Source organism: Syngnathus floridae, chromosome 18, assembly GCF_059516105.1.
Source record: "Syngnathus floridae isolate MCC-2025c chromosome 18, RoL_Sflo_1.0, whole genome shotgun sequence".
In the NCBI taxonomy this organism is placed as follows: domain Eukaryota; kingdom Metazoa; phylum Chordata; class Actinopteri; order Syngnathiformes; family Syngnathidae; genus Syngnathus; species Syngnathus floridae.
Window position 1 is genome coordinate 3,033,968 of NC_142430.1, and position 72,089 is coordinate 3,106,056.

A 72,089-nucleotide genomic window follows, 5' to 3' on the forward strand; every position below is an offset into this window, starting at 1 on the left:
GTGGGGGGGACGGGTCCTGACTGTTGTTTGTGTCTATAAACCAAACGGCAGCTCAGAGTACCGACCCTTCTTGGGGTCCCTGGAGGAAGTGCTGGAGGGCACTCCTTCTGGGGACTCCATCGTTCTACTGGGTGACTTCAATGCTCACGTGGACAATGACAGTGAGACCTGGAAGGGCGTGATTGGGAAGAACGGCCCCTCCGATCTGAACCCGAGTGGTGTTCTATTATTGGACTTCTGTGCTCGACACGAAATTTCTATAATGAACACCATGTTCAAACATAACACCAGGACACCCTAGGCCGCAGTTCGATGATCGACTTTGCAGTCGTGTCATTGATTTGCGGCCGCATGTTTTGGCCACTCGGGCGAAGAGAGGGGCGGAGCTGTCAACTGATCACCACCTGGTAGTGGGTTGGCTCCGATGGTGGGGAAAGATGCCGATCCGACCGGCAGACCCAAACGCTCTGTGATGGTCTGCTGGGAACGTCTGGCAGAATCCCCTGTCAGGAAGAGCTTCAACTCCCACCTCCGGCAGAGCTTTTCCCACGTCCCGAGGGAGGCGGGGGACATTGAGCCCGAGTGGACCATGTTCCACGCCTCCATTGTTGAGGCGGCCAACCGGAGCTGTGCAATCCCCGCTGGTGCACACCGGCGGTAAGGGATGCCGTCAAGCTGAAGAAGGAGTCCTATCCGGCCGTTTTGGCCTGCGGGACTCCGGAGGTAGCTGACAGGTACCGGATGGCCAAGCGGAACGAGGCTTCGGCGGTTGCTGAGGCAAAAACCCGGGCGTGGGAGTTTGGCGAGCCCATGGAGAATGACTTCCGGACGTCTTCAAGGAAATTCTGGTCCACCATCATGCGTCTCAGGAGGGCGAAGCAGTGCAGATTCGGGACGTCGTGAGTCGGTGGGGAGAATACTTCGAAGACCTCCTCAATTCCACCTACATGCCTTCCATTGAGGAAGCAAGGCCTGGAGACTCTGAGGCGGACTCTCCAATCTTTGGGGTCGAAGTCACTGAGGTAGTTAAAAAACTCCTCGGTGGCAAGGCCCTGGGGGTGGATGAGATCCGCCCGGAGTTCTTAAAAACTCTAAATGTTGTGGGGCTGTCACGGCTGACATGCCTCTACAACATTGCGTGGACATCGGGGACGGTGCCTCTGGATTGGCAGACTGGGGTGGTGGTTCCCCTCTTTAAGAAGGGGGACCAGAGGGTGTGTTCCAATTACAGGGAAATCACACTCCTCAGCCTCCCTGGTAAGGTCTGTTCAGGGGTGCTGGAGAGGAGGGTCCGTCGGGAGGTCGAACCTCAGATTCAGGAGGAGCAGTGTGGCTTTTGTCCCGGCCGTGGAACAGTGGACCAGCTCTACACCCTCGGCAGGATCCTCGAGGGTGAATGGGTGTTATATATATACGAGCTATGGGTTGTGACCAAAAGAACAAGATCTCGGATACAAGCGGCCGAAATGAGTTTTCTCCGCAGGATGTCTGGGCTCTCCCTTAGAGATAGGGTGAGAAGCTCGGTCATCCGGGAGCGACTCGGAGTAGAGTTGCTACTCCTCCACGTTGATGAGGTGGCTCGGGCAGCTCATCAGGATGCCTCCTGGACACCTCCCTGGGGAGGTGTTCCGGGCATGTCCCACCGGTAGGAGACCCCGGGGACGACCCAGGACGCGCTGGAGAGACTATGTCTCTCAGCTGGCCTGGGAACGCCTTGGGATCCTCCGGGATGAGCTGGATGAAGTGGCTGGGGAGAAGGAAGTCTGGGAGTCCTTCCTAAAGCTGCTGCCCCCGCAACTCGACCCCGGATAAGTGGAAGAAGATGGATGGATGGATGGATGGATGGATGGATGGATGGATGGATGGATGGATGGATGGATGGATGGATGGATGGATGGATGGATGGATGGATGGATGGATGGATGGATGGATGGTTTGGGAGTTGAGTTTGAGTCTATCTTCAATCAGAAAAGGTCCAACAAGGTCATCCTTAATAATACCAGCTCATACCAGTACCCCACCTCCACCTTGCTGGAGTCTCAGTTGAAGTGGAGCTCTGGGCCTGACACTGATCCAGCCACGGGCCCATCCATCTGGTCCGTCAAGAGTCACTCTTATCTCATCAGTCCATAAAACCTTTGAAAGGTCTGTCTTGAGATATTTCTTGGCCCAGTCTTAGCGTTTCAACTTGTGTCTCTTGTTTGGTGGTGGTTGGGTTTCAGCTTTTCTTACCTTGGCCATGTCTCTGATCATAGATCACCTTGTATTTCTGGACACTCCAGGTAGGTTGCAGTTCTGGAATACGACAGCACTGGAGGATAACGGGTCCCTGGTGGCTTCACGTTTGATTCTTCTCAAATCTTTGGCAGTTAATTTACGTATTTTCTTCTCAACACGTTTCTTGCGGCTTCGTTGACTTTATGCACCAAAACATTTGATGGTTCGGTGATCGCACCGCAACATCTTGGCCATTTCAAGAGTGCTGCATTCCTTTGAAAGACTTCACAATTTTTGACTTTTCAGAATTAGTTAAATATCTTTTTGGTTGCCTAAGGAAAAGACGCTGCCTGATAATTATGCACACATTGATATAGGGTGTTGACCTCCTTAGGCCGCACCCGTCGTCATTACACAAATAAACTTCACTTGATATGCTTAAAACCAATAAGCCTTCAGGTTTAAACAACCTGAAGTTGGGAAACACGCATGAAAATGATAATATGGTCTAAATGCTCACTTGCCCAATAAATGTGCACACGGTGTATGTATCCTTTTGTTGATTTATTTAATTTGCATTGGTCACTTGCGGCGCTTTCCAGTCCCGACAACAATCCACAGAGAGTCCGGCGGTCTTGCTAGTTCGTCTGGGATGTTTTGGCTGTATTGGAATTCCCTCGAGACTGCGGTCTTATGTCGATAGCCGATGTCTATGAGGTCCTGTCGGCTGTAGTGGCGTGCCACCGAAGCAAAATTACAAAAAGTCCAGAAATAAACACATAGAAAACGCAAAAACAAACACTGAAGGGGAGAGCCGTGAGCCGCAGCATCTGAGCGCGCCACCATCTTGGTTTACATCTTGGAGATATGGTTTACAGCTTAAGAAAACTCAAAAATCCTATCTCAAAAAATTTGAAAAACTCCTCAGACCAAGTAAAAAAAAAAAGATTTATCACAGCAAAACAAAATCAAACATTTGAAAATGTCCATTAATGCACTCAGTACTTGGTTAGGAATCCTTTTACACGGATTACTGCATCAATGCGACGTGGCATGGAGGCAGTCAGCCTGTGGCATTGCTGAGGTGTTATGGATGCCCAGGATGCTTCAATCGTGGCCTTTAGCTCATTTGCATTGTTGGGTCTGGTGTCTTTCAGCTTCTTCTTCACAATACCCCACAAATTCTCTATGGGGTTTGGGTCAGGGGAATTGGCAGGCCAATCGAGGACAGCAATGCCATGGTCAGTACACCATTTTCTGGTGGTTTTGGCACTGTGGGCAGGTGCCAGATCATGCTGGAAAATGAAATCATCATCTCCATAGAACTTTTCAGCAGACGGAAGCATGTAGTGCTCTAAAATCTCTTGGTACACAGCTGCGTTTACTCTGGACTTGATGAAACACAGTGGACCAACACCAGCAGCTGACATGGCTCCCCAAACCATCGCTGACTGTGGGAACGTCACACTGGATTTCAAGCAACTTGGATTTTGCTCCTCTCCAGCCTTTCTCCAGACTCTGGTGCCTTGACTTCCAAATGAAATACAAAACTTGCTTTCGTCTCAAAAGACGACTGCAACTGTCAAGTGTTTCTTTTCCATAGCCCAAGTCAGACGCTTCAGAACTGGCTTGACCTTGGGAATACGGCTATTGTAGCCCATTTCCCGGACACGTCTGTAAACAGTGGCCTTTGATACCTAGATTCCAGCTTCAGTCCACTGTCTTTGAAGCTCCCCCAAATTCTGGAAGCGACTCTTTTTCACAATCTCTCTTGGTTGCGCAGCGTTCCCTGCCACATTTCCGCCTTCCAACAGACTTTTTGGGGATGTGCTTTGAAACTGCACTCTGTGAACAGCTTGCTCTTTGAGAAATTTCATTTTGTGTCTCCTGATGGAGGGTGTCAATGATGGTCCTCTGGACAGCAGTCAGATCAGCAGTCTTCCCCATACTTGTGATCTAGTTTACTGAACCAAGCTGAAGAAGGCTCAAGAAACCCTTGCAGGTGTTTCGAGTTAATTAGACCATTCAAGTGATTAGTTGAATACCCTACTAGTATATTTTTTCATGATATTTTAATATTTTGAGATAGGAGTGTTTTTCAAGGCTCAGGAAACCCTTGCAAGTGTTTCAAGTTAATTAGATGATTCAAGTGATTAGTTGAATACCCTACCAGTATACTTTTTCATGATATTCTACTATTTTGGGATAAGATATTTGACTTTTCTTACGCTGTATGCCATAATCAGAAATATTACAATAATAAAAGGCTTGCAATATTTCAGTTGATTTGTAATGAATCCAGAATGTATGACATTTTTGTTTTTTTAATTGTATTCCAGAAAATTAAGAACTTTATCACAATATTCTAATTTTCTGAGACAGTACTGTACACAGTATTGGCCGGAATATAAGACGGTGTTCTTTGCATTAAAATAAGACATAAGTGGGGGTTGTCTTACATTCGGGGTCTAGACATTATACCCATTCACTACGCTAGATGGCGCCAGATATCTTTAAAGCAAATGCTTAACTCCCCAGGCCAAAGCGAACCCCTGTCACGAAGAATGAAAATAAAAATAGCGGTAGGACAAAGAAGAAAAATAAAACATATATACACATTGAAAAACATATACACACACACATATCCATATACAGTGGAGCCTCGGTTTTCGACCACAATCCGTTCCAGAAGGCTGTTCGAGAAGTGAATCGTTCGAATTCCGTAATCATGTTCTCCATTACAAATAATGGAAAAAAGATTAATCCGTTCCAAGCAAAAAAAAAAAACCCGCCTGTTTTAAGCATTTTTTCATTTGCGCATTGTTGTCAGATCCCGCATTGCAGCGCACCGCCGAACGCCCAACCGTAGCGCGTCGCCCACCGCACAACTGCACCGCGCTGGTCGCATTATTGTGACAGAGCCGTCGCTGAAATTTAGAAAATATTTTTAAAGTCCTGATGTACTTGACAAAATTTAAGTGGACCTCAGTGCGCAGGGATTTTAATTTTGTCCGATCGCGCAACTGCAGCTCACTGCCAAACGCGCAACCGTCGCGTGCTGCCGACCTCGCAACTGCACCACGCTGGTCGCATTATTGTCACAGAGCAGTCGCTAAGATTTAGAAAATAATTTTGTCCTACAGGACTTTCCAAAATTTAAGTGGACCTCAGTGCGCAGGGAGCTTAATTTGGTTCGATCGCGCAACCGCAGCGCGCCGGGCACTCACTGTCGCATTGCTTTAGGAGCGTCTTTGTGTTTTAGGATGGCTTTAGTGCTCCCACTTGCTTCCTTTGGAGGCATGATTAGATTTAATGCAATCCTCAGAGTAACGAGAATGTAATAACGAACGGAGTCAGTTGGCATGCCGGTCCTCTCGGCTCATCTTGCGAGGTTCGACAACCGGATTTCATCCGACATCCGAAGCAAAAAATCTTGAATTTTTTGTTCGAATACCGGATTTTTTCGAGAACCGGGACGTTCGAAAACCAATGCTTCACTGTGCCTATATATATATATATATATATATATCCGTATATATATATCCGTATATATATATATACACGTATATATATATACACGTATATATATATATATATATATATATACGGGGCTGACTAGCTCAATCAGTAAGTCACATGACTTACAAACGGGAGACCCAGGTTCGATTCCCGGCAGGGGCACAATATGAGCAATGAGCGATTACCTTACCAACAGTCAGTGTGCGTCCTTAGGCAAGACCCTTAACGATACCGCCTACCTCAGAGATAATGAGAGTACAAGAAACAAAAGACATGCCGGCTCAGACGTCGCCCGGACAAACAAGGTCTAGGTCAGGTGCTGGGGAACCAGAGCACCCTGATGAAAAATGGGCTACTGGAACAAGACACAAATGGGCGAGATGCCAGAATAAGGATCTGTTGGAATGCTACTCCTCCAGCAACCCGAGCGAGAGGTGTTACATGCGGAGAATGCGGGAACAATGGCAACTTCGATACCCACAGTCAACACTATCGGCCAAGCAACTAGTAGCTCAATGTTCCAATATCCATAAACGGCACCTCCTATCACAGCTCGAGATTGATGCCATACAATACAAATGCCATACATAGCATGTACAAGTCCAGAGGTTGGGTACGAAACCCCAATAAGCACAATCAAGCTGAACGAGGCAGCAACTGACCTGAAGAACAAGATCATGGCGAGAATGAATGCTCGGGAACCTAGATACACACTGCAGAGGCTAAGTGAAGTACCCTCAGAAAGTCTCCTAGAAGATGTGAATGCAGCACCAACAACAATTCCTACGGCTACCATCACTGAAACCAATGAGCTGATATACACCTCAGCAGCAGTGATCCTAAAAATGCTTGGCTACAAGAAGAATGACCATATGCGACCACAACAGTGCCCACCATGGAAGAGAAGGCTGGAGGCCAAAATCAAGATGGCACGGAGAGAAGTGAGCCAAATGACAGAGGCCCAGAAAGGTGCAATGAAAAAGCAAGTTCCCAAGAAATACAGCCAGATGCCCATACCTGAAGCACTCGAAACTGCCAAACAAAGACTCCAAGCCTTGGCCAGCCGCCTAAAGAGGTACACAAGAGAGAATGAAGCCAGACGAATAAACAGGTTGTTCCCAACACAACCAGCGAAAGTGTACGCTCAGTAGCAGGGGAATAATAGCAGAGCAGACCCACCAAGGCTGGAAACTGAACAGTACTGGAAGGATATATGGGAGCGGGAGGCATCACATAAGAAGGATGCACAGTGGCTGGTGTCTCTGAGAAAAGACCACAGCACGCTCCCTGAACAGAACCCAGTAACCATCACAGTGGCAGACATCCAGAGAAGAGTCTCAGGAATGAAAAACTGGACAGCACCAGGCCCTGACATGATCCACAGCTACTGGCTCAAGAAACTTACAACTCTCCATGAGCGCCTGGCAGCACAAATGAACCAGCTGCTAAGGGATGGGACTCACCCTGAATGGCTAACCCAAGGGCGTACGATCCTGATCCAGAAGGATCCTTCAAAGGGTACAGTCCCATCCAACTACCGGCCAATCACCTGCCTCTCCACAACATGGAAGCTGATGTCGGGCATAATATCAGATAAGATCAGCGGACACATGGATCAATACATGAGCACTGCTCAGAAAGGGAAACATCAACTCCTGGTGGATAGAACAGTCACCCAAGACTGCAGAACCAGACGTACCAACTGCCTGGATTGATTACAAGAAAGCATATGACTCAATGCCACATACTTGGATCACTGAATGCTTGAGGCTGTACAATATCAATGGGACTCTGAGAACCTTCATCGCCAACTCGATGAAACAGTGGAAAACCACACTTGAAGCCAATGGCAAGCCACTTGCACACGTGGCCATCAAATGTGGTATATACCAAGGAGACGCTCTGTCCCCAATGCTGTTCTGTATAGGACTGAACCGCCTAAGCCAAATAATCAACAAGACGGGCTATGGATACCAACTCAGGAATGGGGCCACCATCAGCCACCTCCTCTACATGGATGACATAAAGCTGTACGCTAAGAACGAGCGGGACATTGACTCCCTGATCCACACTACCAGGATCTACAGCTCTGACATCGGAATGTCATTCGGACTTGAGAAATGTGGCCGCATGGTGACTAAAAGAGGAAAGGTAATCCACACAGAGGGGATCTCACTCCCAGAAGGAACAATAGCAGACATTGAGGACAGCTACAAATATCTTGGAATTCCACAGGCAAATGGCAACCTTGACGAGGAAACAAGGAAAGCAGCCACAGCAAAATACCTCCATCGAGTAAGGCAAGTCCTAAGAAGTCAGCTCAACGGCAAGAACAAGTCCCTAGCCATTAACAGCTACGCCCTACCAGTAATCAGATACCCTGCAGGAATCATACGGTGGCCAAAGGAGGATATACAGACCACAGATATCAAGACACGGAAGCTCCTAACCATGCACGGAGGGTTCCATCCCAAGTCCAGCACCCTGAGACTGTACACTAGCCGTAAAGAAGGAGGCCGAGGACTAGCGAGCGTGAGAGCCACTATCCAAGATGAAACATCCAAGATCCACAAGTACATCAGGGATAAGGCCCCAACGGATCACGTACTCAGTGAATGTCTCAGACAATGGGCATCAAAGGAAGATGAGGTGCTGGAGAGACCATCATGGGAGGACAAGCCCCTACATGGGATGTACCACCGAAACATAGCTGAAGTGGCTGATATCCACAAATCCTACCAATGGCTAGAAAGAGCTGGTCTGAAGGACAGCACAGAGGCACTGATCCTGGCTGCACAAGAACAGGCCTTGAGCACCAGAGCAATAGAGGCCCAAATCTACCACACCAGACAAGACCCCAGGTGCAGATTGTGCAAATACGGTCCTGAGACAATCCAACACATAACTGCAGGGTGTAAGATGCTGGCAGGTAAAGCATACATGGAGCGCCATAACCAAGTAGCTGGAATAGTGTACAGGAACATCTGTGCAGTGTATGGACTGGAAGTCCCAAGATCCAAGTGGGAAACACCTCCAAAGTTGGTAGAGAATGACCAAGCCAAGATCCTCTGGGACTTCCAGATCCAGACAGACAGAATGGTAATGGCGAACCAACCGGACATTGTGGTGGTGGACAAAGAGCAGAGGAAAGCCGTTGTGGTTGACATACCCATCCCAAATGATGGTAACATTAGGAAAAAGGAACATGAGAAACTTGAGAAATATCAAGGGCTCAGAGAAGAGCTGGAGAAGGCCTGGAGAGTGAAGACTTCAGTGGTACCTGTGGTCATTGGAGCACTAGGGGCAGTAACCCCCAAACTGGAGGAGTGGCTGAAACAGATCCCAGGAAAAACATCTGACATCTCAGTCCAGAAAAGTGCAGTACTAGGAACAGCAAAGATACTGCGTAGAACCCTCAAGCTCTGGTAGAGGACCCGAGCTTGAAGGGAAAAAGAGACCACCCACGGGGGGTGAGGAGTAGTTTATATATATATATATATATATATATATATATATATATATATATATATATATATATATATGCTGCACAAGACACAAATGGGCGAGATGCGAGAATAAGGATCTGGTGGAATGCTACTACTCCAGCAACCCGAGCGAGAGGGGTTACATGCGGAGAATGCGGGAACAATGGCAACTTCAATACCCACAGTCAACACTATCGGCCAAGCAACTAGTAGCTCAATGTTCCAATATCCATAAACGGCACCTGCTATCACACCTCGAGATTGATGAGATACAACACAAATGCCATAGCGAAGGCCAACCAGAGCACCAGGTCAGAGACGAGTTAAATCCATGTAAAAGTCCAGAGGTTGGGTACAAAACCCCAATAAGCACAATCAAGCTGAACGAGGCAGCAACTGACCTGAAGAACGAGATCACGGTGAGAATGAATGCTCGGGAACCTAGATACACACTGCAGAGGCTAAGTGAAGTACCCTCAGAAAGTCTCCTAGAAGATGTGAATGCAGCATTGACAACAATTCCTACGGCTACCATCACTGAAACCAATGAGCTGATATACACCTCAGCAGCAGTGATCCTAGAAATGCTTGGCTACAAGAAGAATGACCATATGCGACCACAACAGTGCCCACCATGGAAGAGAAGGCTGGAGGCCAAAATCAAGATAGCACGGAGAGAAGTGAGCCAAATGACAGAGGCCCAGAAAGGTGCAATGAAAAAGCAAGTTCCCAAGAAATACAGCCAGATGCCCATACCTGAAGCACTCGAAACTGCCAAACAAAGACTCCAAGCCTTGGCCAGCCGCCTAAAGAGGTACACAAGAGAGAATGAAGCCAGACGAATAAACAGGTTGTTCAAAACACAACCAGCGAAAGTGTACGCTCAGTGGCAGGGGAATAATAGCAGAGCAGACCCACCAAGGCTGGAAACTGAACAGTACTGGAAGGATATATGGGAGCGGGAGGCATCACATAAGAAGGATGCACAGTGGCTGGTGGCTCTGAGAAAGGACCACAGCAAGCTCCCTGAACAGAACCCAGTAACCATCACAGTGGCAGACATCCAGAGAAGAGTCTCAGGAATGAAAAACTGGACAGCACCAGGCCCTGACATGATCCACAGCTACTGGCTCAAGAAACTTACAACTCTCCATGAGCGCCTGGCAGCACAAATGAACCAGCTGCTAAGGGATGGGACTCACCCTGAATGGCTAACCCAAGGGCGTACGATCCTGATCCAGAAGGATCCATCAAAGGGTACAGTCCCATCCAACTACCGGCCAATCACCTGCCTCTCCACAACATGGAAGCTGATGTCGGGCATAATATCAGATAAGATCAGCGGGCACATGGATCAATACATGAGCACTGCTCAGAAAGGGATTGGTAAAAATACCAGAGGAGCAAAACATCAACTCCTGGTGGATAGAACAGTCACCCAAGACTGCAGAACTAGACGTACCAACCTGAGCACTGCCTGGATTGATTACAAGAAAGCATATGACTCAATGCCACATACTTGGATCACTGAATGCTTGAGGCTGTACAACATCAATGGGACTCTGAGAACCTTCATCGCCAACTCGATGAAACAGTGGAAAACCACACTTGAAGCCAATGGCAAGCCACTTGCACACGTGACCATCAAATGTGGTATATACCAAGGAGACGCTCTGTCCCCAATGCTGTTCTGTATAGGACTGAACCCCCTCAGCCAAATAATCAACAAGACGGGCTATGGATACCAACTCAGGAATGGGGCCACCATCAGCCACCTCCTCTACATGGATGACATAAAGCTGTACGCTAAGAACGAGCGGCACATTGACTCCCTGATCCACACTACCAGGATCTACAGCTCTGACATCGGAATGTCATTCGGACTTGAGAAATGTGGCCGCATGGTGACTAAAAGAGGAAAGGTAATCCACACAGAGGGGGTCTCACTCCCAGAAGGAACAATAGCAGACATTGAGGACAGCTACAAATACCTTGGAATTCCACAGGCAAATGGCAACCTTGACGAGGAAACAAGGAAAGCAGCCACAGCCAAATACCTCCATCGAGTAAGGCAAGTCCTAAGAAGTCAGCTCAATGGCAAGAACAAGTCCCTAGCCATTAACAGCTACGCCCTACCAGTAATCAGATACCCTGCAGGAATCATACGGTGGCCAAAGGAAGATATACAGACCACAGATATCAAGACACGGAAGCTCCTAACCATGCATGGAGGGTTCCATCCCAAGTCCAGCACCCTGAGACTGTACACTAGCCGTAAAGAAGGAGGCCGAGGACTAGCGAGCGTGAGAGCCACTATCCAAGATGAAACATCCAAGATCCATAAGTACATCAGGGATAAGGCCTCAACGGATCACGTGCTCAGTGAATGTCTCAGACAATGGGCATCAAAGGAAGATGAGGTGCTGGAGGGATCATCATGGGAGGACAAGCCCCTACATGGGATGTACCACCGAAACATAGCTGAAGTAGCTGATATCCAGAAATCCTACCAATGGCTAGAAAGAGCTGGTCTGAAGGACAGCACAGAGGCACTGATCCTGGCTGCACAAGAACAGGCCTTGAGCACCAGAGCAATAGAGGCCCAAATCTACCACACCAGACAAGACCCCAGGTGTAGATTGTGCAAAGAAGGTCCTGAGACAATCCAGCACATAACTGCAGGGTGTAAGATGCTGGCAGGTAAAGCATACATGGAGCGCCATAACCAAGTAGCTGGAATCATGTACAGGAACATCTGTGCAGAGTATGGACTGGAAGTCCCAAGATCCAAGTGGGAAACACCTCCAAAGGTGGTAGAGAATGACCAAGCCAAGATCCTCTGGGACTTCCAGATCCAGACAGACAGAATGGTAATGGCGAACCAACCGGACATTGTGGTGGTGGACAAAGAGCAGAGGAAAGCCGTTGTGGTTGACATAGCCATCCCAAATGATGGTAACATTAGGAAAAAGGAACATGAGAAACTTGAGAAATATCAAGGGCTCAGAGAAGAGCTGGAGAAGACCTGGAGAGTTAAGACTTCAGTGGTACCTGTGGTCATTGGAGCACTAGGGGCAGTAACCCCCAAACTGGAGGAGTGGCTGAAACAGATCCCAGGAAAAACATCTGACATCTCAGTCCAGAAAAGTGCAGTACTAGGAACAGCAAAGATACTGCGTAGAACCCTCAAGCTCCCAGGCCTCTGGTAGAGGACCCGAGCTTGAAGGGAAAAAGAGACCACCCACGGGGGGTGAGGAAAAGTTTATATATATATCAAAGTCAAAGTCTGCTTTATTGGCAACGGTGACAAGACATATTACACAACAGTTCAGTTGTACTGCATAGCCATATATATATATATATATATATATATATATCAGGGCTGTGGACTCGGACTCGGGGACTCGGACTCGGTCGGACTCGGACTCGGGGACTCGGTCGGACTCGGTCATTTTTGCCGGACTCCGACTCGGTGCTGATTTTGACAGAGTCCACCGAGTCCGACAATAAAAAAAATACGTTCAATTTTATTTTCATCATGCTGCTGAGAATGCGCGTAGGAATACTGTCCACAGCCCTGCTTACGATCAATGCGGCCACGTTGAGTTGCACTTAGGCTAATGTTTACATTATGTACCAATGTCAAGGATGATTATCACCCAGCTTATATCATTATTTTGATTTTGATCTAAATTAGCCTTGAATAAAGACTAAGCAGTCACATGAATTAACAGAAAAAAATGGACAGCCGGACTCGGACACGGACTCGGTGGTCAAGAGGCCTGACTTGGACTCGGTGCAAAAATCCGACCGAGTCCACAGCCCGGATATATATATATATATATATATATATATATATATATATACACACACACACACACACACACACACCATATTTTTCGGACTAAAAGTCGCTCCGGAGTATAGGTCGCATTAACCATAAAATGCACAACAACGTGAAAAAAAAACATATACAAGTCGCTCAGAGTATAAGTCGCATTTTGGGGGAAATTTATTTGACAAAATCCAACACCAAGAACAGACATGAACGAGCAACAACAGGCTAAACGATAGGTTTGCTAACGTGACATAAACAGAAACGAAGAGCTGAGAACGGGCCTGACGTAACATAGAGTTATTCAAATAACTATTACATAAATAACACGTTTATAAAACCATCTGTGTCACTACAATTCATGAAATCCATCGATCATGTCAACAATGGATGCGCGCCGCTGACGGCGCTTGCACTTCAAAATATTCCACAGCCCCATATAACGATATATAAATGATATATCAAATAACTATTATATAAGCAATAATATTATCAAACCATCTGTGTCACTCCAAATCATTAAATCCTTCGATCAAATTCCTCGTCCTTTGTCAACAACGCCGCACGTGCGCCCTGACGTCAGCCTCGTCGTTATTCCATCTAGTGTATAACTATATTGTAGCGTTCACAAAGTACAAGGACAAAAGCACCGGCGTGGACTTCCAGGCATGTGGTGGCGTGGACTTCCATCCCCGGAGGTGGCACTTCCAGCCACGGAGGTGGAAGAGAGCTCCATAGGATAGGACCGGGCGTGCGTAAAAGCCATGTCCGAGCCACATCCACCGTCCCCGGTCAGCCACCTGGCCGAGCACCGGCCCCCGACTTCCATCCACAGAGGTGAAAGAGAGCTCCGTAGAGTAGGAATGGGCGTGCGTAAAAGCCACGTCCGAGCCCCATCCACCGTCCCCGGGCAGCCAACCGGCCGAGCTCCGGCCCCCGACTACCATCGACGGAGGTGAAAGAGAGCTCCGTAGAGTAGGACCAGACGTGCGTAAAAGCCATAATAGTTTTTCAAACCTTCTGTGTCACTCCAAATCCTTAAATTCTTCAAACTTTTCGTCCTCCATGTCACTTACAAACAAAGCCGCTAATGATGCCGGTCGTACGTGGGGCCCTTCGTCATCTTCGTCATCCCGTGATCGAATCTTTGTCCTTTATGTAAACAACCGCTGCGCCGCGCCGCTGACATCACTTGAAATTCAAATTACAGTAATCCCTTGCTACATCGCGGTTCGTTTATCGCGATTTCACTTTTTTTTTATTTTTTGAAAATTTATGAAAAAATTCATATATATGGCGCTCCTCAGTATAAGTCGCCCCCAAACTATAAAAAAACGGTGTATATATACCGTATTGGCCCGAATGTAAGACTACCCCCTCTTTTTCGAGACTCAAGTTTGAAAAAAGACTTTTTGAACACCAAATTTCATTTTTATACAAAAAATAATTACATCAGAAAGGAATGATTATCATAATATATTCGAAAGAAAAAGCATGTTATTTTGCCTCATTCAAATCATGCAAAAACTGTATCACATCTTAATATTTGAACATTTAAATATGTAAACTAAAGTGAAATCACATTTGTAAATGATGGTTTTTGAAATGTGAATAAACCAATCTATTGTGATAAAACGACAAAATTGCAATAACTGCATTAACCATCAAAGTGAAGTCTCACTGTAACTGTAGTCTTGAAACAAATCTGAATAAGGAAAAACATTGCAATAAAATAATACAAACTGCTACCGCTATTGTTGGGGATCCTGAGGACTGTATAGGGTGTTGGCTCGGATGGTTATGCTCTTTTCGCTCCCGGGTGTTGGTCAGAACACAGGAGGGAAGACGTGGTTTAGTTTTGATTGCTTTACTAAATTATTGGCAAAAAAAATAATGAAGAACCATAAATGAATACTCTCGGCAACACACCAAACATAAGTCATCAATCGAGACAACAAAATACATTTGCTGGCGACCGTTAGTCGCCGTGCCGCTGCGTAACGTCTACTCGTACGATGCGAGGCAAACTTAAAGGAGCGTGCCGAAGCTGTCAATCAAACGGCGCGCACACGAAGCAAACCGCGATCGGACATACGACACAACAGTGGACAGTAGTAACAATGCAATGTATATACTCGCTTTGTGTCACAGACACACACGATCACAGCAACATAGTCGATATCAGCAACCTTTAACCTACCGCTGCGCACAAGTGAAAATGGGTATAATGTCTAGTCCCCGAATATAAGACGACCCCCACTTTTTCAGTCTTATTTCAATACAAAAAACATCGTCTTATATTCGGGCCAAAACGGGACATCCGGCAAAAATATCTGACACATTTGTAGGTTTAATAAAATGAAAATAAAGGAAAAGTTTTTTTTTTATTTTAAAAAAGTACATATAATGCCATTTTGTTTTGTTTTGTTTCATTTCATTTTCATTTAGTTTTCGAAAAATGTTGTTTTGTTTCGTTTCAGTTGCTAACATGAATTGGACCAGTGTGCATCTCGCTTTCATTGTGGAAACGTTAATCAAGAACGAATCTGTAACTGCAACACGAGTGTTCCGTTTGCGTTTCAGACTTGGTAGTCATGATCCCGTACTTGCTTGAAACACGATCTTGTTATGGGTTACTAACTTCAGAGCCAGTGGGTCAGCATTGAAACGAAAATCAACTGACCAACCTCGCAATGCCAGAACTCCAGAAAATGTGGCAGCGGTAATAACAAATAACATTATTCGAAAACGAAACAAAAATAAAATTAAACAAAACAAAATGGGATTATATGTACTTTTCAAAGATAAAAAGAATTGAGTCTTTAATTTATTTGCATTTTATTAAACCTACAAATGTGTCGGTTTGCCAGACCCTGTATATACATTCATCCATCCATGCATCCATCCATTTTCTGTACCGCTTTGTCCCCACGGGGGTCGCGGGCGTGCTGGAGCCTATCCTAGCTGTCATCGGGCAGTAGGCGGGGGACACAGAGACGAACAACCATCCGCAGTCGCACTCACAGCTAGGGACAATTTGGAGTGCTCAATCGGCCTTCCCAGCATGTTTTTGGGGATGTGGAAGGAAACCGGAGTGCCCGGAGAAAACCCAAACGGACACGGGGAGAACATGCAAACTCCACACAGGGAGGGCTGGAGGTGGACTCGAACCCGCACCCTCCTCCGGACGTGCTAGCCAGTGCGCCAACGAGCCGCTCCTGTAGATACAGTGGGGCAAAAAGATCAGAGTTCACAGTCACTGTGACGTCTTCTTCGAAGAAGTACGGACCCCATAATACCGAATTCTGATACCGCACACCATACAGTCACCCGAGGACAATGTATTGACGTGAAACGAAACAAAACAAAACTAAACTAAATGGCATTGTGTACTTTTCGAAGATAAAAAAAAATGTTTCTGTTGGAATAATTTTAAGTGAAGCTTTGGCCTGCCAGACCTGGAGGCCTCGCCTTTACGAGTTTATCTTTCCTTTTATCTAGGTTCTTCCTTTTTAGTGATAGGGATGTCTTTTGATCCCTGTCAGCCATTTGTATCCTTCCTGTCCTTATGTTGTCTGTGTGTTTTGGTTCCCGTAAGAGGCCTTCACTAACAATGAGCAGGGCTTATTTGCATAGGTGACATGTTCTTTGTTTGATTCACAGGAACTTCATTCCTTTTAATTTAGATGTAGGTTTGGTTCATAGATTGTAGTTTATCAGACCTATTCTTCTTTGTTAAGGGTTACATATAGTTAGAAGTAGTTGCATAAAAGTTATCCCATATTTACTCAATGTTTGTTTAAGGAACTGCATACCGGTTACCTCACATTTGTTTAATGTGTGTTGAAATGTTTAGGACAAGTTACTTATTATTATTATGTGTTAATTACCAAGTAGATAAAGTTAGCAAAGGTCTAGTTGCATTTGTTCCACAGCAAAGCGGCAATCAACGTGCTTCAGGGTATTTGACCCCGGTCGAGGAAGAGTCAGCCAACTGAGGGAGGACAGCTGGGGACGGCCTCTGCGGGGGGTCACGAGCCAACAACGAAGTGCTAATTCACACCACACTACATTCTTTAACTTATCAGCGTTGCTACAGACACAATCCCCCCTCCCTTTAGTGTAGCAACGCCTCTGTAAACAGGGCAACCATAACATTAAAAAGAGGGGCACGTGGAGTAAGGACTCAGAACTGATGGAGGTTGTAACTGAGATTGCTTTCTCTATCGTTCTCCTCGCGAGTAAACCTGTTCTGGTTGTCTTCTCCTCTTCATTCCAGCAAGTGATTTAATGTCTAATCGTATTTAGACCCAACAGTTTCTTTAATTTATTTGCATTTTATTAAACCTACAAATGTTGCCGAAACCTGCATATACACTGGGGCAAAAAAATATTTCGTCAGCCACCAACTGTGCAAGTTTCATCATAGGTACACTTCAACTATGAGAGACAAAAGGAAAACAAAATCTTGGAAAATCACATTGTCTGATTTTTAAAGAATTTATTTGCAAATATTGGTGGAAAATAAGTATTTGGTCAATAACAAAAGTTTATATTAATACTTTGTTATATACTCTTTGTTGGCAATGACGGAGGTCAAACATTTTCTGTAAGTCTTCACAAGAATTTCACACACCGTTGCTGGTATTTTGGCCCGTTCTCCATGCAGATCTCCTCGAGAGCAGTGAGGTTTTGGGGCCCTCGTGCTGGGCTGGGGGCGCATCAGCCAGTCAGCACGGCAAGAGCAGAGCATTGCCATTGCACGTTTACACTTGACGAACCGGTCAGTGAGCTCACGTGGTATGGCCAGTGATACTAGCTGATAGCACAGGGCAAGCGCAGGGTGCGCGGCAACCCCACACGTAGGAAAAAAGCACTGCCATCCAGGATTTGGGACAGCTGCCCTAATAACGCGTGCCTCTGAGAAATATGCGGGATGCTGTTGGGAAATATCTCAAATATTACCATTAGATTCTATGTAATTATAGAAGATCTTTGCTGTATGGGATAGTTTGACCTTGTGCTCATGACTCGGGAGCGTGACTGGCTCAGAAGCATATGACTGGAGTCATAAGTCGCTTTAAAGCACAGGTGTCAAACTCAAGGCCCGGGGGCCAGATACGGCCCGCCACATCCTGTTATATGGCCCGCGAAGACAAATTGTGCATCAAATTTGTGTGTCATTACTAGAATTTACAAATTGTCTTCACTTTTAATATCTTTTTTTGACCAGTTTTTACTCGTCTATTTTGGAAATGTGTTGTCAGTTTGTTATATATATATATATATATATATATATATATATATATATATATATATATATATATATATATATATATATATAATATGAGGTGCTCATAAATTTATTTAGGTTGACAGTCATAATGGCCCTCCGAAAGAAGGTATGACTACAATGCGGCCCGCGAAAAAAAATTGTTTGACACCCCTGCTTTAAACAATAACCTTGTTTAACTAGTCATGAGTGTGTCCTGAGAAGTGGGTACTGCATGTGAACCAAACAACGTCTTTGTTTAACTAAAGTCATGAGATGTCTATACTGCTTGTGAACAAAAGAAGCCATACATTTGTGAAAACCCCACCCATTGCATTAACGCAATAAAAAGCGGCAGGCAGGGATAACTTGTGTGATTGAGTGTGTGACTGGTAGGATAAATTGACTAAATAGCAGTTCTAGGATTGATCCACGGCAATAAAACAGGCTAGTAATCTGTTGAAAGGTCAATTTAAACCTGCATTGAGGATCCTCAAAGAAAAAAAATTGAAAAATGCGTAGGGCTACAGAGAAAAGCATTATAATCAGAGATTGAACGGATTTGGATAAAACAAATAGGCTAAAACGGTAGGAAAAAAGAGCAAGATCTGATATTTTGGCTCATCAAACTTAAGACGTAGAGGTCGAGTTATATAAATTTTAGAACAGGACATTTGGCAGTCAGGAGGAAGCTAGGTTGCTCAATGTACCTACTCAATACAATGGTAAGGTTTTTTGTACCACAGTGGAGGTTGAATGGTCAGAAAGTTAGGTACGTTCAATTTTTGACATTCACACAATCATGCATAGGAGTCGCACAAGGCGACAGTTAACAAGACAATGACTGCAATAGGGGCCACCTACGACTGCACCGACATGAAAAAGTAGAAGCGAGAGAGCAGAGTATGGGATTATATGCTAAAACGTCTGCTATACAGTTACCAATAGGAGATTCTATCAAAAGAAGCTACATGAGAGATGGATTAGAATCCCTTTGTCTGTGTGTTCTGTGTTCGTGCGTAATCTCTATAAAGTTGTGACAGTCTGTTGTCGTTCGTCTGAACTTTGTATGCCGTTTTGTGTATGTGTGCGTGCAGATGTGTGTGTGTGTGTGTGTGTGCGCGCACCCTGTGTGGGTGCGGGCGTGTGAGGAGAAAGAAGGCATGCGTAAGACAATCTCTTTTAAACCAGGAGGCAATAAATGGGAAAGCCCCTGTCATAAGTAGTCTTTGGTTAGAGGGAATCATTAGGAGGTGTTCAAACTCTTCCCGCAAACACTCCTATTTGCTAGTTAGATGGGCATTACAATTGACTACAAGAGTTGCAAAGAACAGATGAAGAACAGTCCTTGGTAGATTATATGATCAGGACGCTCAAACTGTGTCAAAGACAAATTTACTGCCGCTTGATCTTTCCTCCTCACAGGTCATCAAAAGAAAGAACTGGGCCAGCCACGACGGGAAGGACCATTCCAAGTCTTGCTGACTACCGCAGTGAAGTTTGCTGAATGGCCAGCTGGATTCAACTCAGCCAGTGCAAGTTGCAGAGAGTGCTGGACCCCTAATTCGAGTGGTGGGGCGTCTCAATGATGGTGAAGCGAACAACGATCCCCACTCCGCTAGGCGAGGGGATGTCCCGGTGTCTCTGCTATCCTAGTAGCAACGGGGATCCATATGCCTGATGGATCCTCTGCTGCGTTGTGGTTGGAGCGTGCTATGGTCTAGGAACAGACCAAATGACAATGTTGACCGTGGAAAACGATGGTCACATGATGAGAACTTATAGGACTGGTCATGGGACCCCGGAAACCAACACTTGGTACCGGTATGTGAAGGTCACTGTGAGAGCTCACACACAGGAGGGGTGTTGTGTGTGTTCGAAACTCCCCTCTTCCTCCACACAAGTTCACTTGGAGGCCAGACCAATGCATGTCACTCAAGCGTAATGTATGGGATCCATGGGAGGAGTTGGATATCAACACCGAGCTGTCACAATCAGTGATGCTGACCCATCCCGCCCTGGACTTGCAGACGGTGCCTATGATGGACTCTTCTGGGCAAATCTCAATGTGACTGTTAGAGGATGAACAATACCACAAGTGGCCTACACAGAGAGACCAGCTGGAGTGATTTACACATTTTACATCCAAGGTAACACAAATGCATTAACGACAACTGCTCTCCAGGAGGAAACTGGATGGGAGCTTTGGACATCACCGCTGTGTGCCAGGATGAGAGAGCCGTTTTCAAGCTGTAAGGGCTTTACTACCAACATGGCTGCACCATCGGATGGGACCTACTTCATCCAGAAGTTCAGAAGCACTGCCTCAGCTGCATCGTATGAGTGCACGTGCCTGTTCAGAACGGATCATGGTTTTGGGGTCACAAGAGTTGTCCGATGCTGCCTGCCAACTGGACACGAGTGTGTGCGCCGGTGTGAGTGACAGACCACACCTACAGACTAGAACATCATCAGCTGACGAAAACACGAGCACATATACAACTTCTTAGACGTGACAGATGTGATAATGATAATGAGACGTGGATTGCGTAGATGCTGTTCTGTTGAGCATGTTTTACGGAAACTTGTTGATTATATATATATATATATATATATATATATATATATATATATATATATATAACCATTCATAACACTAGATGGCGCCAGATATCTTTAAAGCGAAGTTACATCACCGCGCCTTACAAGACGCGTGAATTACCTCAGTTTATTGCGACTGTTAGAGCTTGTGCGCAGCGGTAAGTTAAAGGTTGCAGGTATCGACTGAGTATGTTGCTGGGATCGTGTGCGTCTTTGACACAAAGTTAGTACCGTAATTTTCGGACTATAAGTCGCTCCGAAGTATAAGTCGCACCAGCCATAAAATGCCGCAAAAAGTGAAAAAAAAACCATATATAAGTCGCTCCGGAGTATAAGTCGCATTTTGGGGGGCAATTTATTCGACAAAATCCCACACCAAGAACAGTCATGAACGAGCAACAACAGGCTAAACGATAGCAACAACAGGCTAAACGATAGGTATACTAACGTGACAAACACAAACAAAGAGCTGAGAACGGGTCTGACGTAACATATAGAGTTATTAAAGACAACTATTACATAACATGTTTATAAAACCATCTGTGTCACTCCAATTCATTAAATCCATCGATCATTCGATACGATAGCAACAACAGGCTAAACGATAGGTATGCTAACGTGACAAACACAAACGAAGAGCTGAGAATGGGCCTGACGTAACATACAGAGTTATTAAAGAGAACTATTACATAAATAACATGTTTATAAAACCATCGGTGTCACTCCAATTCATTAAATCCATCGATCGTTCTTTGTCAACAATGAGTGCGCGCGGCTGACGGCGCTTGCAATTCAAAATATTCCACAGGCCCGTATAACGATATATAAATTATATTTCAAATAACTGCTATATAAGCAATATTATCAAACCATCTGTGCACTTTAAATCATTAAATCCATTGATCACATTCCTCGTCCTTTGTCAACAACGCCGCGCGTGCGTCCTGACGTCAGCCTCGTCATTATTACACAGATCTACGATATAACTATATTGTAGCGTTAACAAAGTACAAGGAAAGACGTGGGTTTGGTAAACGGCTCTTTATTTAACATAAACTTCCAAGCATGTGGCAGCGTGGACTTCCAGCCACCGATGTGGAAGAGAGCTCCATACAATAGGACCGGGCGTGCGTAAAAGCCATGTCCGAGCCCCAAGCACCGTCCGCGGACAGCCACCCGGCCGAGCGCCAGCCCCCAACTTCGATCCACGGAGGTGAACGAGAGCTCAGTAGAGTAGGACCGGGCGTCCGTAAAAGTCATAATAGTTTTTCAAACCTTCTATGTCACTCCAAATCCTTAATTCCTTCAATCTCTGCGTCCTCCGTGTCACTTAGAAACAAAGCCGCCAATGATGCCGGGAGTACGTACGTGGGTACGTTTGTCCTTTATGTAAACAACCGCCGCGCCGTGCCGCACCGCGCCGTGCCACTGACGTCACTTGAAATTCAAATTACAGTAATGCTTTGGTACATCACGGTTCTCCAAACTTTCTTTCTGCTGCTCGATTACTGTTTTTGGTTGCATATTTTACAACTTGAAGTTTGTTACCGGCAAAATATGAGTTTCTTTTTGGTGCCATTTTTCTTAAGCCCTTCCCATTTAGAGCACCCTCATCCAGTTTCGTCTGAAAATATATATTTTTTTCAGATGTAGTTTTCTTGTTTTGTTCATTTGGTTGTTTCACCAAAGTCAAAGTCTGCTTTATTATCGATTTCTTCATATGCCAAGACACACAATGAGATCTAAATTACGTTTCCACCATCCCATGGTGACAAGACAGTCATTATCATCGGCATCACAGTCTCGAAAGACCATAGATTTCTTGTGTCTGGAGGTTAGGTGTTCTTTGCACGGCATCTGCTGTGGCTAGTGACTCCTATCCGTGAGAGACATACATGGCCGCAGATCAAAGTCAAAGTCAAAGTCAGCTTTATTGTCAATTTCTCCACATGCCAAAGACACACAAAGAAACCGAAATTTCGTTCCCCCCTATCCCACGGTGACAAGACATGGCTCACAACAGACAAACGAGTAAACAAGTACAACAAAAGCGTGCTGAATAAATAATGAATAAATAACACAACAATAAATAAATAAATAAGAGGAGCAGAAAAAAAAGGAGCAAGTGCGCGTACAGCAGACATCCCCGAAAATAGCGCAACAGTGCCGCACGCTACGCAGAAGGGGGTAGCGAGTTCAGGGCCCTAACAGCCTGGAGAAAGAAGCTGTTGGCGAGTCTGGTGGTGCGGGAGCGCAGGCTCCTGTACCTCTTCCCAGAGGGCAGAAGGTCAAACAAAGAGTGAGCCGGGTGACTCACATCTCTGGCAATCGAGGTTGCATTGCGGGCGAGACAACCTCGATTGCCAGAGATGTGAGTCACCCGGCTCACTCTTTGTATGTTACAGGTGTGGGCCGGATCCAGTAAAGGTGGGGGCATGGTAGCTTGCTGCTTCCTCAACTTCCTTTTCGTTTCTCAATGTTGAGCCAGGGTGATTTTGTAGGTCTGCAGCCCGTTTCGGAGAGCCTGTTGCCATTTGTGGTGAACCTGGGTGACGTCTTCCCAGGTGGCTGGGTTGATGTTGAAGGATTTGAGGTCTTGTTTGCAGACATCCTTGTAGCGGAGCAATGGGCGGCCTACCCACCTTTTGCCTGATTTTAGCTCTGCATATAAGATGTCCTTTAGGCATACGACCGTCTTCCATCCGACAGACATGGCCCATCCAACGGAGACGCCGCTGCTTCAGCAGGGAGAGGATAGTGGGGAGCTGTGCACTCTCCAGGACTGCACTGTCTGTGATCCTGTCCCGCCAGGTGATGCCCAGTATGTGTCTCAGGCAACGCAGATGGAAAGAGTTTAGCCTTTTCTCTTGATGTGCATAAAGAGTCCAGGCTTCGCTGCCATACAAGAGTGTACTGACGACACAGGCCCTGTACACTTGCACCTTTGTATGGATGGTGAGCTTTCTGTTCTGCTATACTCCGGGTGTCAGTTTTCCAAAGGTAGAAGCTGCTTTCCCAAACCGGCTGCTGACCTCGGCATCGAGTGACAAATTGCAGGTGATGGTAGACCCAAGATTCAGACCATCACAGACTACAAGCCCGCGCCGAGGAGCTGTGAGGGCGACGTCCGCCTGCTGAACGATCTGAACCGCTTCTTTGCTCGCTTCGACGCCCAGAACAGCACTTGCCCGCTGAAGACCACTCCCCCCCCACACGAGCAGCCCCTGCGCCTCTCTGCCGACGGTGTGAGGAGGGCGCTTGCCGCTATTGACACCCGTAAGGCGGCGGGCCCTGACAACATCCCGGGTCGAGCGCTGAAGGACTGCGCTGGGGAGCTGTCGGGTGTCTTCACAGACATCTTTAACGTTTCCCTGCAGCAGGCCATCGTCCCCTCGTGTTTCAAGGCTGCCACCATCGTTCCTGTGCCGAAGAAACCTGCACCGTCCTGCTTCAATGACTACCGCCCTGTGGCTCTGACGCCCATCATCATGAAGTGCTTTGAGCGGCTGGTCTTGGAGCACATCAAGTCCGTTCTCCCCCCCACCATTGACCCTTTCCAGTTTGCGTACCGTGCCAAGCGGTCCTCTGAGGATGCCATCTGCTCTGCCCTCCACTCGGCCCTCACCCACCTGGAGAGAAAGGACTCATATGTGAGGTTGCTGTTTGTGGACTTCAGCTCTGCCTTCAACACCATTGTGCCGCAGCGACTCATCTCCAAACTCGACGAGCTGGGCCTCAGTACCACCCTCTGCAACTGGATACTGGACTTCCTCTGTCAGAGGCCTCAGGTGGTGCGTGTTGGCGACAAAATCTCCGCCAGCATCACGCTGAGCACGGGGGCCCCCCAGGGCTGCGTGCTCAGTCCATTGCTCTTCACCCTGCTGACGCATGACTGCACTGCGACCTACAGCGACAACCGCATAGTGAAGTTTGCTGACGACACGACTCTGGTGGGTCTCATCACGAAGGGCGACGAGACTCGGTACAGGTCGGAAGTTGACCTTCTGACCACGTGGTGCAGGGACAACAACCTCCTGCTGAACGTCAGTAAGACCAAGGAAATCATTGTGGACTTCCGGAAGGGTCACACGACACACCTGCCGCTGATCATCGACGGTGCTGTGGTGGAGAGGGTGAGCTGCACCAAGTTCCTGGGGGTGCACATCAGTGAGGACCTCTCCTGGTCCGCGAACACCTCGTCACTGGCAAAGAAAGCTCAGCGCCGCCTGTATTTCCTGCGGAAGCTCAGGCGTGCATGTGCTCCTCAGGCAGTCCTGTCTACATTCTACCGTGGCACCATTGAGAGCGTCCTCACCAGTTGCATCGCTGTCTGGGGTGGTAACTGCACTGAACAGAACTTGAAGGCCCTGCAGCGCATAGTGAATACGGCTGGTAAGATTATTGGTGCTTCGCTTCCCTCCCTGAAGGACATTTACACCTCCCACCTCGCCCGCAAGGCAACCTCGATTGCCAGAGATGTGAGTCACCCGGCTCACTCCTTGTTTGACCTTCTGCCCTCTGGGAAGAGGTACAGGAGCCTGCGCTCCCGCACCACCAGACTCGCCAACAGCTTCTTTCTCCAGGCTGTTAGGGCCCTGAACTCGCTACCCCCTTCTGCGTAGCGTGCAGCACTGTTGCGCTAATTTCGGGAATGTCTGCTGTACGCGTTTTTACGCTCCTCTTAATTAATTATTTATTTATTTATTGTTGTGTTATTTATTCATTATTTATTCAGCACGCTTTTGTTATACTTGTTTACTGTTTGTCTGTTGTGAGCCATGTCTTGTCACCGTGGGATAGGGGGGAACGAAATTTCGGTTTCTTTGTGTGTCTTTGGCATGTGGAGAAATTGACAATAAAGCTGACTTTGACTTTGACTTTGAAGATAGATAAAGCTGCTTACAGCTTCCAGTGTGTAGTTGTTGATGGTGATGGAGGGTGGGACAGTGGTCCCCTGGCCCATTGTCTTGGTTTTGTTTAGGTTGATGGTCAGGTTGAAGTCCTGACATGCTTGGCTGAACCAGTCTAGGAGAATCTGCAGGTGTTCCTTAGTGTGTGTTGCCAATGCTGCATCATCAGCAAACAAGATGTCCCTCATGGTGAGTGGTTTGATCCTGGTTTTTGCTCTCAGTCGGGATAGGATGAATAGTTTGCCGTCTGTCCTGGTGTGTAAGTAAACTCCCTCAGTTGATGTTCCAAAGGCTTGGCGCAGGAGGAGAGAAAAGAATATCCCAAACAGAGTGGGTGCCAGCACGCATCCCTGTTTGACATCACAGCGGATGTTAACGGACTCAGAAATGCACCCATCGTACTGGACAGTACTTTTCATGTCAGTGTGGAAGGACTGGAGGATGCTGAGGAGTTTTGGCGGGCAACCTATCCGTTCCACCAGTTGGAAAAGGCAGCTCTTGCTCACCAGGTCAATAGCCTCGGTAAGGTCAACGAATGCCATGTAGAGAGGTTTGTGTTGTTCTCTGCACTTCTCCTGCAGCTGTCTCGGGGGGAAGATCATATCCAGAGTTGATCTTCCTGCTCTGAACCCTGCCTGTGACGCTGGGTAGAGCGAGGACTTGGAGTCTGTTTAGTACAACTCGAGCAAAGAGCTTGCCGGTAATGCTGAGTAGGGAGATGCCACGGTAGTTGTTACAGTCACTCCTGTCTCCCTTGTTTTTGTACAAGGTGACGATTGTTAGAGATTTGCTCACTCAAACAATATTTTGCAAGAACCACACGGGAGACAAGCAAGTTCTTTTAGACACCTGCAGGTGGAGAGTTCACTCGCTCCAGAATGAAGTCTGAACCCTCGTTCCTGCGAGGGGATATTTATTAAGAGAAACAGAGTGGGGGTTTGGGTAAACTGGCTAAAGCCCTTGTCCTCTAGTCTAAACATGTCAGGGGATGTTTTACGACCTTGTGATAAGGAGGACAAGGTAAGGTATTTATTACCTGTTGCATTCCAACATAATCCTATGATAAAGATAACCTGGAAAACCCTAACAACGATGTTAGCATTTCTCATGTCCTGTGGGACAGAGCCTTCTTTCCAGCACAGGCATAAATAAGAGCTTGTGCAGTCTATGCAGAGGAGCAGGCTTCCCACACTTGAGGACTTCGGCTGTCATCCCATCGGTGCCTGGAGCTTTTCCGCTGGGCAGGCTGTTTATTGCTTTGCTTAGCTCCTCAGTTGTTGGTTCCATGTCGAGCTCTTCCATGACAGGTCCATGCACTACATGCCTGAGGGTTGCATCAGAGACGCTGTTGTCCCTGGCATAGAGCTCTGAGTAGTGTTCCACCCAGCAGTCCAGCTGCTTAGAGCGTTCAACGATGGTTTCTCCCGAAGCTGATTTTAGCGGGACGATTTTGCGGGGTGCTGGTCCAAGTGCCTTTTTGATGCCATCAAACATGAGTCTGATGTTGCCTGTGTCAGCAGCTGCTTGAATGTTGCTGCAAAGCTGTAGCCAATAGTCATTGGCACAACGTCTAGTGGCTTGTTGGAGTTTCCCCCTCGAAGATCGGAGGGTCTGCAGAGTTTTGGTGTTTGGAGTGCGCTTGTAATTTGTGAGTGAGATGCGTTTTTCTTCAAGGATTGGTGCCAATGATGTTAAATTGGCATTGAACCAGTCGTTTAGCTTTCCCTGCTTTTTGCCAAAGACCGACAGGGCCGTGCTGTGTATGGCATCCCTCAAGCCATCCCAGTACCGCTAAGCGGAGCTGGACAGGGGTGGGCCGTGGAGGGAGGCCTCTAGGCACAGAGGAAGGCTGTAGCTTTGGTTGGGTCGGTTGTTTTGCTGCTGTCGATGCGTGGGGCTCCCTTTGATTTGGATCTGTGTAGGTTTTTTGCCTATAGATTGACTCTACAGAGCACAAGGGAGTGGTCTGTGTCGCAGACTGCACCGTGGAGACTGCGTGTTTGAAGGATGCCTCTGAGATCAGAAGTACGTGTTATGATCAGGTCTAACTGGTGCCAGTGACCTGAGCGTGGATGTCTCCAAGAGACTTTGTGAATGGGTTTGGTCTGGAAGTATGTGTTGGTGATGCAGAGGTGGTGATATGTGCAGAACTCCAGTAGTCGCTGCCCATTTTCGTTTAGCTTACCGATGCCATGGTGTCCCAAGCAGGATGGCCAGGAGTCACGATCGGCTCCGACTGTAGCATTAACGTCACCAAGTACGTAGAGCTGTTCACGGCTGGGAATGTTTTTAAGAGTCACTTCGAGTTCATCATAAAACCTGTCTTTTATTTCCTGGGGAGAGCTAAGAGTTGGAGCGTACACACTCACTAGGTGGACAGGTCCCATGGATGTATTGAGGCAGAGAGCCAGGATTCTCTCAGAGCCGCCTCTGGGTGGTACCATTGCTCCCAGGAGTGTGTTCCTGACAGCGAACCCTACTTCGTATTCCCTGGTTTCCTCAGGGGGCTTCCCCGCCAAAAGAAGGTATAGTCCTTTTCCTTGAGTGAGCCAGATCCATGGAGTCGTGTTGCCTGGAGGGTCGACATGTCAATTCTGAGCTTCAGGAGTTCGTTGTTTATAACTGCAGTTTTACGGACATCACTAATTTCTTGTAGGTTGTCACTGAGCCTGGGTGTCATAGTCCTGACATTCCAGCACCCCAGGCGTAGTGCTGGAATCTTCGGTAATTTCCTTGCGTTGCTTGGTGCGTAAATTTACAGCCCACTTTTTAGGATAGATCCCTGAGCTCCAAGCACCCAATGAAGCAGGCAGGCTGTGGCGGGAAAGCACCTTATTGGCTGGGGGCTGCCCAGCTTGAGGCGGGAGGTAGCTGTCCAATGAGACCGAACATCTCTCCCACCGTCGGAGGTAGCCCCTGGCACCCATACTCTACGCCAATAAGAAAGGGCTTATAATCGGTAACTGCTAACCTCCCGTGTTGTGTCTCCACTCGTTAGTGGAGCTGACGTTTCCTCTCCAGTGCACAAGAAGCCTGGGCAAGTTTTTTAGAAGCCTTGAGTTTCCCAGGCATCAGGGCTCCCCTCTCGGCCTTCCTGTTGTCATCCAAAGGAACGGTGAACCGATACATTTGGCATCAGGTTGGCTGCAGGAGTTGCCAGAACAATGCTTTTTTGAAGCATGAGTCTGCCTCACGGAGTCCGAGCCGGGTTTTCTGTCGGGGTTTGCCCCCTTAGCCTTTTCGTTCCAGACGATACCCACAAGGCAGCGGGGGTGCTATTTCACCCATAGCTGGGACAGTGGTTAGCGGGCGGCAGGACATCCACGGTGGGCCTGTGCATCACGCCAAGGGGCCCACTGTTGCTCCCCCGGTCGATCCCCTGCAATTTGGCCTGGAGCCATGAGGCACCCAGTTACCGTGTGTGGCCATGAGGAGGCATGCAGAAGTCTTGACGGTGGAGAGGGTATGTACCGGCTGAGGAGACTTACGCACTCGGCTCCTCTTTTCGCCCCCGGAAACAGGGGGCGAGCCGGCGGCAGTAGCTGAAAGCAGAAGGTAGCAAGCAGGAAGAAGCATGCAACATGCACTAACTACGAGCACTGTTACTCCAACACCACTGCACTTCGCATCACAGCGCCCTGTGTGCAAGCACATACACACACGACAAGACATAGTACACAATATGTATACTAGTAAACAACACAAAAAAAAAACCAAGAAGGCACAAACAATGAATGAATAAGAGTGATGAATAATAAATAAACAAATAACATAATAAATATAAGGAGCAAAAATGGAGCAAATGTGCATACAGCAGACAGTGGACTTGGATATGGCGCTTTAAAGTGTGAATTGCTTTATTTGATTTTTTCTCTATTTTTTATGTTTTGAATATGTTCAAGATAAAGATATAAAAATATGTGAAGTGATCAACTATACTAAAAATAACATGTGAAGTGGTCAACTATACTTGCAAGTAAGTGATGTGTTAATGATCAAGTAAAAATTTGTGAAAAAAACAAAAACATAAGTCGCTCCCCAACCAAACTATGGAAAAAAAAAGCGACTTATAGTCCGAAAATTACGGTATATACATTTCATTGTTATTACTGTCCACTGTTGTGCCGTTTGTCCGATCGCGGTTTGCTTCGTGTGCGCACCGTTTAATTGACAGCTCCGGCGCGCTCCTTTAAGTTTGCCTCGCATCGTACGAGTAGCCGTTACACAGCGGCACGGCGACTAACGGTCGCCAGCAAATGATTTATGTTTGGTGTGTTGCAGAGTATTTCATTTATGGTTATTTAGTATAGCGGAACCGTTCCGCGCAGTTAGTTATGTAATCTGTGCTGTCTACGAGTGTTGTGTGACGTCAGAAGTTGAGCGTTGACGTGCTGTATTTCTGTCTATTGCAGAACCACACACACCCCACAAAACACACACACCATTGACACGCTTCACACAATACCATTTTGAGCCAGAGTGTCTGTTACGTTTTTGCCAATAATTCCGTAAAGCAATCAAAACTGAACCACGTCTTCCTTCCTGTGTTCTGACCGACACCCTGGGGCGAAAAGAGCATAACCATCCGAGCCAACCCCCTATACCAGGGGTGGGCAATTAATTTTTACAAGGGGCCACATGAAAAACCTGAGTTGTATCAGAGTGCCACACCTACGATAACTTAAACCTGCTCAATTTTCTTCCATTGTAAAATGCACTAGATTATTTGTTTTAAATAGCTTGTACTGGTAATTAGAAGAATACAATTATTCTGTTTATATTTATATTAAGCTATGTGAAATTGTGGTGTATAGGTCAATTAAAAAAACAATCATTAATCAGTACAATTTATTCTTAACTTTTTTAACTTTTCCTCAAATGACAAAGCCGCTGCATCTCTGGGTGTGAAGTTTGATAAAAAGTCCTTGTTGGGCTTGCAGTTTTGCTAGGAATGCATCAGCCTCTGAAGCGCTGTTTATCAGACAGATGTATTTTTTCTCATGCTTGGTCGTGTAGTGGCGACTCAAATTATATTCTTTAAACACAGCGACCTGTGTACCACAAATCAGGCACATGGCTTTACCTTTCATTTCTGTAAAGAAATACTTGGCAGTCCATGTCTTGTTGAAAACACGGCGCTCCTTGTCAACTTTTCTTTTCTGAGGGTCAGCACACATTTCTCGGGCAGCATTACTTCGCACTGTTCACCTTCACACACAGCTCACATACACGTACACTACACGGAAGTGCGGCGCCACCTTTCAAAATAAAAGCAAAACAGTTGTATTGCACCCCCCACACTGATTTTTTTTTTTTTAATTAAATTGTAATCAAATATAATTTACGATTGGCCTCATGCGGGCCGGACAGGGACGCAAAAAGGGCCAGATGTGGCCCGAGGGCTGTATTTTGCCCAGGTCTGCCCTATACAGTCCTCAGGCCCCCCAACAATAGCGGTAGCAGTTTGCATTATTTCATTGCAATGTTTTTCCTTATTCAAATTTGTTTCAAGACTACAGTTAAGTAGTCTAACAAAGTTCACTTTGATGGTTAATGCAGTTATTGTAATTTTGTTGTTTTATCACAGTAGATTGGTTTATTTACATTTCAAATAACAGAAGCCATTCATTTACAAATGTTATTGCACTTTAGTTTTACATGTTTAAATGTTCAGATATTAAGATGTGAGACAGTTTTTGCATGATTTGAATGAGGAAAAATAACATGCTTTTTCTCTCAAATATATTGTTATAATTTGTTTCAGATGTACTGTAATTATTTTCCGTATAAAAATTAAATTTGGTGTTCAAAAAGTATATTTTCAAACTTGAGTCAAAGTCTTTTTTCATACTCGAGTCTTGAAAAAGAAGGGGTCGTCTTATAATCAGGGTCGTCTTATATTCGGGCCAATACAGCATTTCCTGTAATGATGGTACAATTCTGGAAAATGTTGTCAGTTTTAAATATCTAGGACAGCGGTCGGCAACCCAAAATGTTCAAAGAGCCATATTGGCCCCCCAAAAAAAACCAAAACCATACCTGTTTGGAGCCGCAAAAATCTAAAAGTCTTTTATAAGGCACAGCCTCGCAGATGACCTCCCCCTGTATTTGGCCTTTTAGTGGTATCAATTCGATAATTTTTTCTTGCGGCCCATTAGAGTTCACGTACCCGCATAGCAGAGCTGTCTGTTCGATATTGGTCACGTTGGTCACGTGACATGACTCATCACAGGCAATTGAGAAAGCTGGAGCTGAATTGATGTTCTTGATTTGCTGATCAGTGATATTGTTTGCCATTTTAATTACCCTTTCCTTCATCATGTGCAAAGAGAGGCATGTCTTTAATTTTCTGAATGATCTCGGTTTTGTTTTTGAAGTCCTAAAACAGGCACTCTGATATTTTAATGAATAAATCCTTCATGTACTCGCCATTGGTGATTAGTTTTCCGTGTTTTATTATCTCCCGGCCTGCAACAAAACTTGCAGCAGTAGAATAGTTTGGAGATGCAATCCACATCTTGAAACTGTTTTTTCGGTCCTCAAATTCCTCCACCAGCCCCTTTCCTCTCAGTTCCAACTGGGTGATCGGCAGCAAATTTAACATGCTTTAGCTAAAACTGTCACTCCAAATTGCTCTTCTTTTTATTTGACAACTTCTCATTGCAAATCAAACATGCAGGCAATCCTTCAGCATTGGCCATGAAAGCAAATACAGTAATCCCTCATTTATCGCGGATAATTGGTTCCAAGACTACCCACGATATGCGAAAATCCACAAAGTAGTGTCACCCTCTCATTTTTAACATACATAATATTTTTGTATATCAATAAGTGTATATTAAACCATATATGTGCATATGTTATCATTAGAACATTAAATACATGTAAATACTATATTTATACGTAGTATAAATCAGTGGTCCCCAACCTTTTTTGCGCCACAGACCGGTTACGTGTCAGAAATATTTTCGCGGACCGGCCTAATAAATAATACATTAATGTAAATAAATAATACATTTATAATAAATATATAAATACGATGAACTAAAATGATATGACTTGCATAAAAACAAGTATAAACAACATAAAAATAAAACTCACTATTACGTTGAATTTGTGGGAGCACTGAGCCTTATCATCTAGGCGTAATCGGAGAAAATGACACCCGAAGTGGTTAAGGTTTGTCTTTTAATGCAGGATGCTTGGTCTCCATGTGCCGAAGCAGTTTTGAAGGCTTCATTGCCTCTTTAGCTAGCCTGTCGCCACATATTATGCAGAGTGGGCTTGGTCACGTGTGGCGATAAATCCATATTTTAAGTAGGAGTCCAGAAATTTTCTTTTAAATGCAGCTTTCCGATTCTTAGAACCTCTTCTTCTTCCGTCGCCTCATTGTTTTCTTTCCCTTTCCAAAGAAGCTTTCCAAACAGCTGTTTCTTGCTCATATTTGCTTGCTTCGCCGGCTGGACTGAGGTGACATGTCACATGTAATTGGGAAACAATCGCCAATTTTTTTATATTTTTCAAAATAAAGTTTTACTCATTTTTGCTAGCTTTGCGGGCTCGACTGGGGAAACATGTCACGTGACCGAGGCGAGCGTCTTGACCTGTATTAATTGATCGTCGATAAAAAATATACATTTTTTTTTTCTTTGCGGCTTGGCGGCCTGGTACCAAGTGACCCACGGCCCGGTACCGGTCCGCGGGTTGTGGACCCCTGGTATAGATGACAGAAAATAACACATAAATAATTTAAATATAAATATGATGCGTGTGTGTGTGTGTGTGTGTGTGTGTGTGCGTGCGTCCGTGCGTGCGTATGTAGCTGAAATATATACATGCTGTAAATATGAATTTAGAACTCTTATTATTATAACTTTTTTATAACAAGGTACAAGTGTACATACTGTAAATTTGTTTTTAGAATTCTTATTATAGGGGATATGCACGTGACGTCACAGACTGGCTAACGGTTTGTTTGGGTGGCAAAAAGCGGCGGATGCTAATGGGGCCAAGGCTGAATTGAGCTTTAGAGATACGTGTACTGGGGCAATTTTTTTAGCATTTTATCGGTGGCAGATCGTGGCAGAGTTGTTACGGTGCAACTTCGACCATGGTGAAGAGTTGTTGTGTCATAGGACGTGCCTATTGCTTCCAAAAAGGCGATACCAAGAAGCTGTATCGGTTCCCTGCGAACCAGACCAGAAAGGATAGCTCGGTGGCGACGTTTCATAGGGCGGAACATGGCCGAAACAGCTCCAAGCTTTAGAAGCCAACTATCCATTCTTACATCTGCTCAGATCACTTTGTGGGAAGTACGTAATTTTGTTTTATTGACGTCAACATTCATCTGTGAGATATACTGGATGTAGTGCGAGAAAGAACACATCCACCTTCAGAGGACGCTGGCATGAGTGCCTCTCATAACATTTGAAATGTACTCTTTATTTATTTTAATATGTGATGTTTGTTTTTTACCCTGTGGGCCAAGAGCCCGTAATAAAGTTTATTATTATTGCTCGGATATTCCCTTTTTCTTGCTGCTACTCGGCCATGACCTAAGGAATGCATAATTACACAGCTTCATTACAGTATGTTTGTCCAATTGCTAGTTTCTAGTAATTAAATTGTTCACATATCTATAATTATAATATATTATTATTATATTATGTACTACCATGGCTGGCATCTTCTCCGTTTCGCTCCACTGGCTGTGACTCAACGGAATAGATATAACCAGCAATCAGGTAGCGATATCGTTGCAAACTCTTGTAGGCTCTGAGGTCTTCCTTGGTATATGGACTTGAACAATCTATCAAATAGTCTGGATATGATACTGGCGGAAAAGTTGCCTTATTAGAGGACCAAATGCTTGCTGTCCCAGCTCCTGCTACGCTTGAGCTGGTGGCATTCTTACTAGGTTTCCACAGCGGATCAACACAAATGTTATATTTTTTCAACTTTTCAATGTATCACTTTCGGCTTTCTTGGTCCAACTGGACAAAATAATAAATCACGACACCCACCGAGGCCACCATCCTCACAAGTGGCAGCGGACAAGGCTTTTTGCCACCCAGACAATAATGGCCGCCCCGATATGTGACGTCAGTGCATATCCTATTATAAAAAAAAAATTATAACAAGGTACAATACTTTAAATATGTTTTAGAACTCTTATTATAACAACTTTTTTTATAAAAAGGTACAAGTGTACGTATTGCAATTGTGTGTCCACATATACTCCCTGCCTTCCAGTGGCGTGTGGGCAACTTTCGTGCCATAATTCCTCAATTTAGAAGGTTTATTTTGAATTTGTGATTTTTTTTTTTTTTAAATTTTGAAAAATATCTGCAATGTACTAAACCAAACCTGGGCAAATTACGGCCCGCGGGCCACATCCGGCCCATTGTGCGTCCCTGTCGGGCCCGCATGAGGTCAATCGTAATTAAAAAAAATAATAAATAAAATTGTGTCGTGCGTACAATACAACTGTTTAGCTTTTATTTTGAAAGGTGTCGCACTTCCGTGTAGAGTGTGTGCATGTGAGCTGTGCGTGTAGGTGAACAGTGCGAAGTAATGCTGCCCTCAAAATGTGTGCTGACGCGAAGAAAAGAAAAGTTGACAAGGAGCGCCGTGTTTTCAACAAGACATGGACTGCCAAGTATTTCTTTACAGAAATGAAAGGTAAAGCCATGTGCCTGATTTGTGGTACACAGGTCGCTGTGTTTAAAGAATATAATTTGATTCGCCATTACACGACCAAGCATGAGAAAAAATACATCTGTCTGATAAACAGCGCGCATCAGAGGCTGATGCATTCCTAGCAAAAACTGCAAGCCCAACAAGGACTTTTTATGAAACTTCACACCCAGAGATGGAGCGGCTTTGTCATTTGAGGAAAAGTTAAAGAAGTTAAGAATAAATTGTACTGATTAATAATTGTTTTTTAATTCACCTTTACACCACAATTTCACATAGCTTAATATAAATATAAACTGAATAATTGTATTCTTCTAATTACCAGTACTAACTATTTCTAATAAATAATTTAGTGCATTTTACAATCGAAGAAAATTTAGCAGGTTTAAGTTCTCATAGGTGTGGCCCTCTGACACAACTCTGGTTTTTCATGTGGCACCTTGTAAAAATTAATTGCCTACCCCTGTACTAAACGAAACGCGATGTAGCGAGGTATTACTGTAGTTCAGTCCATTCTTTCTTAAACCCTCTGTTCTCATCAGCAATCTCTCTCTTTTTGCCTTTTGAATCCATGGCGCATCACTCACACACCTGTTTGTTTTCAACTCGCCTGTGCTTTGTCACAGGCTATGACGCAATTTTATTATTTGGCGCCATTCTGAGATTTCATATTTTTAATATATTTACAACTACCGTATTTTTCACTCCATACGGCGCAATGGATTAAAAGATAATAAAATAAAAGCTATAATGCAACAAACTAAGGTTGACTAGGGTTGCAGTATGCATCCACTAGCCAATAACCAATGAGCCCTCAATAAACAATCGCGTTTCTCAAACTATCTCCTATAAAAGTGATCGGAACCAACTTAAGTTTGATCTAACACATTGGTACTGCTTACTTATGTTTCCCTTCCATATCGATCCGTAAATTTACTCGAAACAATAATGGAGCAGCCTATTTTGAAATGAAATAGTTATAATAGAATATAGAATAGCATTGCGTATAGCAGCTATCATTATAGCATTAGCCACCCGCAAACTCCCATGACCCTCAGCTCGCAGAGACGTAGACTCCCATGAGCCTCAGCAAAGTGTCATGGCGGCTGCCTGCAAACAATCACGTTTCTCAAACTCTCTCCCATAAAAGTGATCGGAACCGACTAAAGACTGATTTAACACATTGGTGTTGCTTATTTATGATTCTATTGGATATTGATCCGTAAACGTACTCGAAAAAATTAACGGAACAGCCTATTTTGAAATTAACTAGCCTCGCGGGTACAACAGCTATTCAGTGACGCCCCCTGACCACGGTTGCCGTAATGCTGGGAAGCGATGCGACCTTGTAATTTACTTGTCGTACTAAAATGTACTGAAACATTTTGGCAGAGCGCTGTGTACAACCAGTATGGATCAACAAATTCATCAATTGATCCATATATGAGGCGCTCTGCATTATAAGGCACATTGATTTTTTGAGTAATTTTTAAGTTTTTAAGTGCGACTAATAGTGCGGAAAATACGGTACATACATTTTTAAAGCATAAGAATGTTTGTGTCATGATTACCATCTAAAAACCATATTTAAAAAAAAACAACAACAAAACAACATATTTTTATATTTTCACGCATTTTTGCAAAAGCTCTAGGGAGCCGCTCGGGGAGTGCTAAAAAGCCACATGCGGCTCTGGAGCCGCGGGTTGTCGGCCCCTGATGGTTTGACCTTTCATTCAACTCGCACATTGACCATATACTTCATAAAGTAAATTTTGGTCTTAGTACTCTTTACCACTCCCAACACTGCTAAACCTTAAAAGTTAGGAAAAAACTTGCTACCCAACTGCTATTTTTCTTACTTGACTATTGTGACGTTGTCTATCATAATGCTCCAAAATCTGTTCTAGCCCCATTAAACACTGCTTACACTAGAATTTGTAGATTTGCTCTCACCTGTGATTTACATACACACCACTGTGTATCAAAGACAAAGTCAAAGTCAGCTTTATTGTCAATTTCTCCACATGCCAAAGACACACAAAGAAACCGAAATTTCGTTCCCCCCTATCCCATGGTGACAAGACATGGCCCACAATAGACAATCAAGTAAACAAGTAAACAACAGCGTGCTGAATAAATAATGAACAAATAACACAACAAATAAATAAATAAGAGGAGCAAAAAGGAGCAAGTGAGCGTACAGCAGACATTCCAGAAAATAGCGCAACAGTGCCGCACGCTACGCAGAAGGGGGTAGCGAGTTCAGGGTCCTAACAGCCTGGAGAAAGAAGCTGTTGGCGAGTCTGGTGGTGCGGGAGCGCAGGCACCTGTACATCTTCCCAGAGGGCAGAAGGTCAAACAAAGAGTGAGCCGGGTGACTCACATCACTCACAATCGAGGCTGCCTTGCGGGTGAGATGGGAGGTGTAAATGTCCTTCAGGGAGGGGAGCGAAGCACCAATAATCTTACCAGCCGTATTCACTATGCGCTGCAGGGCCTTCAAGTTCTGTTCAGTGCAGTTACCACCCCAGACAGCGATGCAACTGGTGAGGACGCTCTCAATGGTGCCACGGTAGAATGTAGACAGGACTGCCTGAGGAGCACGTGCACGCCTGAGCTTCTGCAGGAAGTACAGGCGGCGCTGAGCTTTCTTTGCCACTGACGCGGTGTTTGCGGACCAGGAGAGGTCCTCACTGATGTGCACTCCCAGGAACTTGGTGCAGCTCACCCTCTCCACCACAGCACCGTCGATGATCAGCGGCAGGTGTTTTGTGTGACCCTTCCGGAAGTCAACAACGATTTCCTTGGTCTTGTTTACGTTCAGCAGGAGGTTGTTGTCCCTGCACCACGTGGTCAGAAGGTCAACTTCCGACCTGTACCGAGTCTCGTCGCCCTTCGTGATGAGACCCACCAGAGTCGTGTCGTCAGCAAACTTCACTATGCGGTTGTCGCTGTAGGTCGCAGTGCAGTCATGCGTCAGCAGGGTGAAGAGCAATGGACTGAGCACGCAGCCCTGGGGGGCCCCCGTGCTCAGCGTGTTGTTGGCGGAGATTTTGTCACCAACACGCACCACCTGAGGCCTCCGACAGAGGAAGTCCAGTAGCCAGTTGCGGAGGGAGCTACTGAGGCCCAGCTCGTCGAGTTTGCAGATGAGTCGCTGCGGCACAATGGTGTTGAAGGCAGAGCTGAAGTCCACAAACAGCAACCTCACATATGAGTCCTTTCTCTCCAGGTGGGTGAGGGCCGAGTGGAGGGCAGAGCAGATGGCATCCTCAGAGGACCGCTTGGCACGGTACACAAACTGGAAAGGGTCAATGGTGGGGGGGAGAATGGATTTGATGTGCTCCATGACAAGCCACTCAAAGCACTTCATGATGATGGGCGTTAGTGCCACAGGGCGGTAGTCATTGAAGCAGGTCGGTGCAGGTTTCTTCGGCACAGGAACGATGGTGGCAGCCTTGAAACACGAGGGGACGATGACCTGCTGCAGAGAAACGTTAAAGATGTCCGTGAAGACACCCGACAGCTCCCCAGCGCAGTCTTTCAGCGCTCGACCCGGGATGTTGTCAGGGCCTGCCGCCTTACGGGTGTCAATAGCGGCAAGCGCCCCCCTCACTCCGTCGGCAGAGAGGCACAGGGGCTGCTCGTGTGTGGGGGGAGTGGTCTTCAGCGGGCAAGTGCTGTTCTGGGCGTCGAAGCGAGCAAAGAAGCGGTTAAGATCGTTCAGCAGACGTACGTCGCCCTCACAGCTCCTCGGCGCAGGCTTGTAGTCCGTGATGGTCTGAATGCCCTGCCAAAGGCTACGTGCGTCCTTGCTGTCCTTGAAGTGGGTGGAGACCTTGCACGAGAACGCCTTTTTTGCTTCTTTGATGCCCCGGGACAGGTTGGCCCTCGCTGTATCAAAACCTCAATTTCCCTTCCCTTGATCTGAGAAAAAGTATGCACTGGCTTGAATTCTTATATGAAACACTATCTCTTCCGTTTTACATAAACCCACCAAGTTTGACATACTTTCCCCTCCAACTTAAAGGCAAAGGCCTTTAAGTTCATAGCTCCTGCTGATTGGAATAATTACCTGCCAACATCAGATCTCTCTCTACTCTTACACTATTCAAGTGTGCACTGTCATCTCATTTTAAGATTGAATACTCGTGTATGACCTGAAACACCTGACTGTTCGAGGGTTATTGAGGCTCCACCTTATTTCACCATCTCCTCATGAGATGAATCATCTGTTGCCCATTTCTGAGTCTGTTATCTTATAATTCTGTATGTACAGTACAACTACTTTACTACTTTACCTCACAAAATTATATGCATTCAAAGGTTCACTATATCTGAAATGCTTATGCTGCAACGTTTGTAATGTTACGAATACTCCTACTATTCATTTATTTGTTATCTGTTTACCGTAATTTCCGGACTATAAGCCGCGACTTTTTTCCAAAATTTTGAACCCTGCGGCTTATAGTCAGGTGCGGCTTATATAAGATTTTTTTCGTGATTTTTGTGATGACTTGATCACTTTTATACACTCGTAAAAAGGCTGTGGACCACTGTTGTGCGGTATCTTGAAGAAAAAAACAACAACAAAAACACTATTTTGAAACACTACTATGGCTGCAGCTTATTCTTGCTGTGTTGCTTGTGACTATTATGAGCTTTAGTAGGAATGCACGCTAGGTGACCTGCGTCAAAGGGCTCTAAACCCTTTCTCTTACTCTGCCATGTGACTCAGAGATTACACAAAGCAGTGGCGCTGTTTGGACCATCTGCATTGTATTAAAACCCAATCAATCAGCATTTAAATTCAATTCTTCTGATATTTTGCTCACCAAAAACAAGTTGTAATGAATGTGAACTTTTAATGCATTTTATTCAGAAGGTTACTTTGAACCCTGAGCCTTAAATGGCGGCGCGGTGTATTTATGGATTTTTACGGCTTTCTGTGTACTGTCTTTCTTTGTAAAAAACTCATGTGCACGTGCGGCTTATAGTCCGGTGCGGCTTATGTAAGAAAAAAACTAAAATATCCCTGAATTTTAACTGGTGCGGTTTATAGTTTGGTGCGGTTCATAATCCGGAAATTACGGTACTTCTTCCACTTTTCCTGTTTTTGATTTTTAACTGGGACCCCCTCAAAGGGGTCAATTCTAATAAATAAATTGGAACACACAGACGTCGGATCAGGCAGCGCCCACAACAGAACCTGCCTTCCACAACAGTTTGTCCAGGTGGGAGGCATCCCTCTTCTTGATGCTGCCTGCCCCTCCAGCCAAATCACCAAATCATTTGTAATTGCAATCATTTTCTGGAAGATATTGAGCATTATCTGACAGAATTGCAGGTACATATGCCTTTGGCCAGCACTGTATATCCATATAAAGTCAAAGTCAAAGTCAAAGTCTCCTTTACTGTCAATTCCTCCGCATGTCAAGACACACAGAGATCGAAATTACGTTTCTCACTACCCCAGGGTGACAAGACAGAGTTCACAACGCACATACAAGTAAACAACACAGGCAAAATAAAACAAGAAGATGAACAATAAGAGTGATAGCACACTAGCCGCTCCCGATGCACAGCAGAGTCCGGAAAGATGACAGTCAACCAGGCCACTGTGAACACGAGCACACAGCAGGCACGCACTGTGGATCCTATCAGGCGAACGCAACCCATCTTGTCGTCCCGCGAACGAACGTACGCCAGGAGAATGGAAGGCACGGCTGGGCGAGCTGGGTTGGCCGCAAGCCTGGCCCGACGTCTCCGTGCTGGCCCCTCTTCCGCTGCCTCGCAGACCCGCTGCCGACGCATCCCAACAATGCTCCAGGACGGAGCAGTCCGAGCTCACGACGCAGTCCAACCGGGGGAGGAAGAGCAGGCCAGTCCGGCGTCGCTCCATGACGAAGCAGTCCGAGCGCCCTTAATCTCTCCGCATCAAAGTCCAGAACGCCATAAAACCCACTTCCGCCGATGTTGAGCAGAACATGCCGCCGCACTAGTAGCACGACGTATCACACGAGACGAACACACACGGATAAACACTCAGTAAACACTCACAAAACACCGAACGGGACAGTGTGCACGCGCCGCCATCTTGAACCATGATATACAGGGGGTCCTCGGATTACGACGGTCTCGAGTTACAGTATTTCGTGTTTAAGACATGTCTCGTATATTTAAAGACTTTTTTCGACCTAAGTGTTTGCGGCTTAAGCGTCATAAGATTCGTAACGCCCGCGGCGGAAGAATAATCCACGAGAGAGGCTGTAGACCGAGGAAGACGGCGTTACCCACTCACATGGTATACACCATTTTGGACTGTTGCGTCATCTCTCTCTTGCAATGAATGCCCCTTCTGGTGTGCAAGCCAACCACAGGAATAAAGGTAATTTATTTTGTTGCTGTACTGTTTCAATTTATTACTGTTCCGACTTACACCGAAATTCGGTTTACGTCGTCGCGTAGGAATGGATCAACGTCATAAACCTAGGACCCTGTGTGTATATAGTTATTCTCATTTGTTTCTCAGTTAGGGTGTATATATAGGGAAGGGAATCGAACAGCGGTCACTGGACGCTCAGCCAGGGCCACCCCAAGGAATAGACAGATACAGTAGATCAATAATCAATTTTGAGGTTCATCCCTGATAAGAATATGAAAATATTACCTGGCTGAGGAGCTCTCAAAACCTTTGACATTCTCGAGCAGGATAAAGCGGGGAAGCTGACTCAGCCTTGCCACGGTGACATACACATACAATAAAGACACATCGACACGAGAACGCGTGAGAAGCAGAAGTCAAGAAAACTCAGCAATATTTAAACAGAACTGAGCAGTTCAAACAGTACTTAATCCTGCCCCCACCAAAAAATATTGCAAATGTGTAATTTTAGTATGGCATATTTCTACACACTGCCGATAGTTTTCCTTTTTCATAGACTACTGCACACTACCTGTACTGACTATACATGTAAGTACAAAAAAACAGAGGAACAAATACCTTGGCAGAAGATTAAGAATGTAGAGAAAGCTCTTTGTTCTAGGGTCAGCAATACCACGTTGGCGTCCCAGCCTACAAAGATAGATACAAATTCATAAAATCTAAACATTTTATTGTGACCTGATGACCGTGATTAACACCTTCATTTAGTCATTGAAGAAATTCCTGCTCATGTCACAAATTTGTTGAAGGTAGTTAAAATTGAAAGATACACCCTTAATACACCATTAAAACTGGCCCATTGTTGCTTTGTCACATTATAGTTAGGAAAATCTAATGTGACAAATCATGCAAGTCGACCCAACTCCACAGAAATACACTTCATATGTAGTTACAGTGATCCCTCATTTTGGCGTGGGAGATGTGTTCCAGAACCAACCGCAAAAAAAAAAAAAAAATCGCAAAGTAGAAACTGTATAGCTAACGTATTATTTAGAAATTTGAACACCTTCGTATTGGAATTTCCAACACGTAGTGTTTCTTGTTGGCCGCTAGAGAACATGTGTGTATTGCATGTCAATTTGAAGTGTGGTTTACCTTGTAAGCTAAGTGTCCACCTTCAGGATTACCACACTCCACTAACCGAGGGGAGATCATGAATCGCGAAACCAAAGTGAGTCACTGTTGCGCATGAATCTCCTGTTGCACTGTGGTCCTATACACAATATTGAGGCTTTGTAAACCCTTCCCAATACCTTCACGCTATATAAACCTTTCCCATTTCCTTAACAATCATCCCCACACTGTTCTGTGCATGTATTCTACCTTGACAGTAAATAAAAGAACAAACACGTAACATTGTCACGTGTCCCAACTCCTTCTGCACCAGTTGGTGCTGTTCCCTCACGCATGGCCGGGCTCCGGTCTCATGCCCTTGTTCTCAGTCACGTCCGCAGTGACGCACATTGCTCAGAGGCACGCCCTGCACAATTGGCGCTCACTGCTGCTGTCCCGACTCCTTCTGCACCGCGCAAGTGCATTTATCCTTCGTGCGCAGCTTTGTCACGTCTCTGCTCCGCTCTTCACATGCTGGCCGGCTAACGGGCTCTTTGCGCTAGACTGCACACCGAACTGCGTGTACTAGTCAGCACTGATTGCCGCCACCTGTCCTGTGTTACTCGCTGATTAGGGCAAGTATATATAGACGCCGTACGCCAAGCAGTGCGCACTGGTTCGTCTGCCTTGACACACTTACGCCTGCCACTTGATTCCTGTTTGCCGGAGCTACAGTGTAGGCCTGGCTGGTTCATCTGCCTTGACACACACACACACGCACGCCTGCTCTTATTCATTATGTAGCACAGTACGTCTGGCCGGTTTGTCTGCTTTGACACGGGTACACCTCCCACCTGATTCCTGGCTGATTCACATGCTTTGACACATGCAGCCCTGCCACCCGTCCCTGCTCTTATCCGCTGTGCAGTACTGTACGCCTGGCCAGCTTGTCTGCTTTGACACGCGTACGCCTGCCACCTGATTCCCGTTTGCGCAGATCTGCTGTGTAGCAAGATGCCTGGTGTCTGTTTGGCCCAACCTTCTGCCTGTCTTCGACCACAAGCTTGCTTTGCCTGTCTACCACCACGATGCAAGCTCGCTGACCAGCTTGTTTGCCGCCTCGTGAACATACTTTGCTGGCATTCCAGCCTCCATTTTCCCATTCTCTAAATAAAGAGTCTGTGTTGCACATGGTTGTCCTGCCTCATTTGTGCGTGGCCGGCGGCTGCGCTTCCCGCGCTTGCCCGCTGTGATGCAAATTGAACACCCTGCGCTATCAGCGTGTATTTAAACGCCGTTCTCCTGTGAATTAAAAACCCGTGAAATATCGAATCCGCAATAGGTGAAGCGCAAAGTGGCACTGTGCAGTAATCCCTTGCTTGTCACAGATAACTGGTTCCAAGACCACCCGCGATAGGTATAAATCCACAAAGAAGGGACGATATGTTTTAATTCGAAATTTAATCACCATTGTATTAAAATTTCTATCATGTGGTGTTTCCTGTTGGCCACTAGAGGGCAGGGATACATTGCAGGTAAATTAAAAGAGTGGTCTGTCCTTCCCAAACAATGCAACACATTGAAACGTTTGTTATACAGTGGGGCAAAAAAGTATTGAGTCAGCCACCAATTGAGCAAGTTCTCCCATTTACAAGATGAGAGATGCCTGTAATTTTCATCATAGGTACACTTCAACATTGAGAGACAAAATAAAAATTCTGGAAAATCACATCGTCTGATTTTTAAGGAATTTATTTGCAAATGATGGTGGAAAATACGTATTTGGTCAATAACAAAAGTTCATATTAATACTTATATACTTATATACTCTTTGTTGGCAACGACAAGAGGTCATACGTTTTCTGTAAGTCTTCACAAGGATTTCCACACACTGTTACTGGTATTTTGGCCCATTCCTTCATGCAAATCTCTTCTAGAGCACTGATGTTTTGGGGCTTTTTTGCCCCACTGTATAAAAGTAATTCGTGCTGCACTTGGTTGCCCTGCCTGTTTGTTACACTATACTATATACTCATATGCTTCCTAGTGAGAATTGAAATGTAAAAAAGTGAAATTACGGTAAATGCAAATACTGCATACAAAAGATTTATTTTTGCTTTTGCAAGAAAACATAAATCTCACTTTATTCTTGACCTCCTAGCTTTGCTTAGGAAGGGAGAACCTGCTCTGATTTTCTACACTTGCTAAAAATATCCCCGAAAAGACAGAAAAAGTCAGGCTAACAAATTGTTGTATGCTTCACTCGTCATTACTTTCTGATGCAATTAATGTTTTCCGACTGTGTGAGAAGTCATTGAACACACCTCACACAGAACGCGAATAAGAACTTGAAAAATAAAATAAACCTACCTTCTAAAGATGGAAATTTACAAACGCAGGATTCTTTTAGGTTTGAGTAAGTGGAATTTAAAACCTTTCTAAGACCTCTTAAGACCATTATGCATATAAATTTAAGACCAACATGGTGTATTTCTTGACCAGAAGTGGCCAACCAGACAAAGAGCAAAAAGCCACATCATACACATGGGCACATATGTGGCGTTCTGGACTTTGAAGCGGCGACATTAAAGGCGCTCGGACTGCTACGTCCTGAAACGTCGCCGACCTCGCCCGCTATTCCTCCCCCGGTTGGGAGCCGTCGGAAACGGTGTGCGAGGAGGCAGAAGAGGGGCAAGCGCGGAGGCGTCCGGGCCAGGCTGGCGGCAGACCCAGCGCGCCCGGCGGTGCCCTCCATTCTTCTGGCGAATGTTCGATCGCTGGACAACAAAATGGATTACGTTCGCCTGCTGAGGTCTACGAACCGGACGGTGCGGAACTGCTGTGTGCTCGTGTTCACCGAGACCTGGTTGACTGACAACATTCCGGACTCTGCCATGCATCTGGAGTGGCTAGCGTGCTATCGGGCGGACCGTGCCATTGTACGAGGGGGAAAGTCGCGAGGAGGTGGAATATGCGTCTACATCCGAGAGGAATGGTGCCGGGGCTCTGTGGTGGTATGTAAGCACTGCTCGCCACTTGCGGAGTTCGTGATCATCAAGTGCCGTCCTTTTTACCTGCCGAGGGAATTTACCGCGATTCTGCTAGTCGCGGTATACATCCCGCCAACCAACATCGAAGGCGACAGGATCGCGGCGCTTGGTGAACTGTACCAGGCTGTCAGTGAACAGCAGACAGCGCACCCTGACGGTTTCACCATCTTCGCTGGAGACTTCAATCATGCCAACCTGAAGTCTGTTTTCCCGAGGCTTCACCAGCATGTTACTTTTCCGACATATGGAGACAGCTTCCTGGACCTGGTCTACTCTGCGCATAAAGGAGCTTTCAAAGCCACCCCCCTCCCCCATCTTGGGCTTTCTGACCATCTCACCGTTTTGCTTTTGCCTGCATACAGACAATTGGTGAAGGCATCCAGGCCGGTTCGGAGGCGGGTTCGGGTGTGGCCTGAGGGTGCCTCCGATGCACTTCGTGACTGCTTTGACACCACTGACTGGGACTTGTTTAAGCAGGCAGCCACCTACAACGATCGGACGGACATCGAGGAGTATACTGACTCTGTTACCTCTTACATCACGAAGTGCATCGATGATGTGACTTGCTCGAAATCCGTCGTCACTCGAGCGAACTGGAAGCCGTGGCTGACAGGGGCTGTCCTCAGACTGCTGAGGGCCGGGGACAAGGCTTTCAGAGGGGGAGGATGAGGCTGGCTTGAGGACAGCGAGGGCCGACCTGTCCCGAGGCATCAAAGAAGCGAAGAAGGCGTTCTCGTGCAAGGTCTCCACCTACTTCAAGGACAGCAAGGACGCACGTAGCCTTTGGCGGGGCATTCAGACCATCACGGACTACAAGCCCGCACCGAGGTGCTGTGAGGGCGACGTCCGTCTGCTGAATGATCTGAACCTTTTCTTTGCTCGCTTCGACGCCCAGAACAGCACTTGCCCGCTGAAGAACACTCCCCCCCCACACGAGCAGCCCCTGCGCCTCTCTGCCGACGGTGTGAGGAGGGCGCTTGCCGCTATTGACACCCGTAAGGCGGCGGGCCCTGACAACATCCCGGGTCGAGCGCTGAAGGACTGCGCTGGGGAGCTGTCGGGTGTCTTCACGGACATCTTTAACGTTTCCCTGCAGCAGGCCATCGTCCCCTCGTGTTTCAAGGCTGCCACCATCGTTCCTGTGCCGAAGAAACCTGCAACGTCCTGCTTCAATGACTACCGCCCCGTGGCACTGACGCCCATCATCATGAAGTGCTTTGAGCGGCTTGTCATGGAGCACATCAAATCCGTTCTCCCCCCCGCCATTGACCCTTTCCAGTTCGCGTACCGTGCCAAGCGGTCCTCTGAGGATGCCATCTGCTCTGCCCTCCACTCGGCCCTCACACACCTGGAGAGAAAGGACTCTTATGTGAGGTTGCTGTTTGTGAACTACAGCTCTGCCTTCAACACCATTGTGCCGCAGCGACTCATCTGCAAACTCGACGAGCTGGGCCTCAGTACCTCCCTCTGCAACTGGCTACTGGACTTCCTCTGTCAGAGGCCTCAGGTGGTGCGTGTTGGCGACAAAATCTCCGCCAGCATCACGCTGAGCACGGGGGCCCCCCAGGGCTGCGTGCTCAGTCCATTGCTCTTCACCCTGCTGACGCATGATTGCACTGCGACCTACAGCGACAACCGCATAGTGAAGTTTGCTGACGACACGACTCTGGTGGGTCTCATCACGAAGGGCGACGAGACTCGGTACAGGTTGGAAGTTGACCTTCTGACCACGTGGTGCAGGGACAACAACCTCCTGCTGAACGTCAACAAGACCAAGGAAATCGTTGTTGACTTCCAGAAGGGTCACACAAAACACCTGCCGCTGATCATCGATGGTGCTGTGGTGGAGAGGGTGAGCTGCACCAAGTTCCTGGGGGTGCACATCAGTGAGGACCTCTTCTGGTCCGCAAACACCTCGTCACTGGCAAAGAAAGCTCAGCGCCGCCTGTACTTCCTGCGGAAGCTCAGGCGTGCATGTGCTCCTCAGGCAGTCCTGTCTACATTCTACCGTGGCACCGTTGAGAGCGTCCTCACCAGTTGCATCGCTGTCTGGGGTGGTAACTGCACTGAACAGAACTTGAAGGCCCTGCAGCGCATAGTGAATACGGCTGGTAAGATTATTGGTGCTTCGCTCCCCTCCCTGAAGGACATTTACACTTCCCATCTCACCCGCAAGGCAACCTCGATTGCGAGAGATGTGAGTCACCCGGCTCACTCTTTGTTTGACCTTCTGCCCTCTGGGAAGAGGTACAGGAGCCTGCGCTCCCGCACCACCAGACTCGCCAACAGCTTCTTTCACCAGGCTGTTAGGACCCTGAACTCGCTACCCCCTTCTGCGTAGCGTGCGGCACTGTTGCGCTATTTTATGGAATGTCTGCTGTATGCGCACTTGCTCCTTTTTTGCTCCTCTTATTTATTTATTTATTTATTTATTTATTTATTTATTTATTTATTGTGTTATTTATTCATTATTTATTCAGCACGCTGTTGTTATACTTGTTTACTTGTTTGTCTGTTGTGGGCCATGTCTTGTCACCGTGGGATAGGGGGGAACGAAATTTCGATTTCTTTGTGTGTCTTTGGCATGTGGAGAAATTGACAATAAAGCTGACTTTGACTTTGACACATGAACATCACCCCATCCCTTCCTCACACATACACATTTTGCTCAGCCAGAATGATTCTAATTGTCATATTACAAGGATGAGAATGGCAAATGTGAAAAAACACTGAAAAGTAGCCAGCGTTGGGGGGGGGGGGTGTGATATATATCAGATGTTGATATATACAGGACTGTCTCAGAAAATTTGAATATTGTAAGTTCTTTATTTCCTGTAATACAATTTAAAAACCAAAAATGTCATACATTCTGGGTTCACTACAAATCAACTGAAATATTGCAAGGCTTTTATTATTTTAATATTGCTGATTATGGCATACAGCTTCAGTAAACTCAAATATCCTATCTCAAAATATTAAAATATCATGAAAAAGTATACTAGTAGGGTATTCAACTAATCACTTGAATGGTCTCATTAACTCGAAACACCTGCAAGGGTTTCTTGAGCCTTCTTCAGCTTGGTTCAGTAAACTAGATCACAAGTATGGGGAAGACTGCTGATCTGACTGCTGTCCAGAGGACCATCATTGACACCCTCCATCAGGAGAGTGAGACACAAAAAGAAATTTCTCAAAGAGCCAGCTGTTCACAGAGTGCAGTTTCAAAGCACACAGTCTGTTGGAAGGGGGAAATGTGGCATGAAACGCTGCACAACCAAGAGAGATGACGGCAGCCTTAACAGCATTGTGAAGAGTCGCTTCCAGAATTTGGGGGAACTTCAAAAACAGTGGACTTAAGCTGGAGTCCAGGTATCAAAAGCCACTGTTCACAGACGTGTCCGGGAAATGGCCTACAATAGCCGTATTCCCATTGTCAAGCCACTTCTGAAGCGTCTGACTTGGGCTATGGAAAAGAAACACTGGACAGTTGCAGAGTGGTCCAAAGTCCTCTTTTCAGACGAAAGCAAGTTTTGTATTTCAATTGGAAGTCAAGGCGCCAGTCTGGAGAAAGGCTCCTTTAGGTTTGCCTCGCATCGCACGAGTAGCCGTTACACAGCGGCACGGCGACCAACGGTCGCCAGTAAATGTATTTTCTTATCTTGATGACTTATGTTTGGTGTGTTGCCAAGAGTATTTCATTTATGGTTATATCGGAACCGTTACGCGCAGTTACTTATGTAATGTGTGCCGTCTTACTAGTGTTGTGTGACTTAAAAAGTTGACTTACGTGCTTAGATCCACCGTTAGCAGCAGAGATCCATCCCCAAAACATGGAAACCACGACGGTAAGCGCTAACTTGCTGTAGATAACTTGAAGCATGTTGCTCTGCTAGTTTGCCAGAGTGTCGCATTTTACTGAATGCTTCAAAATAGATTGATCAGGATTGGACAAGTTCAGTATTATGGGATCAAATGCCCTGAGAATGGATTATTTCGGCTGCTCCCGTTAGGGGTTGCCACAGCAGATCAATAGTTTCCATTTCATTTTGTCTTCTGTATCCTCCAATATCACACCAACTCAAATACCGTAACTTCCGGACTATAAGTCGCAATTTTTTTCATAGTTTGGGTGGGGGGGCGACTTATACTCAGGAGCGACTTATATATGTTTTTTTTTTCACAAATTTTTACTTGATCATTAAGACATCACTTACTTACAAGTATAGTTGACCACTTCCCATGTTATTTTTAGAATAGTTGATCACTTCACATGCTTTTATATCTTTATCTTGAACATATTCAAAACATAAAAAATAGAGAAAACATCAAATAAAGCAATTCACACTTTAAAGCACCATATCCACTGTCTGCTGTATGTACACTTGCTCCATTTTTGCTCCTCTTATATTTATTATTATTATTTATTATTATTTGTTTATTCATCATTTATTCAGCATTCTTATTTATTCATTGTTTGTGCCTTCTTGGGTTTTTTTGTGTTGCTTGTATGCATATGTGTACTATCTCACCAAGGTATAGTGGGAACGTAATTTCAAACTCTGTGTGTCTTAGTATATGAAAAAAAAATCGACGATAAAGCAGACTTTGACTTTGATAAAACAACCAAATAAACTAAACAATGAACTACATCTGCAAAAAAATTATGTTTTCAGACGAAACTGGATAAGGGCGCTTTAAATTTCACCGTTGGCCGTGACTCATCAACTGGGTGGGCTTAAGAAAAATTGCACCAAAAAGAAACTCATATTTTGCAGGTTACAAACTTCAAGTTGTAAAATATGCAACCAAAAACAGTAATCGAGCAGCAGAAAGAAAGTTTGGAGAACCGTGATGTACCAATGTATTACTATTTCAAGTGACGTCAGTGGCACGGCGCGGCGGTTGTTTACATAAAGGACAAACGTACCCACGTAAGGACTACCGGCATCATTAGCGGTGATCATTTCGAAGTGACACGGAGGACAAAGAGTTTGAAGGAATTAAGGATTTGGAGTGACATAGAAGGTTTGAAAAACTATTATGGCTTTTACGCACGCCCGGTCCTACTCTACTGAGTCGGGGGCCGGCGCTCGGCCGAGTGGCTGTCCGCGAACGGTGCATGGGTTGTCTGGAAGTCCACGCCACCACACGCTTGGAAGTTTGTTTTGTTTAATAAAGAGCCGTTTACGAAACCCACGTTTATCCTTGTACTTTGTTAACGCTACAATATAGTTATATACTAGATCTGTGGAATAAAGACAAGGCTGACGTCAGGACGCACGCGCGGCGATGTTGACAAAGGACGAGGAATTTGATCGATGGATTTAATGGATTTAAAGTGCACAGATGGTTTGATAATATTATTGGCTTATATTATAGTTATTTGAAATATAGTTTATCTATCGTTATATGAGCCTGTGGAATATTTTGAAGTCCAAGCGCCCTCAGCCTCGCGCACCCATTGTTGACAAAGAACGATCGATGGATTTAATGAATTGGAGTGACACCGATGGTTTTATAAACATGTTATTCATGTAATGGTTGTCCTTAATCACTCTATATGTTACGTCAGGCCCGTTCTCAGCTCTTTGTTTGTGTTTGTCACGTTAGCATACCTATCGTTTAGCCTGTTGTTGCGATCGTTTAGCCTGTTGTTACTTGTTCATGACTGTTTTTGGTGTGTGATTTTGTCGCATAAATTGCCCCCAAAATGCGACTTATACTCCGGAGCGACTTATATATGTTTTTTTTTTCACTTTTTGGGGCATTTTATGGCTGGTGCGACTTATACTCCGGAGCGACTTATAGTCCGGAAAATACGGTATATAGGACTGTCTTAGAAAATTTGAATATTGTGATAAAGTTCTTTATTTTCTGTAATGCAATTAAAAAACCAAAAATGTCATACATTCTGGATCCATTACAAATCAACTGATATATTGCAAGCATTTTATTATTTTAATATTGCTGATTATGGCATACAGCTTAAGAAAACTCAAATATCCCATCTCAAAATATTAGAATATCATGAAAGTAGTATACTAGTCGAGTATTCAACTAATCACTTGAATCGTTTAATGAACTCGAAACACCTGCAAGGGTTTCCTAAGCCTTGAAAAACACTCAGCTTGGTTCAGTAAACTAAACCACAAGTATGGGGAAGACTGCTGTTCTTACTGCTGTCCAGAGGACCATCATTGACACCCTCCATCAGGAGGGTAAGACACAAAAAGAAATGTCTCAAAGAGCAAGCTGTTCACAGAGTGCAGTTTCAAAGCACAGCCACAAAAAGTCTGTTGGAAGGGGGAAATGTGGCAGGAAACGCTGCGCAACGAAGAGAGATGACCGCAGCCTTAACAGCATTGTGATGAAGAGTCGCTTCCAGAATTTGGGGGGAGCTTCAAAAACAGTGAACTGAAGCTGGAATCCAGGTATAAAAAGCCACTGTTCACAAGTGTCCAAGAAATTGGCTACAATAGCCGTATTCCCATGGTCAAGCCACTCTGAACTCAAGACAACGGAAGAAGCGTCTGACTTGGGCTATGGAAAAGAAGCACTGGACAGTTGCAGAGTAGTCCAAAGTTCTCTTTTCAGACGAAAGCAAGTTTTCTATTTCATTTCGAAGTCAAGGTGCCAGAGTCTGGAGAAAGGCTGGAGAGGAGCAAAATCCAAGTTGCTTGAAATCCACTGTGAAGTTCCCACAGTCAGCGATGGTTTGGGGAGCCATGTCAGTTGCTGGTTTTGGTCCACGTGTTTCATCAAGTCCAGAGTAAATGCAGATTTTAGAGCACTACATGCTTCCGTCCGCGGAAAAACTATATGACAATACTTTCCTCGATTGGCCTGCCAATTCCCCTGACCTGAACCACATCCAGAATTTGTGGGGTATTGTGAAGAAGATGAAAGACACCAGACCCAACAATGCAAATGAGCTAAAGGCCGCTATTGAAGCATCCTGGGCATCCATAACACCTCAGCAATGTCACAGGCTGATTGTCTCCATGCCCCGCCGCATTGGTTGCAGTAATCCGTGCAAAAGGATTCCCAACCAAGTACTGAGTGCATTAATTGACATTTTCAAATGTTTGATTTTGTTTTGCTGTTATAAATCTTTTTTTTTTACTTGGTCTGAGGAAATATTCTAATATTTTGAGATAGGTTATTTGAGTTTTCTTAAGCTGTATGCCATAATCAGCAATATTAAAATAAAAGGTTTGCAATATTTCAGTTGATTTGTAATGAATCCAAAATGCATGACATGTTTGTTTTTATAACTGCACTACAGAAAATAAAGAGCTTTATCACAATATTCTAATTTTCAGAGACAGTCCTATATATACATCCTGGTTCTCGAACAAATCGGAATTCGAAGGAAATATTCGAGATTTTTTGCTTCGGTTGCCGAACAAAATTTGTAGGTCGAACCTCGCGAGATGAGCCGAAAGGACCCGAGAAAACCTGACCGCGGGGCCCGGATTGCGACTGACTCTGTTCGTTATTGTATTTTCGTTAATTTGAGGATTGTATTAACCCCTAATCATGCCTCCAAAGAAAGCAAGTGGGAGCAGTAAAGCCATCCTAAATCACAAAGACGCTCTTAAAGCAATGTGACAGTGAGCGCCCGGCGTGCTGCGGTTGCGCGACTGGACCAAATTAAGCACCCTGCGCACTGAGGGCCACTTAAATTTTGGAAAGTACATCGGGACTTTAAAAATATTTTCTAACTTTCAGCGACGGCTCTGTCACAATAATGCGACCAGCGCGGTGCAGTTGCGCAGTCGGCGGCGCGCTAAGGTCGCACGTTTGGCGGTGCGCTGCAGTTGCGCGATTGGACAAAAATGCGCAAATGAAAAAGTGCTTAAAAAAGGCATTTTCTTTAGTCTTGGAACGGATAAATAGATTTGTAATGGGAAAAACAGATTCGGAATTTGACCGTTGCACTTCTCGAACCGCCTTCTGGAACGGATTGTGGTAGAAAACCGAGGTTTGACTGTATATATGTATATATGTGTATATATATGTGTATATATATATATATATATATATATATATATATATATATATGTGTATATATATATATATATATATATATATATATATATATATATATATATATATATATAAAAAAAAACTTTTCCTCACCCCCCGTGGGTGGTCTCTTTTTCCCTTCAAGCTCGGGTCCTCTACCAGAGGCCTGGGAGCTTGAGGGTTCTACGCAGTATCTTTGCTGTTCCTAGTACTGCACTTTTCTGGACTGAGATGTCAGATGTTTTTCCTGGGATCTGTTTCAGCCACTCCTCCAGTTTGGGGGTTACTGCCCCTAGTGCTCCAATGACCACAGGTACCACTGAAGTCTTAACTCTCCAGGTCTTCTCCAGCTCTTCTCTGAGCCCTTGATATTTCTCAAGTTTCTCATGTTCCTTTTTCCTAATGTTACCATCATTTGGGATGGCTATGTCAACCACAACGGCTTTCCTCTGCTCTTTGTCCACCACCACAATGTCCGGTTGGTTCGCCATTACCATTCTGTCTGTCTGGATCTGGAAGTCCCAGAGGATGTTGGCTTGGTCATTCTCTACCACCTTTGGAGGTGTTTCCCACTTGGATCTTGGGACTTCCAGTCCATACTCTGCACAGATGTTCCTGTACACGATTCCAGCTACTTGGTTATGGCGCTCCATGTATGCTTTACCTGCCAGCATCTTACACCCTGCAGTTATGTGCTGGATTGTCTCAGGACCTTCTTTGCACAATCTACACCTGGGGTCTTGTCTGGTGTGGTAGATTTGGGCCTCTATTGCTCTGGTGCTCAAGGCCTGTTCTTGTGCAGCCAGGATCAGTGCCTCTGTGCTGTCCTTCAGACCAGCTCTTTCTAGCCATTGGTAGGATTTCTGGATATCAGCCACTTCAGCTATGTTTCAGTGGTACATCCCATGTAGGGGCTTATCCTCCCATGATGGTCCCTCCAGCACCTCAATTTCCTTTGATGCCCATTGTACCTCCATCGAGTAAGGCAAGTCCTAAGAAGTCAGCTCAACGGCAAGAACAAGTCCTTAGCCATTAACAGCTACGCCCTACCAGTAATCATATATATATATATATATATATATATATATATAATCCCTAGATCTATCTAAATAAGTGATGAAAACCCAACCGCAAATTCACATTGTGGCACACTTAATTCTCCGCGCTTTAACTCCGCGAGTTAAGTTTACAAGTGGAAATAATGTGACGAAAGTAGCGCCAAAATGCTGCCGAAAATAAGGCGGATGTTGTCGCATCACTGCTGCCAGATAGTTAGGTTCACAGAGGCAAGACGATTTCTGTAAGATGCCGTCGCGGCGGGCGGGCGAATACTCGCGAGTCGCCGAGGCTAACGTTGCCCGGCTAGCTGGCTGGCCGCTCCCCTCCCCCCCCATATATAAACAACATTTTCTCAACAGATTTACACAATTCACGAAAATGATACTTCTGACGGAAAAAAACACAGACATCCGCGGAAAATTCTCATCCCTGATAGATAGGCCCATAATACAGAAAGATGGTATTTTAAAGGTTTTGTGCTGTTAGAATTAAATAAGTAGATCAGGGCATACCTGGTAAAAGGTTGACAAGGAGGACTCATCAAAATCATGTCAAACTGCAAGTTTTTAAACTCATCAAGCGATATGCCCTAAGAAAGAAAAGTAAAGAAGGCCTCATGTGAAAAGAATTATATTTCAGACCTAACTTTCTAATGATTTGAGTGCTACCTACCTCAATGGTTCTGTTCCAGAGTGGGGTGTCCGGGAAATTGTGCCTGTAGACCTGATTTGCAGTTGTGTTTATGTCAATGGCTGCCACTACTTGGCCAGTTATTCCAGACTCTAGAGAAATAAAACATATCTCTCAAAATATTATATAAACAGGTGACCCAAGCACTTGTCTCTTAGACTGCTTTTAGACAGCCAGCAAAAATAAAATTTTTAGCCTATCCACTTTGAAAATGGATGGCTCCTGTGTCGTCTGAACAATCACAAAGCACATAAAATTCGATTTTTGAGAGATAGAGATGTACAGGACGCATCTCAGTCTGAACTGATCCAAACACAAATCCATTTTGACTCCTAGAGCTGAATGTTTTTAAGAAAAAAAAATTTAATTTTCTGACAGATATTGAGATTTTGATAGAACTCTCATGGCGCACTCATGACTTTACGTTAACCAAGATGTTTGTCTGCTTCAGCCATCTCATGATCTACTCATGACTAGCTAACCTAGGAGTTTATTGTTTGACGCTACTCATGACTCCAGTCATGTGCTCTTTGGCAGCCACACGCTACCAAGTCATGAGCACAAGGTCAAACTGTCATATACTGGAAAGATCTTCCACACTTAAATACATGGACTATAATGATAATATATGACATACACTGCTCAAAAAAATTAAAGGAACAGTTTTTTATCAGGGTGAATTCAACTAGACATTTCTGATAAGGTTTTGGTCAGGTACGTGGCAGAGGGGGTTGTTAATCAGTTTCAGCTGCATTGGTGTTGATGGAATTAACAACAGGTGCACTACAGGGGCAACAACGAGATGGTCCCCAAAACAGGACTGCTTTTGCAGGTGGAGGCCATTTCAAGTTCCTCCTCTTGATCTTCTTTAACAGTTTTTCCACAAGTGTTGGCTTTAGCTAGAGTCATTATCACGACTGGGAGCATGAGGCGATTTCTTAATCCTCCTGAAGTTGCGCAGATTGTCCAACTCCTCCAGGATGGCACATCCATGCGTGCTGTTGCAAGAAAATTTGATGTCTCTCCCAGGACAATCTCCAGAGCATGGAGGAGATTCCAGGAGACAGACAGTTACTCTAGGAAAGCTGGACAGGGCCATAGACGGTCCTCGTTCCATCAGCAGGACCGATATATGCTGCTTTGTGCAAGGAGGAACGGGTTGAGCACTGCCCGAGCCTTACAGAATGACCTCTAGCAGGCGACTGGTGTGAATGTCTCTGGCCAAACAGTCATAAACAGACTTCACGAGGGTGGCCTCAGGGCACGACGTCCTGTAAAGTGCCCTGTGCTCATTGCTCAGCACCGTGGAGCTTGATTGGCATTAGCCATAGAACACTAGAATTGGCAAGTCCGCCACTGGCACCCTGTGCTTTTCACAGATGAGAGCAGGTTTACCCTGAGCACCTGTGATAGACGTGAAAGGATCTGGAGAAGCCAAGGAGAGCACTATGCTGCCTGCAACATCATTCAGCATGACCGGTTCGGTGGTGGGTCAGTGATGGTCTGGGGAGGCATTTCCATGGAGGGACGAACAGACCTCTCCAGGCTAAAGAACGGCAGTCTGACTGCCATTAGGTATCGGGATTAAATCCTTGCACCCATGGTCAGATCCTACACTGGTGCAGTAGGTCCTGGGTTCCTCCTGATCCACAACAATGCCCGGCCTCATGTGGCAAGAGTATGCAGACAGTATCTGGAGGATATTGCTAAGATTCGTCCGATCCTCTCGACCGGTGATGCGGAAACTATTATACATGCGTTCATCACATCCCGCCTGGACTATTGTAATGCATTATTCTCTGGTCTTCCTAAGTCCAACATCAAAAGTCTGCAGTTAGTACAAAATGCTGCTGCAAGGCTGCTCTCACGGACAAGAAAATTTTATCACATTACCCCAATATTAGCCAATTTACATTGGCTCCCGGTCCATTTAAATGTGACGTCAAGGTTCTTCTATTAACCTATAAATCACTGCGTGGCTTAGTGCAGTGGTTCTTAACCGGGGGTGCTAACCCTAACCCCCTAGGGGTGTGAGAATGCTTCCGGGGGTGCGAAGATACCCTGGGGGAAATTTACAATTTTTCGGGGATAATGGTCAGGTAACCGAAAAAAGTGAAAAATTCTGGAAATCAAGAAGTCATTGTGTTAATTGGCATTAGGGATAATGCTAATTAAGCCTTATAGCTGTAAAGTAAACCAATTATTATGATAATAATTATTTAGGGTTAGGGGTGCGAGAACTGGTTGGTGAATTGAATGGGGTGCGAACAAGGAAAAAGGTTAAGAACCACTGACTTAGTGCCTTCATATCTCGTCGACGTAGTTGTTCCTTATGTTCCGTCTCGTAACCTTTGTTCGCAAAACGCTAGTCTTTTAGTGACACCGAGGGCCAAGAAAATGTCAGCAGGGTCTAGAGCATTTTCTATTCGGGCTCCAGAGCTTTGGAATGCCCTACCAATGGATATGAGAACTGCTACCTCACTAGAAACATTTAAGACACATTTGAAGACACATTTCTATGATATGGCCTTTAATTGACCTGTAGTGGCCAATTCGGCTGGAGCTTGTTTTCGCTCCCTCTCCCCATCCCCCCTCCCTCCACCGGTTGGGGAGGTGGTTAGGTGTCACCCAAGCTGACAGCGGCTATCTGGATTCTCGTGGACCAATTCAGGATGAGGGAACTGCAGCTTACCCTCCTCGAAGACACTGCCAGGACAGCTCTTCGGTTTGACTTGGACAGCCACTTTTTCATTGATTTTCATATTATGTACTTTATGTGCCCTCTCTGTATCCATTGCAGCCTGGTGATCCTGAAAGGGGGATCCTTCCATTTGTGGTCCCTTCTCAAGGTTTCTCATTTTCCCCTGGTAGGGTTTTTTTGAGTTTTTCCTTGCCCTTTTGGGAACTTAAGATCAGGGGATGCTTTGAGAATAATTGTCAATTTTTTGTCTATGTGAAGCCCTTTGAGACTGCTTCTAATTTAGGGCTATACAAATAAACTTGACTTGACTTGACTTGGATGAAGGAATTGACACAATTGAATGGCCCTCACGATCACCTGATCTAAACCCGATAGAACACCTCTGGGACATAATGTTTCGGTCTATCAGATGCTGCCAGGTTGCTCCCCAGACTTTACAGGAGCTCACTGATGCCCTGAGACAGATCTGGGAGGACATCTCACAAGACACCATTCGTCGTCTCATTAGGAGCATACCCCGATGTTGTCAAGCATGCATACAAGCTCGTTGGATGGGGGGGGGCACACTAGATATTGAAAATAATTTTGAGTTGCAGAAATTGAATTTAGGCAAAATGGCCGAGCCTGCCATATCATTTTTTCACTTTGATTTTTGGGGTGTCAATATACTGAGCCCTCTGTAGGCTGAAAACTTTTATTTCCATCAAAAGATGTGGCATACTTTTTCCCTGAGACATTAAACTGTCCATATCAGTATAGATATCCAGCATTTTTTTTTCACCATTGAAATCTGATGTGTTTTCAAAGTGTTCCTTTAATTCTTTTGAGCAGTGTATTTCCAGTAGAGCGCCTGCGGAGCCATTTCAGGGGATATAACATGATGTTGTGGAAAAGTTGAAATATTTGGACGAATTTGCCAGTGAGTGTGATTTTGCAGAAGCTTTAGAAGAATCATCAAAACGTATGTAGAGGAGGTACTCAGGGTGTGTCAAAAGGTTTGGGGGTACACAAAACAAAACACTCAGACAATTTAATTTGTTAGTACTAATTTTTTATGAACAAAATACTCATTATGTGGTCATTATTGCCATGTGTTTCATTGAAGTAAAACAATTCATAAAATATTGATATTAAAATAAAGTTGCAAAATATACAATCTTGCAGCTCGATCATATCTGGTTCCCAAAACGAGCTACAAATCTCAGTCACTAAAAGGAACAAGTCCGTCCATGGTCGTCTTAAAATAAGTTAAAAAATAATGCGTTACTGAGTACTCAGCGTCTTACTAAGCCACTCGGAGTGTAATGTAGCCTCTGAACGTACTCATGTTCAATTTTCTAGAAGTTTGAGTTGAGAATAATTCCTACTCCGCTTGTAGCAACTGCAGCAGATCGCCATTGACGATGGTCATACAGAAAGGCAATGGACAATGTAATACATCACTTACGTTTTAGAGCATAATGCATCCCACCTATTCCACTGTAGAGCTCAAGCACTCGCAGAGTTTCCATTTGTCGTTTTCGCTGTCTTCTTTTACTTTATGTCAAAACATGGATAATTCATTAAAATCCAAATATATCGCCCGATGTGTGGAGCGTCTAAGGTCTCTTTGACAAAGGCCAAACAAAATCAGTAAAGTTTGCCTCAGTTAATTCCCACTCAGATTACTCGTTCTTCTCGGCTCACAGTCGTCACGTTATGGTGACGTTGGCGGCAACTAAAGATGACGTCATGTTAATGACGAACGTCATTACAATTCGAGAGCAACGAAATTCAGTTTTGAATAACAAGAAACTGTGTCCAAATTCACGTTAGCGCCCTCCAAAGGTCTTGTTTTTTTATTGAAACATCAAGTGACAAAAGATGCGACATTCACAAAACGTTTGCATCCTGAAACTTTGCTTATTTTTGCCTTCACAAGTGCATCAATATTAGGTGTCAAATCCTGAGTAGCAGCACATTTAACAATCTCATTCAAGTGTTTATTTGTTCACCTTGAGCGCTGCTTTGTTTTATTATTGTTCATGACAGAGAACTCCTGTTCACAAAGATAAGTAGTCCCAAACATAGATAGAACCTTTGCAGCCATGGCTGTTAATTTGGGGTAACCTGACACGAGATATTGATAAAACGTATCCGATCCCACGGACCCAAATGTATCCTTCATAGCAGAACCGCACTGCAAGTCAATAAGCTCGAGTTGAATGTCAGCTGGCATATCAGAAGGCTTCACTGTAAATGGCGAGCAAAAAAAGTCAAATTTGTTCTCAAGTTCACTGAATACCTGAAACCTCTGCTCAAACTCTCGCAGCAAATCTGTTATGTAGCCTTTATATTTATCCAAATCATTATCGGGACAATCCGGTGCCTTCAGAGTCTCCCACAGTGACAGCATCATCTTGAACGCACTTATGCTATTATAATATTGGGTGACAACTCTGTTACGGCCCTGCAATGTAGTGTTAAGTGCATTCAAGTGTTGTGTACTGTCAACCAAAAATGCAAGATCCTCACCCATTTCTTGCATTTAAGTTCCTTTACTGGGCGTCCCTTCTTCTCCATGAACTGTTCAATTTCTCCTTGTAGCTCAAAGAAGCGCTTGAGTACTGCACCTCTGCTTAACCACCGCATGTTAGTGTGGTATGGTAGGCCAGCATGGATGTTATTATCACTGAGAAATGCATCAACTGACGGTGATTTAGCGCTCTGATGAAATTGACAGTTTTCACAACCACACTCATAACATGGTCCATTTGCAGTGTTTTGCAACATAACGCCTTTTGATGCAAAATACAATCTTCTTCTTATCGTGTCTACAAGGCAGTTAGTCACAAGGCTTGGCTAGATGTGGTTCAGCCACAGCTGAACACATTTCTGTCCCTTCTCATTAAACTCTGCTAAGTCCGATGCTGTGCAGGGATGTTCCAGCAGGGGGCATATGAGGAGGTGTTGCATGGTCCATGGTTCAGTGCCACAGTCACACTCAGCGTTCCGATTATTCACATGTCCCCATTTAGCGAGAGTGACTTTTGCACGTCCAACACCAGATCTTAATCTATCTAGGCATTTCCGTGTTGCATATTTGGTGTCTGCTCCTGGGGGCAGTGCCTCGCTTGCCTTAAGCTCCATTTTAGTTTCTGGTGGAAGATTATCAAGTCTTTCTTCCCACTCTTTCACTGCTTATGCTCGGTGTTCCGAGGGGTGAGACACTTTTCAGAAAACTTTTCCTAGACTTAAGGCGGGTTTTGGCTGGTACATGGCTGAAGAGAGGATGTCTTTGGTCAGTGGACTGTTGTTGCCGCTCTTCCTTGCTTGCTGCTTGTCTACGTATCTCTGGTGGGGCTATTCCTGCCAGGATGTACAGGCGCTCTGTAGGCGTTGGTTTTAGACAGCCTGTGATAAGACGATAGGTAGCATTTAGGGCGGGCTCCAGCTTCTTGGCATGGGCTGCTCCCTCCCATACTGGGCAGGCATACTCTGCAGCTGAGTAGCAGAGAGCAAGTGCAGTTGTCTTGAGAGTCTGTGGATTAGCACCCCATGTTGTGCCAGTGAGCTTGCGGACAATGTTGTTCCTCGCAGCTACTTTGCACTTAGTCTTCTCAATGTGGGTCTTAAAGGAGAGGCATCTATCCAGGGTTACCGCTAGGTCAGGGGTCTCAAACTCCAGTCCTCGAGGGCTGCATTCCTACATGTTTTCCAAGTTTGCCTCGTTAAACACACCTGATTCAATTATCAGGCTCCTGCAGAACGTGAGGATGAACTGATCATTTGAATCAGGTGTGTTTAACGAGGGAAACTTGGAAAACATGTAGGAATGCGGCCCCCGAGAACTGGAGTTTGAGACCCCTGCGCTAGGTAGACTGGGTGCGGAATGTTCAACGGAGGTTCCTGACCAGCTGACCTTCAGTTGGCGCATAGCCCACGATTTTGAAATCAGTGGCTTGTGCACCTATGCCAAGATCATCTGCATAGACGAAGCGACGTGTGTCTGCACTGTCAAGCTACATGGTGGATAGGATGGTAAAGGATGGTGCATGAGTGTGTATTGGATTTGGCCCAGACAAATTGGCTAAGATGAAATTCCAAATTTCAAAGCTTGACATGGAAGACCTGAAGAAGGGGGCCTGAGTGGGGTTACTTAAAAGTTAGTTCTTCAAAATTAACTATTGTTAAATTGGTAAAGGGAATTTTGTTGGTTGAACCAGTAAACCTCCATTCCCGTTCCAAATTTCACCAGAAGATGATGCCAAAGTCAGATTGACCTAACATAGTAAATTAATAGTTTAAAAAGTAATCGATTAGATGAAGACCCTTTCTGAAGCACAGCAACACACAATTTTGGATTATGTTATATTATTTTGTTTTGCGATAATTTACTTTGAAACTGCTTGAATATTTTAATTTGCTAAAGAGGGAAGCCCATGCTCATCATTAGGTAATGAGAATGAGACATGTTAATCACAGTTAGAGTAAGCTGCAATATACTTTATTTTATTCTGCTTTGCAATATTTTATAGTTAGTAGCAACTCATGGCACTGATGTTTCATTTACACACGAATGTATTAAGAGTTGAGTAAGGACAAGGGGATGACAGTGATACCGTGGGTGGAAGACTGCAATCCCACACTTGAGCTTGAGCTAGAGGTCACCAGCTTGTCGAAATACGTTTTGAAGATGCTTGAGTGTTTTAATCTGCTAATTAGGAGAATCCACGATCATAGTTATGATTATGTGTTAAATTGACGATTGTGAAAGTATGTGTTATTATTGTCACGATGTTTAATCAGTATCAAACCTGTATGTAATATTGATGTTCCATTTACACATGAATGTATGAATGTGAGCGAAGACAAGGAGGCGAAAAGGTACTAAGTGGTGGAAGACCGAGATCCCACACAGGAGCGTGACCTCGGTCACGTTTTTCCAGTTGAGGCATAAACAGAATGCTGTTTGACGGAACACAAGTCAGAGAAAAAACATTTGCAAATGTCACGTTGATGGACAGTTGACAAGATTTGGGAGTGGGAAACAGGATGAAGCATCCCTGAGAAAATTGTTACTTCCGTGAGAACATGGTCACCTCATCTTGTTGGATCCGGTTGAGACCGGCTGAGATGCAGGTGCAGTCTATTCTGGAAGCATTTAGATCATCTGAGGCCAATGTATGACATCATGGAAAAAAACTGGTGCGTGACCAAGCAGGCATATTACCCACGAACTGGCCTGGTATAAAAGGTTCGTTCGGACAAAGAGTATCGCTCTCTCTTGCCCGGTGGCCTTTCCCCGTCAGGGGTATGGGGCCCTGCGGTTACTGCTGTGGGTCGAGAACGCCGATTAGACAAAGATAGATTTCATTCTTTATGAGATTAACCCTAGGTCCGTTAAGATTAATTTATACTATCTTCAAATTGGACCTAGTCAAATTTTAAGCTCAAAGACAGGCTAGGAGATGCAGATCTCGGTGCAGGAGAGAGGAGACATTTTTAGGGCGTCGTCATCTCCATTCTTTAGGCCAGCCTGTTCTTTTAAACAGAATTCGGATTTTGGAACAAGGAGAACTGATCACTCGACTTTTCCACTAAACAGCATTTTAGACCTATAGCCTCTTACCCTTTTTTACTATATTTTTGAGTTTTCAATCGAGAAAACTTCGAGACTGAATAATTTTTGCTCTATTGAGAATGGTGAGTGGAAAATATTGTTAGTTGTTCGAACAATTGAAACTTGTAATTCTCTTTCTTGCTTATTCATTAAATTTCTACTTTATAATCAGTTATTTCAATTAATGATTATTTTGATCTTTTATGCTTTAAATCTCTTTTTTTTCACTATCATAGTCATACTTTAAACCGTTCATTCTTTTTTAGATGAAGACAGCTTTAATCCTTTGTTGGAGATTTGCTCACTGTAACTTATTTTGCAAGAACCACACGGGAGACAAGCAAGTCCTTTTAGACACCTGCAGGTGGAGAGTTCCCTCATTCAAGGAATGAAGTCTGAACCCTCCTTCCTGCAAGGGCATATTTATTAAGAGAAACAGAGTGGGGGTATGAGTAGGCTGAATAGAAAGCCCTTGTCCTCTTAGTCAAAACATATCAGGGGATGTTTTACGACCTTGTGTAGGAGAGGACAAGGTAGGTTATTTATGACCTGTTGCATTCCAACATAAGCATAAAACTAATCTAGCTAGGTTATTTATCACAGGTTGCATTCCAACATAATCCTACGATAAAGATAACCTGGAAAACCCTGACATCCTTGACATCAGGGAGTGTCAGAATCTGGTTCGAAACCGTTAACTTAACCTCAGCTAGTGTGAGTGTACGCTAGTGAAAATAAACGAGTTCCTGCGGTCTTAACAAAGACAGCTAAACTATTCCGAGCGGATAACAAAAGGAACAATCTTAATAGGAAAGGAGAGCCGCTGAAACGTCCGCGATCGAGGAGATCCTGGGTCTCGACAAAGTAGTTACTCAACCCTCGGGTTTCTTTTCAGCGGGACTGGCGTCCGGAAATGACGGAATTAATCTAACAATAGATTAGTTACCTGAACAGTGGTTAGACTCGGAACGAATCTTCTTTCCGTACCGGCTTAAATGCACTAACCCTTGATGTCTATTGTATGTAAATGAGGTAGGGGTCATAAAATTTTATGGCCTTTTATGGCACCATAAATCAACCCCCTTTTGGATTGGGAGGGGTGGCATGTGCACCAGTCTGGCGGGCGCCAAGATAGCGCCAGTCGAGACGGCGCCATCTTTGGCTGTCGCCATTTTGGTTTGCTGGCGCCATTTTTGGATGGGGACATGTATGGGCATGTATAGGGCCTGTATTTTTGTGAAACAGAGCAGAGAAGTGATACACCTGCGTTAGATTTGCTATCAACCAGTGCGTCTAGGGTCAAGGGGGGAGTTTTGTTGAAAAAAGGGGGGTCAAGGGGGGAGTTTTGTTGAAAAAAAGGCATCTGAAGGAGATAGTCAAGGTGTTGTTGCATCTAATTTGACATACAATAGTTTATGGGGTCTCAGAGTTGTCTGTGTAACTTTGTTGAAAAAGGCATCTAATATGACATCCAATAGCTTGTGGGGCCACCGCTAGTTGAGTCAGTAGAGTCAACATTATTAGCTCCGAGTTGTCTGCGTGTAACTTTGTTGGAGGAGAAAGTTTAACATACAATAGTTTGAGCTGAGGTCGAGTCATTAAAGCGTCGTCAATATACTGACAAAGTTATCTGAAAGAAAGAGACTGGCTTTTGGGATCATTTAATTTTGGAGGGAGACAGATGAAGGCCTCCGAAGGCCTTATATTTCAGTATATTTGATATGCCTCCAGCATATTTCATATGTTACAATTTGTTTAGTTTTTATGAAAGTTGCCTAAGTTAAAAACATGTCCTGACTAAAAACACGTGATACACAGAGGTGTGGTTTGAGAGAAGGGGGTGGACCTGTTGTCCCTATATTACGCCAGAGTATCGAGCGGCCAGTTCACAGAAAAGAGCTAAGCTAAAGCTTTGGTGTTAAACTGCAAACCTGAAGCTCAAATCATGATAGCGGAAACACCGGTCAGTATACATGTTTGCCGCAGAGGCCCTGATGGCTTGTTAGACGCACCTAGGATAAAACATATGTATCTAAAGCGTATGCAGCAGCCTCCTACAGAAAAACTTGAGCAGAACTGATATCTAACACCGGAGACTCTGTGGGGATTTAAATTTTTTTACGAGGTTGGTGAGCTGTCTTTCTTCATGAGAAACCAAGTGGGACCTGGACCAAACAACGACTGTGAGCCAGCCAGCACGTATGGTTCGTTGAAGTCAAATGACTGGGGTGTTTTAAATCAACTCCTGCCCGAGGTTTTAACTTAATTTCTTGATGAATACGGATTAGAAGGTGAGCTGAATGTAACATGGGTTTCAAGAATTACAGCCAGCGGAAGATGTTTTTTCCGGCTTAAAGTTTCTCCTCAAACTGTTGATGGGACAGAAGATGGAGAGCTAATCGATCTAATGTATCTGATTATAATTGATCACGAAATAGATGTTATTGATGACAGCATACCAGCATTTCAACACATGCCCCACCCGTCTAACAGTGGTTCTGTAATAACTGATCAGTGCGGCGGTTCTGTTGTAGTCAATAGACCGCATTTCAATAATGTCGAGGTAAGGCGATAGTTAAATATACCATCGCAAGCGGACATCAATGATTTTGCAACCTTTTACCTCCAAATTGAAGATAAAATAGATGATGTTTTGCAAGAGGTGGTTAGCCGAGCACAACCAGGTGATGTGATTCAAGCTGAGTTAGTGAGTGGTAATGAAAGAGCTCACATCTACCAGCAAACAAGTGACATAAACTCTATCAGAGATAGTGTATCAGACATGCTTGAGCCTTTAGCCCAATCAAATACAGAGCTTCTGGCTGATGAGAGCTTAGAGTTTATTGTACAAATAGTCACTCCATTGTGCGGTAGAATGCGTCGTAGGTTGCTGAACAGTACCAACAAAGAAATGTTGAGGTTGAAAAAACGACACTTACACATACCTCGTAACAAAGACAACAATCTATGCTTTGCTCTCTCACTAACCTATCTGCTAAATGACACACTCACAACAAAACAGGCCACAAGACAGGCACGGCTCTTACACGAGAGTGTGGGGTTGAATTGTCAAACACCTGTGAGTCTGGGTGATGTCCATAAATTTGAGAAAGTCCTCAAACGGAAAATAACTGTAACGTGCCGAAAAGAGGACTGCCGCCCCATGACTTTTTTCGACACACAACATTCGACATTTTATTTGTCTTACACCTCGAGGGTCATTACTACGGCGTGAAAGCTATAGAGGCATTCGTTGGTCACGCGTTCTTTTGCAGACATTGCTACAAGGGGCACGAGAATTGGCAACAGCACCAGTGTGAAGGACACTGTAGCGTTTGTCTCGATCCGTGTTGTAAACAACGGCGGATTAAACGTGTTATCTGCCTCGATTGTAACAAAACTTGTCGTAATGAGGAATGCTTTGCCAAACATAAAGTGTTTCAAGTGACAAATCGTGTGAGCAACTGCACTTCATACAAAAAATGCTTGCAGTGTGGTCTCCAGTATTATGTGAAAGCTGATGGTACCGGTGCTAAACATCGCTGCCCTGTTAAAAAATGCACAGTGTGTGATGAGATCTTAAATCAAGATGATGCCTTGCTGAACCCCCACATGTGCTACATTCAGCCCATCAAGCCTCAACCACCTTGCAAAAATGTAGTCTACCGTATTTTCCGAACTATAAGTCGCTCCGGAGTATAAGACGCACCAGCCATAAAATGCCCCAAAAAGTGAAAAAAAAAACATATATAAGTCGCTCCGGAGTATAAGTCGCATTTTGGGGGGCAATTTATTCGACAAAATCCCACACCAAAAACAGTCATGAACGAGCAACAACAGGCTAAACGATAGCAACAACAGGCTAAACGATAGGTATGCTAACGTGACAAACACAAACAAAGAGCTGAGAACGGGCCTGACGTAACATATAGAGTGATTAAGGACAACTATTACATGAAAAACATTTTTATAAAACCATCGGTGTCACTCCAATTCATTAAATAGCAACAACAGGCTAAACGATAGGTATGCTAACGTGACAAACACAAACAAAGAGCTGAGAACCGGCCTAATGTAACATATAGAGTGATTAAGGACAACGATTACATGAATAACATGTTTATAAAACCATCGGTGTCACTCCAATTCATTAAATAGCAACAACAGGCGAAACGATAGGTATGCTAACGTGACAAACACAAACAAAGAGCTGAGAACGGGCCTGACGTAACATATAGAGTGATTAAGGACAACTATTACATGAATAACATGTTTGTAAAACCATCGGTGTCACTCCAATTCATTAAATCCATCGATCGTTCTTTGTCAACAATGGGTGCGCGAGGCTGAGGGCGCTTGGACTTCAAAATATTCCACAGGCTCATATAACGATAGATAAACTATATTTCAAATAACAATAATATAAGCCAATAATATTATCAAACCATCCGTGCACTTAAAATCCATTAAATCCATCGATCAAATTCCTCGTCCTTTGTCAACATCGCCGCGCGTGCGCCCTGACGTCAGCCTTGTCTTTATTCCACAGATCTAGTATATAATTATATTGTAGCGTTAACAAAGTACAAGGATAGATGTGGGTTTGGTAAACGGCTCTTTATTAAACAAAACAAACTTCCAAGCATGTGGCGGCGTGGACTTCCAGACACGAGAGCTCCATGGCATAGGACCGGGCGTGCGTAATGGCCATTTCCGAGCCCCATGCACCCTTCGCGGACAGCCACTCCGCCGAGTGCCGGCCCCCGACTCAGGAGAGTAGGACCGGGCGTGCGTAAAAGCCATAATAATTTTTCAAACCTTCTATGTCACTCCAAATCCTTGATTCCTTCAAACTCTTTGTCCTCCGTGTCAATTAGAAATGATCACTGCTAATGATGCCGGTAGTCCTTACGTGGGTACGTTTGTCCTTTATGTAAACAACCGCCGCGCCGTGCCGTGCCGTGCCACTGACGTCACTTAAAATAGTAATCCATTGGTACATCACGGTTCTCCAAATTTTCTTTCTGCTGCTCGATTACTGTTTTCAGCTGCATATTTTACAACTTGAAGTTTGTAACCTGCAAAATATGAATTTCTTTTTGGTGCCATTTTTTTAAAGCCCACCCAGTTGATGAGTCACGGCCAACGCTGAAATTTAGAGCGCCCTCATCCAGTTTCGTCTGAAAATATAATTTTTTTCAGATGTAGTTTTTTGTTTTGTTTATTTGGTTGTTTTATCAAAGTCAAAGTCTGCTTTATTGTCGATTTTTTTTTCATATACCAAGACACACAAAGAGATTGAAATTACGTTCCCACTATCCCTCGGTGAGATAGTACACATATGCATACAAGCATAAATAAGAGTGTTGAATAAATGATAAATAAACAAATAATAATAAATAATAATAATAAATATAAGAGGAGCAAAAATGGAGCAAGTGTACATACAGCAGACAGTGGACTTGGATATGGTGCTTTAAAGTGTTAATTGTTTTATTTGATGTTTTCTCTATTTTTTATGTTTTGAATATGTTCAAGATAAAGATATAAAAGCATGTGAAGTGATCAACTATACTAAAAATAACATGAGAAGTGGTCAACTATACTTGTAAGTAAGTGATGTCTTAATGATCAAGTAAATATTTGTTAAAAAAAAACAGATATAAGTTGCTCCTGAGTATAAGTCGCCCCCACCCAAACTATGAAAAAAAACGCGACTTATAGTCCGGAAATTTCGGTACTACGATTTCGAAACCTACGTAGATACAGATAGTTTACACAAACCTTTTCTCATCTGTTGTAAATCAAATGGACTGGCGAAACAGTGGTTTGGCACAGATTGTGTTGACGAATTTCCCAGATTTTTTCAAAATCCACCGTTTAAACAAACTACATTTGTTGCACATAATGCGAGAGGTTTTGATTCATACATCTTGATTAGGAGAATGCTTGAATTAGGTCTCAAACTTGACATTCTGATGCAGGGGAGTAAAGTTCTGTCTTTTGTCGATTTAGACACAAAATCTCGATTCATAGACTTGCTTTCTTCATTCCTGACGATGCCTCTAAGTGCGATGCCTAAGGCCCAGGGGTTTGAAGACAAAATCAAAGGGATATTTTCCACACAAATTCAGCTCTTTAGAGCATCTAAACTACTGACCCTACGTACTACGATATCGAGCGAATGTCACCCCCTCAACGAGCCAAGTTTGATGAATGGTATGCCAAAGAAGCTAGCAATGTGTATGATTTTGCTAAACAAGCGATAGCGTACTGCGAGAATGACGTTTACTTGTTAATGCAGGGGTGTGAGAAATTCAGGAGTGAGTTTTTTTAGGCCACTGGAACAGACCCATTCAATGCTGTGACAATAGCCTCTGCGTGCATGAAAGTTTTTCGCACTAATTTTTTAACCCCTCAAACACGAGCCATTACACCTTCAGACAAATATATGCGTTCGTACAAAGCTTTTTCGCATGACTCTATTCAGTACATGCAATGGATCATGCATAGCCAAAGTATTCACATTAGGCATGCATTGAACGGGGGCGAGGTTAAGATAGATAACTACACGGTAGACGGATATTCTGAAAATGGGGGCGTAAAAATAGTGTTTGAGTATTTTGGTTGTTATCACCACGGCTGCGCAGAATGCTACGACCTCTCTAAAATATGTCCAACATCAAAACGCTCCTTTCAGGAGAGGTTTGATAACACCCAAAAGAAAATTCAGGAACTACAGCTTAAACAGGATGTGCACCTTGTAATTATGTGGGAGCACGAATGGTTGCAAATGAAAAAGTTGAACATAGAGGTGAAGGAATTCCTGAAAAAAAACAAATTTCCTACACCGCTCAAGCCGAGGCAGGCCCTTTTTGGGGGTCGAACAAACGCATTTGTTTTAAGATACACGGCAGAACCTAACGAGCGTGTGTTGTATGTTGATGTGATGTCATTATACCCTATAATGACCTATCCGATTCAGTTAAAAGAAAATGCAATACCAGTGATACATGTAACTAGGAGAGTTCCAGCTCCACTTTGCGAACTTCTCAAAAAAGGAACTAGACAGGATGTGTAAACTAAAATCTCAAGATGGCGGCGCGTGCACACGCAGCGGCCACTCTCTGTCGCGCCAGTACGGTGATTTGTTCGTTTAATGAGTGTTCGTCTGGCAGTCTTATGTGTTCGTCTCGTCGTGCTATGTCGTACTACAAGTACAGCAGGCAGGTTCTGCTCGACATCGGCAGAAGTGGGTTTTGTGGTGTTCTGGACTTTGAAGCGGCGACATTAAAGGCGCTCGGACTGCTACGTCCTGTAACGTCGCCGACCTCGCCCGCTATTCCTCCCCCCGTTGGGAAGCGTCGGAAACGGTGTGCGAGGAGAAAGAAGAGGGGCAAGCGAGGAGGCGTCCGGGCCAGGCTGGCGGCCAACCCAGCTCGCCCGGCAGTGCCTTCCATTCTTCTGGCGAATGTTCGATCGCTGGACAACAAAACGGATTATGTTCGCCTGCTGAGGTCTATGAATCGGACGGTGCGGAACTGCTGTGTGCTCGTGTTCACTGAGACCTGGTTGACTGTCAACATTCCGGACTCTGCCGTGCAACTGGAGCGGCTAGCGTGCTTTCGGGTGGACCGTGCCATTGTACGAGGGGGAAAGTCGCGAGGAGGTGGAATATGCATCTACATCTGAGAAGAATGGTGCCGGGACTCTGTGGTAGTATGTAAGCACTGCTCGCCACTAGCGGAGTTTGTGATCATCAAGTGCCGTCCTTTTTACCTGCCGAGGGAATTTACTGCGATTCTGCTTGTCGCGGTATACATCCCGCCTTCCAACATCGAAGGCGACAGGATCGCGGCGCTTGTTGAACTGTACCGGGCTGTCAGTGAACAACAGACAGCGCACCCTGACGGTTTCACCATCTTC

The 72,089-nt window shown here is 44.9% G+C and overlaps 1 long non-coding RNA gene across 1 annotated transcript; it reads right to left on the reverse strand.

Moving 5' to 3' along the window:
- Positions 1 to 14,907: 14,907 nt before the first annotated feature.
- LOC148382176 (uncharacterized) lies at positions 14,908 to 30,994 on the reverse strand. Its single transcript, XR_015854172.1, has 2 exons — positions 30,923 to 30,994; positions 14,908 to 16,274 (listed from the first exon to the last, which is right to left on the reverse strand). It is a non-coding gene; the product is annotated as an uncharacterized LOC148382176 (long non-coding RNA).
- Positions 30,995 to 72,089: the final 41,095 nt, after the last annotated feature.